Source organism: Oryza glaberrima, chromosome 3 (assembly GCF_000147395.1).
Source record: "Oryza glaberrima chromosome 3, OglaRS2, whole genome shotgun sequence".
In the NCBI taxonomy this organism is placed as follows: domain Eukaryota; kingdom Viridiplantae; phylum Streptophyta; class Magnoliopsida; order Poales; family Poaceae; genus Oryza; species Oryza glaberrima.
The window spans coordinates 18942451-19013405 of record NC_068328.1 but is presented as its reverse complement, the minus strand read 5'-3'; the positions used below and the strand labels follow the sequence as shown (position 1 = coordinate 19013405).

The window sequence follows — 70955 nt, the reverse complement described above, 5'->3', positions numbered from 1 at the left end:
CTTCCGGAAAATTTTTCTGAATTATGTTGCTCAGCGTTACACTGAAGCATTTAATCATATTGTCATCATAGATGTCAACAGAAAACATTGAAGAAAAAAAGAAACAAAATTTCAAAGAACTTAGATTACCTTATAGGATATGTTTTTGGACCAATAAAAAGAACTGTCCGACACATGGGACATTTATTGCCTACAGGAAATAGCACATAATGTGAAGTTCCGATATTAAAAAAAAAAAAGGTTAATCAAGTCTGAATATTCCCTAAGCTTACCATGATCCATTGATTGATGTAAACAAGAGCGACAGAATGAGTGCCCACATGGAGTGGTGACTGGTTCAAACAATAGCTTGAAACATAATGTGCACTCAAAATCATCTGGTCTATCTAATGTTGGACGTCTTGCTCGAGCTGCAATACTTGTATTTCTGTGCAGATCACTGAGCCAGCTTTGCAGGACATGGCTATACATGCGGCAAACAGATGTTATGCAATAGAGGTTAATTTTACATTAAACAGATACCTGCAAGATACATGTTGTACTAGTAGGCAATGCATCAGCAGTTGTACCTGAGGGGATCAACTTGAAGCCCAGAAAGAATAGCCTCCCGTGCCTCATGGTACTGCTCCAACTGTGTGTCAAGGAGTTAGTTGCTATTTCGACTACATGAACATGTATGCAATGGAAAAAGGTTTCCATGAGTACACAATATGCATGCCAGCTGCGATAGAATCTGAACAGATTCTATAAAATCTTATAAATCTGTCTGAAGAGATGCCGTGACATTTGTAAAATATTAAACCTAATCAGCTAATGGTGCCTCGTGCATAATAAAGGGAAAAAGAAAATAGAACAGTACTTAAACATTTAGTGTTTGAAAATTTTGTAAATCCTCTCTCCCCTGCATCGTCCATTGTCTAGCATTTCTCCAAGTCTTCTTTCTGTATCCATCTGTGATCTATCATCAATCTCTGACGAATAAATCATTATCCTATTGAGGTGCATAACAACTTAGTGTCGCAGCCAACCTCCAAGGGCTCTACTGCTTGTAGGATCGAATCACAACAACTAAGCCAACCAGAGGGGGGGTGAATGGTTGGTATACCCAAAAACCGAAAACTTTTAGCGGAAATAGCACTGCTGACCAATCTGACATCAACGCTATGATAAACAAGATGATGCAAGCAAACATCAATGCTCTTATTGATCTGGTGAGTTCATTGCTGCAGTGCACCCAGACTCACAATGCAGGTGGAAGCTCTATAGACCCACTCTTGTGCAAGGTTAGGTAGAGACCAAAGTCGTTGGGCACGTGCCAGTACTAGGTGGTCCTCAGGTACAGAGAGATGGGTGGTGTGCCTCACAGCTTTGGAGAAGCTAATGCTGCCACCAAGCTGGCAGCATAAGTGCCAAGTAATATGGCATTGGAAAAGAGACCAGTCCCTTACGTCCGTAGGATTTCATCTACGGCCCACTGCACAAACCAAAGCATCGGGATTGCTGGGTTTGTCCCACTAGCATGTTAGTTTTATCCGTCCCGACAATAATGGCTTTTGAGCAACTACAAGTGAGGACAGTTGATGACACCAACGGGAATGCAGTATCCACAAGGTTCCGTTGTCTTGGCTTAATGCTTTAGAGGCCAGGAGTCCAGGACACCTCAAAGGACAAGGTTTGGTTGGCTTCATACCACCTGAAGGACATTGGCATAAGTACAACTACTAGCCAGAGAGACATGAGAAGTCAAGTCACCAATACTAAGCAGCCCATTGAGGGAGCTGGCAAGGTACAATAGGCACAAACAGTAGATAAGTAATAGGAGAAATTTATTGGCACTGTTTTTTCTCATGGATGACCTCTCCAAACAAATGAAAATGCAGATTTGCTATAAATGTGTCACCAGTTTCTTTTGTTAAAAATTAGTCGATTCGTCGACGGTAGGATATAGGGGATATACGTCGAGATTCATGCGTCCAGGAATAACGTACAGGCGCAGTGGCGGGGAGTCGAACCCTGGTCTTCTAAGTCATAGAGAGAGCTCCTAACCTAAGTCACAAAAGTTCCCGGATCGACGGATCGAGGAACTGGACCGTGGAACACGGGACACCATTTTCCAAAAACATGGAACGAGAGGGGTATACCTCTTCCAAAATTATGGAACTATAAGTGGAACGCATTCCTAGGTTTTTTAAAACGATAATCCGGAACTCTACAGAACTATACATGTTATCACAGTGGTCTTGGCGCTCATGTACAAAGACAATGTCACGTGCTCGACTCCCTGGTTCTGCTCTATTTTCGGTTCTTCATTTTTTTTTTTTTTGCTATTCATGTGACAGCTCATCACCAGCCAAAAGAATTTGGGCCATGAGTGCAACCCAGCCGATCACCAGTACGTGAAAGTGAAACCTAGCAGGCTAGCACCCATCACTTCGTCCTCATCATTCGTCCCCATCCCCAGCCGCCGCATCCAGTCCATAGATAGCTCGATGCAACGACGGCGGCGCTGCGTGATGGCTTCTGTTAGAACTTCAATGGTTACTCTCATTGAGAAGAGGATGGCACTCGAGATGGGGCAATTTTCTGGTTTTCTTCATTCACAAAACACAAAGCCATACCTTCCCAAGGGAGGTTGGATACATATATAAAACCATAGCTGGCTGCAAGCCTATTGCTGCACCCTCCTAGTCTAAAAATTCGAAATTTGAATGGGATGCTGTCCTAGAGGGCATCCAAACTGAATAAAGCATAAAGGAGGCATAAAGGAGATGCTAATTGCTGCTGTCCTACTAACCGCAGCTGTCCTAGCAACTGAAAATATGCTAAAGGAGTAGATGCTGTCCTGAAAAGGTGAAACTACCCAAAAGCAAAAAGAAGAAATCAGGACCAAGGACCACAAAGACTTATCCATCAGCTTCCTCGCCAGTGCAGGAGGGAGAAAAGCGGCTGCAACGAGCGGCACCCCTCTATTTCTCCAACCTCCCCTGCTCGGCGGCGGCGGCATGCGCTGGTTTATGTACCTTGGCATGACAGTGGTGAGCAGCGAAGGAGAAACAGTGCCACTCGTCGATTGAAGTGATACCCCTCGCCACTCGTCGCTTGAAGCGGTGCCCCATCCTCCACCCGTGTAGATCCAGGTGAGTTCCCCTTCTCATCTTTTGCTCAATGTACCTCGTTCCTCCATTGCCAGACCACGTATTGGGTCGATGATCCCTCCGTTTTTGGAACGAAGTTCGCTTCGTTCCCGTTCCTCGTTCCGGGACGAAATTCCCAGGCGTTCCCTGTGGCTTAGTTCCTAACCAACTGAGCATGGTAGTGGTATTGATTTCATTGCCAAAACAGGAATTTTCATTTACGAAGTACTTACACTAATTACATACCACTTGCACTATAGTTACAATGTAATTACATAGCACTTACACTACGGTTATAATGTAATTAGATAACACTTACACTATAGTTACATTATATTTACTTTGTATTTTTTACTAATGTGTTGAATGTTATATAGTGTTATAATCATATGGTTTAAGAAATAAAGTATGTACTAGTTCCTAATTAATCATCAAAGTGTGTACATAGTTGGATGTCCACTGAGTCGTTAGGTATGGATTAGCGACTGAGAAAAAAACCGACTGCGTTTGGCTCTGTTTTGTGGCGAATGATTTTTAGGTAGTCCCATGAAAATATTGAACCCGCAGAAATACAGGTCACCATGTGCTGCACATTGCTACCTGAAGTGCTGCTTAAGGATGAGTTTTCTTATGAGGGGAGAAAATATCATGTACAGGTCATGCATAGCACCTAGAGGAGGCAATAACAAGCAGCCAACAGTAAGCATTAACTAGAGACGAGTCATTGGAATTCTCATTTAGCATTTTAGTTGCAACACTATCTTTAGTTGACCCACCTGTTGAAATCAACTACACAAAGAGTAAACCAGAAATAGCCTCACTCCCTCACATTTTCATCAGTCCATTCCTGCCAACACCCCCCCCCCCCCCTTGCTTTCATTTTCTTGGTATGCGTGTTACTGCCAACTTTTTTTTCAGTCCCTACACTCATTCAAGCGCTTAACAGTAGTAATTATTAAAGTGTGTGCTCAGTTGAGGCTAACTGGCGAAAGTGTTGCACAGAGTGAAGCTTTTGCAAATCACAATGCCTAATACTAGTCAGTTAAACATTGTACGGTCAATTGAATTATCCTATTCGAGAATAAACACTAAAATCTTTGGCCTACAAAATGATATTGGAGCTATCTATACTGGCTCTAACAAATGATACTGAAGCAAGGATCTATCTAAATTCTAGATTATACAACAATACTGAATTTAAGAAGGTTTTACCAGGATAAGCGCATATGCCTTGAGAAGATATGGTCTTGGAGAATTACTGCCGATAGCTAATACCTTCTCTGCATCTTTGAGCGCTAACTGCAGTGAATGCATAAGAACATTGTACCGAAAACATAAGAACCATTGCACTGTACTCACATATTTCACACCAAATGCTAATATTTGCATAGCAACTTATACCTCCGCATGCGTTGTGGGATCAAGACCATTCAATGGTTGGTACTCTGAGTCAGCTGCTGATCTCTCCCTCAACACTTGACTTATCCTGTAATAGAGGTAACCAGTTAGCCCCGACATAGGCATGAACGTAGATCAAACCTATCCATGTAGAATTGAGCAACTGCATTAACAAGCATGCAATTGGTACATCATATTGCATATGAATAGTATCGAATAGGGTGCTAAAAAGACAGTGACAGAGAACTCACATACAGAAAGCAGAACTTCGGTTGCTAAGGATAATGGGATCTCCTGGTCTCAAAGTTTGTGCTTTAGAGTAAAAGGAAACTGCCTGAAACAGGACCATACCAAGTATCACGAACAATGAAACTAGCAAATTGAAGGAATCAAGCTTGTACAACTGAAGACTAAGAGAAACATAAGTAATAATGCATAATTATAATAACAGCTGTTGTTGCTACATATGCAGGATAGATGTTATCACTGCATAAAAAGGTTGCAGGGACATGAACTAATATAAAAGATACTGATAAAGCCAGTAACGAATTCAACATTTGGAATATTTTGTTAGACTAATAAGGTTATGAGACATACTTGGACAAAATTATTCTGTATTTACTCAAAAAATAAGGATTTCATCTTTCAAAAAGTTCAATAGGAAAAAAACATCAGCTCTCTGTCGAACTATTAAACACAACATTTTACACACCAACGGTTGTCAGTGTGAAAACATATATATCAGTAAAATGAAAATAACACAAAGTAGCTGTTGGGCTGAGTAGTTCAACGTAATATAGAGTGGGTGTGTCAAGGCCCATGAGGTCCATATGCCTATATACTTGTATATGTACCAGGAAAGGAAAAGAGAGATTTGAGAAGCTTCCAGAAAATTCCCAACCTTTTCTCTACAGTAGCCATACTAGATATTTTCAATCTGAACATTCCATAAATTAAAAAGTTTCTGAAAGAACATTAATTACCGAGTGAATAAACATCATAAAAGAAATAATAAAAGAGCGAAAATGATTATTAAAAAAGTGGACAATAAAGTTCAAATTTAAAGAAAGAAGTTATTTGGATCAAAAAGAAGGATTCAGGAAAACTGAAAATCAAACCGAAGAAAGTAGCCCTGAAATGTTTATAATTGGCATTAGAAACTCAAAAGGAAATCCACAAAAACTAGTACTACCTCGGTCCCAAATATAACAACTTTTGGCTATGAATCTCCAAATTCATGAATAGAATCTTGGAACCCAAATGTTCAGGCATGTTGAGAGGAATAGCAAAATTTTCTTTAATGGACCAAGTAAAATGGTAGGATTAACTCTACAAAATTGCAAAATAGCATACAACATGAGACTGATAAGTGTGTCCTAGAGCCAGTTGTTTGGGACACATCTAACTAGCATGATTTATGTATCTCAAGCAGCATTTACCATTAGGAAAAGAAAGAGATGGCTTAATATTGGACCACATTTTTTTAACCAATTTACACTACGGCTGATAATAAACAAATTGAGAAAAGAGGGTCCTGGAAATCTTGTAAGATGGACATAAAAGTTGTGCTACTTGGTAACGTTATTGCAGGAGAATTTGATGTTCAAACCAAAACAAAAAATTTCTGAAGAGATGACTCGTTACTTGTTATTAGGGATCCCTTGTTAGGTTGTTACTAGACTATTTCACTATGACATACGAGTATCAAACTTGATCAGAGAACACCAAATATGGAGGTAAAATTCTAATAGCTGGAAGGTACATTTTGTAGAAACACAGTATTTCCTTCAGTATGCTAGTTCAGGAAAATTCTTAGCATGCCCAGCAACAGTAAGTGCCGGTTATGTCAGTCATACTGTCTACACGAACGAAATTCGGGAATGAAGAGGAGCACGGTCGCTCAGCTAACTGCTTACCTCGTCGAAGTGGCCGTCGCGGAAGGCGCGAGCACCGCGCTGCGCGAGGTCGAACACCTCGCGGTACTTGTCCGGGTCCATCCCCATCTCCTCCTCCCTCTTCACCTTGCGCAGCCAAACACGAGCAGGTTGAAAACCCATCAGCACACCGCGTACAGTACATATAGGTGAAAGGAGCGAAGTTGACATACCCACGGGAAGTCCTCGACGACGAGCGCGGCGGCGAAAGAGGAGGCGCCCGGCGAGGTCATTGGAGGGCAGCAGGGCGGAGGACGGGGGAGTAGGGTGGGAATGGGGGAGCAGGGGATTGTGGAGTTTGGAGGAAGGGGGAGGAGAGGGAGAGGTGGTGGTGGGGGAACCTGCGGCGTTCGTGCGGCGATGCCCAGAAATTTTTGCGCGGCTGAGGCCGCGAAGACGTGTCGCAGTACGGACTCGATCACGCCACCCGATCCCTCAACAACGACGGTCTATGGCTGAGCATAGGGTGTCCTTTTCCCGTTCGACCCGGGTTTTTCATTTTAGGATTCTAATAATTTAGGGCCGTTTGGTTGGGATTCTTAGGAGCAATTCTAGCAGGAATCGGTTGGAGCTGAGCCAAACGGGCAATTTCCCCTCAGCTTCCAAAGCGAATCAACTGGGATCGATTCCCTTTTTTACGAAGGAAGGGAGAATCGGCGGAAAGCGAGCTTCTGCTGAGAATCAAACCAACCAAATATGAAAGTTCCCATATTCTCCCTCAGCCCTGTAGATCCAGGCCAACAACGCCACCAGTTGCCATGTTGCCATTCTCCGTCGAGCTCCCTAAGCAGGACGACCAGCACTGACTGGGCAAGGTACCATGTCCTAAACTTCTCCATTTGATTAACTTTGTATGTTGTACTGTTGTGCAAAATAGTAGAACTGAATTGCTCACTGCGATGTAGATTTGTGTGTAAATAATATTGATGTGGATTTGCACTCTGATCTGTGTATGTCTAAATAGTTTTGATGTGCATCTATGCTTTGATTTGCATATGTGTTATTTCATAACTACTGCAGATGGCAGCAACAGTAGTAGAGGAAAATCAAGGTGCAAATAATGTTGAATGGACAGATGAAAACACTAGGATAGTTTGTGAGTTGCTCGCTGAACAAGTTAGGATAGGAAATCGCTCAAATACCCATTTGAACAAGGTGGGGTATGATAATGTGATTGCAAAATTTGAAGAAAAGACTAGCTTACGCTATCAAAAGCTGCAGTTCAAGAACAAATGGAGCAAGCTGAGGAATGAGTATAATCTATGGAAGAAACTGATAGCTAGAGAGACTGGATTAGGTTGCGACCAAGCTAGGGCTACTATTGTTGCATCTGATGATTGGTGGGCAAGAGCCAAGAAGGTATGCTACATATTAATGTTGATGTTTAAGTTGTTAACCATGATTTTGCAAATATTTGTGTCACTCTTCTGATTATTCCCTTGGTGTTCCTCAAGGATTTGCCAGGTTGTGCAAAGTTCAAGTTACGGGGGATTCAAAATGAACATTTGCTCCAACAAATATTTGAAGACCTTCGAAACACAGGAGATGACCACTGTAATCCTACTAGTGAAAATTTACCGCAAAGTTCAACCCAACCTTCCAGTACTATTAATGTAGATACAGAAGCTGTGAATGAAGGTGATGATGATGATAGTAATGATGAGGATTTCTCACCTCCTCCCAAGAGAGGTAATGCAGCAGCTGGTAAGGAAGCCAAGAAACCCAAGACCAGTGGTGGACATTGGTTCTATGAACAAATGAGTCGTTTTGTTGATAACCAAGAGAAATCAGTTGCGTCTGTTGAGTCTCTTGTCAAGAGGGAGGACACTTCAGGGTGTGCCATCAAAGATGTCATGGCTCTAGTGAAGGAATGTGGTGCTGTATTTGGTACCAAAGAGCACTTCATTGCTACTGAGATTTTCACAAAGAAATATGAGAGAGAGATGTTCATGACCTTGGATAATTCAGAAGAAAGATTTGCATGGCTCACCATCAAACATGAATTCAAGATGGCCAAGTATTCCAAGTAGTGGCCTAGCATGGTTGTGTTTGTTCAACAAATGTATTGCTCTGTATCTTTAGACAATTTTATCTCCAAGTAGTGTTTTTATTTTTTTTATTGTTGTAATAATTGTTGGATGTGTTGACTATCCCCTATTTTATTTACTGGACATGTAATGCAACCAAGTTCTCCTTTAATTAATGTATTGTTGCATGCAATTGTATTTCAAGTATTGCCTACTGACTTTTATTACCTACTGTATTGCTGCTGGACATGTATTGATGTTGTCAATTGTATGTGTACTTCTATACTTGCCTTGATGCTTGTCACTTAACACTTTCTTTCCATGTGCCAGATGTCTTCTAGTGAAACTGATCGAAATGAGACATTTTCTGAAAGTGATGGTACTGATCTACATGAAGATGATGAGGTTTCCATACAATCAGTTATTCGTCATCATCAAGCATTGGAAGCCAATCTTTTTTCAGCTGCCTGCTTACTTGGACAATATTATATGACGTATTATGATAAAAATAAACCAAAGACGTCACTACTAAGTGGATATGCATGGGTACAAGAGACTCTGAGGACTCCAGGAGAGAGTCACCACATGTTTCGAATGAATACAGACCTCTTCTACAAATTGCATGACTTGCTGGTGAGTACCTATAACCTGAAAGCAACCAACCACATGAACTCCATGGAATCAGCTGCTATCTTTCTTTTCATACTTGGAGGTGGTGAGTCCAATAGAAGGGTTCAAAATAGGTTCAAGCATTCCGGTGAACACAATTAGTAGAAAATTTGAAGAGGTCTTATTGAGTGTGGTTAGTATGTGCAAGGATTACATATGTCCCAAAGATCCTAACTTCCCAAGGGCTCATAGTAGGATTAAGAATGACAAAAGATTATGGCCACATTTCAAAAAGTGCATTGGAGCCATTGATGGGACTCATATCACAGCAAACTCACCTCGTGAAGATTATGTTAGATACATTGGTAGAAGCAAGAGTCCTACTCAGAATGTGATGGCAGCAGTCGACTTTGACATGCGATTTACATATTCTTCTATTGGACAACCAGGGTCTATGCATGATACTAGCGTCCTTTATCATGTGTTAGATGTTGATAAAGATATATTTCCACACCCTCCACAAGGTATATACTAGCTGAAATCATCTACACTTTGCTTTATCTTTTATTTGTACCATATAACATTGACTCGATGCATATATCGTAGGTAAATACTATCTTGTTGATGCTGGCTACCCAAATAGGCCAGGGTATATGGCACCATACAAGGGGCAAAGGTACCATATTCCTAAATGGAGAAGAGGTCCTCCACCAAGTGGTGAGCAAGAGTATTTCAACCAATGTCACTCAAGTGCACGCAATGTCGTTGAGCGCACCTTTGGTGTGAGGAAGATGAAATGGCGAATCCTTTTAAAGATGCCTACCTATGCAATGGACAAGCAAGAAATGATCATTGCAGCTACCATGTGTCTTCACAACTTTATAAGACAGAATTCGACAACTGACAAGTATTTTCGTAGGTGTGATCGAGATCCAAATTATGTCCCAACTATACCAACAAGATATGCAAGATATGTTGTTTCCCAAAATGCATCAGATACTTCTACTCCAAAGTCTAGTGATAGGTCTATGGACAGATTTCGTGATGACCTAGCAACTGCATTGTGGCAATCTAGATGAATGTTCTCATATAAGTGCTGTTAGGAATATATTTTGGAAGAACTCTCCATAGAAATATGTAACTGTGGTGGTTCCACTCTCCTTAGAAATATGTAACCATGGTATTTTGCAATAACTGAATCAATTTGAGTGGACTATTATTATAATGGATATTGTCTTTGATGCCATGCAATGTACGTGACGTGTTTTTTAACTTCTCATATGGAAGCTTGGTATTTTTTTACAAGTATTGTGCTAAAATATTTGTGCATATTCATGAGTACTTCTAACAAATATTAGGATTGCCATTCAGCTATATCTCGTTGGTACAGAGGTTATATAGACCAAGGACGTCTTTGGCTTCCCCCATTAGGATCTTAGTGTTTCTAGCCAAACACCTAAATTAACTACTTCTGATTCTCTTCAGTATCTGATTCAGGAAGAATCAGAATTAGAATCACATAATCTGAAACCCTACCAAACGGGCCCTTACTCCCTCCGTTTCAGGTTATAACATGTTAATCAAACTGCATTAAGTTTGATTAAAATTATAAAAAAAATAATAATTTTTTCGATCTAAGATAAATTTATTATAAAAATATATTTAATTATTAACTTAATAAAAATAATTTGGTAATATAAATATTACTATTTTTTTCAAGGAAATATTTGTTTATAAACTTATTCAAAATTAAAGCAGTTTGACTTTAACCAAAGTCAAAACATCTTGTAACCTGAAACGGAGTGATACGTAGTTATTTCATGGGACTGTCTGTACATTAACCGGCTGAAAATTTCAGCTGAAATTTTCATCAATCGATCGGACACGTGCCAACTATCCAACGCGGAGCGCACGGAGCTCACGTGGAGAGCAGAGCACTTCTCTACGCACGTTGCCGAGTAGGATCTGGTTTGGCCATCTGGCCTATTAAGACGTTTGTGCAGCCCATTGTATTACAAGCTCACTCTATCACTGGGCAAGGCTAGGGTACAGATGGCCATAAGGCACGAGGCCCAAAGGCCCGGCCCACGGCACGGCTTTTTGGCCTGGCCCAAGCACGGCACGGCCCGATTTGGGTCGGGTCCGTGCCGGCCCGGCACGATGGGCCGGCAGGCTAGGCCCGGCACACAAAGTATAGGGACTGAAAATAGACATATAAATATCACTGTCCAAAGAATAGGGACCTTAAATAGACTTATTTAGCTATTTATATACCACAGACCAAAGAAGAGGAACGAAAAAGGACTTTTTTTAGCTATATATGTCACAGCCCAACAGGAGGGAGGAAAATTAGACTTATTCTGAGAAAAAGCACAATAGCCCATCGTGCCTTCGGCCCGGCCCAGCACGGCCCGAGGCGTGTTGGGCCGTGCCTGGGCCGTGAGTGCGGCACGTGGGCTGGCACGACACGGCCCGGTGCGTCAGTCGGGCCGTGCCGGCCCGACAAGCCTCGGTCCAGGCACGGCCGGGCCTAAGCCGTGCCATGCCGGGCGGCCCACATGGCCATCTATAGGCTAGGGCTTATTTCCTTCGTCCAAAAAAAACAATCTAGGAGGGGTGACCCCTCCTAATACAATATTATCCAGATTCATTGTATTACGATGAGTCAAATCCCCTGACCCCTCCTAGGTTGGCTTTTTTGGGACGGAGGAAGCAGCTCGTAAGCATATCTCTGGACCAGTCTCGAAAACATACTTAGCATGAAATAGCCAGACCATCTGCCACTATATTACATTTGTGACTACAAACCGAGACTTCACATAGATAAATTCTGAATGCATGAAGTCTCTAATCTACGGCTCTAATCGTTTGCCTAACCCATCCATTCAGCACGGAAAACGGAGCAGTTCCATTAGTGCGTGATTAATTAATTTTTGCTATTTTTTTTTCAAAAATAGATCTATATAATTTTTTTAAGCAACTTTCATATATAAACTTTTTTAAAAAAAAACATATCGTTTAGCAGTTTAAAAAGCGTGCGCGTGGAAAACGAGGAGGGGGAGTTGGGAACCTTACATACAAACAGAGCCTTATAGTAAGCAATCAACGAGACTTTGATCAATCTCAGTTGAAGACAAAGCATCGGCCAACATCCTGCATAACAACCAAACAAACAAAGCTCAATGATTTAAATAGTTTATATAGGGTGTAAAAAGGATCATAAGAAATAATTCCATGGTTCTCACTCAACTCAAACCTTGCAGCCGTGCAAGAAAACCATTAGAAATACAAAAGAGTTCCAAGATATGTGAATTGTTTCACGTCTGAGCTAACGCAAATAGGGATGGCAATTTTCGATCGGCCGGTACCTGCCCCTCCGGCTCCAGGGGAAGGGTGAATTCTCACCCACGGATGAGCGAAGGCAGGGCCCCGTAAATTACCGGGGATAGGAACGGGGATTGGAAGTAACCCGCGGAGTGACCCAACAGGGCACCGGAGTACTCCCTCCGGGCTGATAATATTAGTCATTTTCGATAAGGGTAAAGTCAAACTTTAAAATCTTTTACTACAAATAATTTCTAAAGTATTCATCTTAAAAATATAAAAATCATATATGTAGATTAGTCTTAAAAAGTACTTCAATAAAATCATATATTTATTGATATTTCTATATATATTATAATAGAAAATAGTTGTCAAAGTTACTTTTTGAAGACCGGGCCATTATCCAAAACGACAAGTATTATCAACCCGGAGGGAGTATGATTTTTGGAAAAAGTACATCGAAGGTCCCTCAACTTGTCATTGAGTTACAAAATCGTCCCCCAACCGTAAAACTAGATAAAACGCATTTCTCAACTTACAAAACCAGTCCCTCGGCGGTTTTGACCCCGATTTTGTCCGACGTGGCAGCTGAGTCAGCGTGGGACCCACGTGGGCCCCAAATGTCAGGTGCCTCATCAGCAGATTCTCTTCCCCTCCTCTCCCTTCCTCCTCTCTCTCACTCTTCTCTTCTCTTCTGGCAAGCCGGCCGGCGGCTGGGGCGGAGGCCGCCGGGGCGAGGCGGGAGAGGAGGAGGCGGCAGCGGCGATGGCTACGATGCGGGAGAAGGCGAGGGCAGCAGCGGCGACAGCGGCTATGATGCTGGAGAAGGCGAGGGCGGCGGCGGCTTAGCTTAGCTTCCATCGATCATGCGGCAGCGGGCATATATCCGGGCTCAGCGCGCTCGGCGGTGCGCCATTCTTGAAGTCCGGCATCGCTGGCAGCGACGAGAGGCAAGGCGGCCAGCCAGTAGTTGGGAGCGCTTGATTCGGCGGTTGTTGTGTTCGTCTCTGCATGTCAGGTGTGGCTTAGCATTCTCGCAGTACTGTGGCACTGTGCTCTTGTCTTCTTTTAGCTACTGTTCTTGAGATAACACTATTAATTAGTTAGTCTGCGTGTGTGCAGCAAGCGATGCATGGATTATAATGACGTTGTTAAGTTGCTATATATGGCGCATTACGTGGTGCTAATTTCGAGCTTAATTTGTCGCCAGCCAATCAGTCATCCTATAATTCTCTGAAACTTTGATTGCAATCGGCCTTTGTACTTGACTTAATTCCTCTACACACTTGTGTTCATTAAGAATCCGAGCCTGTAGGCTCTCCGCCTATCCACACACCTAAATGAATGTGCCAATATCGGCATTAACTGATAAAAGTTCGCCGCGCGAGTCACGAAATGAGGTTTTGCTACGACCACACCCAATACACTCCAATATATCCAAAACTCAAGTTTTGGTGCTTTTTGAACATTTTGGTTTCTGTATATAACATGGCACCCACGTATGCCAATATCGGCATTAATTAACAAAAGTTCGCCGCGCGTGCCACGATGTGAGTTTTTGCCATGAACACTCTCAATACACTCCAATATGTCCAAAATCATGTTTTGGTGCTTTTGGAACATTTTGGATCCGGTAGATAACATGGCACCCACGTGTGCAATATCGGCACTAACTGACAAAACTTCGTCGCGCGAGTCACGAGGTGAGTTTTTGCAACGAACGCGTCCAAGACACTCCAATATGTCCAAAAATCATGTTTGGGTGGTTTTTGAACATTTTGGTTCCTGTATATAACATGGAAACCACGTGTGACAATATCGTCATTAACTGACAAAAGTTCACCGCGCGAGTCACGAAGTGAGTTTTTGCCACGAACGCGCCCAAAACACTCCAATATGTCCAAAAATCATGTTTTGGTGCTTTTCGAACATTTTGGTTCCAGTAAGAAACATGGCACCCACGTGTGCCAATATCGGCATTAACTGACAAAAGTTCGTCCCGCGAGTCACGAAGTGAGTTTTCACCACGAACACCCCAATATACTCCAATATGTCCAAAAATCATGTTTTGGTGCTTTTCGAACATTTTGGGACCGGTAAAAAACATTGCACCCACGTGTGCCACTATCGGCATTAACTGATAAAAGTTCGTCGCGCGAATCACGAAGTGAGTTTTTGCCACGAACGCACCCAATACAGTCCAATATGTCCAAAAATCATGTTTTTGTGCTTTTTGAACATTTTGGATCCGATATATAACAAGGCACCCACGTGTGCCAATATCAGCATTAACTGACAAAAGTTCGTTCCGCGAGTCACGAAGTGAGTTTTCACCACGAACACCCCAATACACTCCAATATGTCCAAAAATCATGTTTTGGTGCTTTTCGAACATTTTGGGTCCCGTTTATAACATGGCACCCTCGTGTGCCAATATCGGCATTAACTGACAAAAGTTTGCCGCGCGAGTCACGAAGTGAGTTTTTGCCACGACAGAATCCAATACACTCCAATATGTCCAAAAATCATGTTTTGGTGCTTTTTTAACTTTTTGGTTCCAGTAAAAAACATGGTACCCACGTGTGCCAATATTGACATTACTTGACAAAAGTTCGCCGCGCGAGTCACGAAGTGAGTTTTTGCAACGAACGCGCCCAATACTCTCCAATATGTCCAAAAATCATGTTTTGGTGCTTTTTGAACATTTTGGTTCCTTTATATAACATGGAAACCACGTGTGCCAATATAGGCATTAACTGACAAAAGTTCGCCGCGCGAGTCACGAAGTGAGTTTTTGTCACGACAGCACCCAATACAGTCCAATATGTTCAAAAATCATGTTTTGGTGCTTTTTGAACATTTTGGTTCCGGTAAAAAACATGGCACCCACGTGTGCCAATATCGGCATTAACTGACAAAAGTTCGCCGCGCGAGTCACGAAGTGAGTTTTTGCCACGACAGCACCCAATACAGTCCAATATGTCCAAAAATCATGTTTTGGCGCTTTTTGAACATTTTGGTTCCAATAAAAAACATGGCACCCACGTGTGCCAATATCGGTATTAATTGACATAAGTTCGCCGCGCGAGTCACGAAGTGAGTTTTTGCAACGAACGCGCCCAATACACTCCAATATGTCCAAAAGTCCTGTTTTGGTGCTTTTTGAACATTTTGGGTCCGGTATATAATATGGCGCCCACGTGTGCCAATATCGGCATTAACTAAGAAAAGTTCGCCGCGCGAGTCACGAAGTGAGTTTTTGCAACGAACGCGCCTAATACACGCCAATATGTCCAAAAATCAAGTTTTGGTGCTTTTTGAACATTTTGGATCCGGTATATAACATGGCACCCACGTGTGCCAATATCGGCATTAACTGACAAAAGTTCGTCGCGCAAGTCACAAAGTGAGTTTTTCCACGAACGCGCCCAATACACTCCATTATGTCCAAAAATCATGTTTTGGTGCTTTTTGAACATTTTAGTTCCGATAAAAAACATGGCACCCACGTGAACCAATATCGGCATTAATTGACAAAAGTTCACCGCGCGAGTCACGAAGTGAGTTTTTGCCACGAACGCACCCAATACAGTCCAATATGTCCAAAAATCATGTTTTGGTGCTTTTTGAACATTTTGGATCCGATATATAACATGGCACCCACGTGTGCCAATATCAGCATTAACTGATAAAAGTTCACCGTGCGAGTCACGAAGTGAGTTTTTGCCATGACAGCACCCAATACAGTCCAATATGTCTAAAAATCATGTTTTGGTGTTTTTTTTGAACATTTTGGTTCCGGTAAAAAACATGGCACCCACGTGTGCCAATATCGGCATTAATTGACATAAGTTCGCCGCGCGAGTCACGAAGTGAGTTTTTACAATGAATACGCCCAATACACTCCAATATGTCCAAAAGTCACCCACCCACGCCCTTCGCCATAGTACCAATAGGGTACGGCGTCAAGGACTACGGACGAAGAGGTTTCGCCCCCCCACACCTTTCTCCATAGTACCAATAAGGTACGACGTCAAGGGTTGCGGGCGAACAGGTTTCGCCCACCCACGCCCTTCGCCATAGTACCGATAAGGTACGACGTGAAGGGCTGCCGGCGAACAGGTTTCGCCACACCCACACCCTTCGCCACAGTACCAGCGAGGTACGGCGACAAGGGTTGGGGGCGAAAATGAGTTAAGGAGTTGCTCACAAGAGCAGCCGAAAGAGATTTATCATTTTTCAAGATGCTCCGAGGGGCCGACAAACTCAATTGGATACCTGAGTGTCAAGCCGCCTTCGATGGGCTAAGGCAGTACCTTCGGCACTAGTGTAAAAATCCGTTCGGAAAAACATTTTCTGCTGATTCGGTGTGCCGAAAGAGTTCATTACCGACAATAACAAGCGGTTTGACTCCGAGAAGTCCAAGGAAATGTGTGAGGGGCTAAAACTTGAAATCAAGTTCGCATTGGTTGCACACCTGCAGACGAATGGGGCAGCCGAAAGGGACGAATGGCAAAACCCTAGTAGCACTAAAGAAAAGACCGAAAGCCGGTAACAGTTAAAAAGGTCGAAGTACTAAAAAGACCAAAGCCGGCAACGGTCAAAACGATCAAAGTACCTAAAAATGCCTTTTCCAAAGGCAAAAAGGGGAAAGTACGAGCCGAACAGCCGTAACACACACTACACCTCATTTATTTGCCAAAAAGCACAAGTTACAGATAAATTCCATTGCCCGCCAAAAGGCATTCGGACTTTACATCCGATTCATCAGCAAAAGCAGTCCTCAATGGCGAAGGACTACCCCCTTAAGCATCTTTTTCATCGCTAGTTGTTAGATCAACACAAAAAATTTTAAAGCGGTGAAGAAGGAAAAACGGGGATTATGCTGTGTCGACGCTGGGTAATGGCAAAATGACGCTCAGTCATATAAAATTCATGGGTGTCTTCGCCTTTTTTGTGTATGATATTTCGTGGAAAAACCCCAAGGCAAACGTTTGATCGACGAAAACGCCAGGGGGGCGATACGAATCGGCCGAAGCACAACTCACCGAACGTTGAAACCGCGACAACTCGTTTTCGGAAAACATACCGATCGTCGCTACACTCGACTTATGCAAATACTTAAGCGTTTTTGGACGCATATGCCAAAAGTCGAGAGCGAATGATGAGGGCTGAAAAGTCAATGTGAATTCCTTTCGCTAACACGCAAGGGGGCCGACACACTTCGCCCTTCCGAACATACAAGTTACAAAATGCGATGATAGCGAAAAGAAACCTAAAAACACGCACAAGCTCCATCGGGCAAAAGCATATACGTGTTATACAAAGGAGCAAAAAATTTTATAAGTATATTACATCATCCGTTTCAGGACATTTTCGCCTCGCCCCTACTAAGTCCGGCGAACACGGTTCATCATCTATATTATACACGAATTTAAGGGGAAAAGGAGGTGAAATACACACCGACGTCAAGCGATAGTAGCTCGACGATTAGTTATTTCGAAGTCTAAAAAAAGTGTGGCAATGTCATCGCGGCACTGGATGTGGCACCTGTCGTAATCCTCTAAGGTTCGACCAGGATGTCTTCGCCTCCAATTCGCCATTTTGACAACCACATAGCTACATAAAAGGCGAATGCTTGATCGACAAAAACGCCAGGGGGGCGAAACGAATCGGCCGAAGCATCGCTCGCCGAACGTTGAAACCGCGACAGCTTGTTTCAGAATAAAGATACCGAATGCCGTTACATTCAACTTACGCAAAACACAAGCGTTTTTCCCAGCGCAAAATGCTACGAGTCAAAAACGGAAGTCGAAAGTTGAGAAGTCAACAAATCTTTTCACCAATCCCCAAAAGGGGGCCGAACGCATGACTTTCGGCAAAATCCCCGCTAAAACAATAAGGAAAAGGGGAAAGAAAAAAAATATAAGTCAAGAATCGCGCAAAGCAGACAAACTTGGCAAAATATAATCACCCAGTGTTATAATACAATTTCGTCATTCTCGAAAGGCGAATGCTAGTGTTCATATTTTTTTTGCAAGAGTCTAAAAAGAGGTTTCGGCAGGAACATCAGCCGAAAGGGGGCGCCTCATGCCATAACGTATAGTTTGCACGGTCTCGGCCGAAGCTCCTTACTCACCCTTGCCCGTGAGGGGCTTGTTGGAGGCATGCCATGAAGCCCTTCGACCGGACCTGCCGAAACCATAGTACCAGCAAGGATTCAAGCTAAAGACGTCAAGACCATTCAGGCGAAGCCCTATGGCGAAAGCCATAAGCGAAGATGGCGAAGGCTGGAAAGCCGCGTCGGTACTCCGAAAGTAAAGGCATCTTGAGCGAAGGCATCTTGGGCGAACTACAAAGACTTCGCCATGACGAGTTCGGCATCAAGGAGGCCCAACAGGCCGCCCCCGGTCTTTTAGGCCCGTTCACCGTAGACTAGGCCCAGCCTATCAGCCCATTAAAGGCCCATATGTGCAAATGACACTGCGTACCCATGTAAATGTCCCTTTCATAAAGGCAACCATGTAAAATCCCCTGTAACCCCAAACCCTAGAAGGTGCAAGCTTGTGCTAAAGCTATAAATAGACCTCTAGGGCCATGTAATGGGGGAATCCCCAAGAAAAATTCTCAATTCAATACACTTTACTTTCTTTCCAACCACTGTTGAGTAACCACGTCTTTCGATGTATGCAGTTGTCGTTTTGACAACAAGGGTAGTTCTCCCTTTGTTCCAATCTTGATGAAATAGGTCCAACCCTTTGATGTTCATGTTCCAATCCTGTGCTATATTGTTCTAGCAAATTTTAGACTCAAATGTGTAGTTGTGAAAATTTTTGGATGCTTGAACTTGTGGGAGGTGGTCTGCCCGGAGCCACAGGCGGTCTGACCGGCGTGTGCGCCCGGTCTGACCGGCCACCAGTGGGCGGTCTGACCGATCTGATGCCGTCGGTCTGACCGCCCTACTGGCTGCGGTCTAACCACCCCTCCACAGGATATAGGTACATTTTCACCTCTCCAAATTGTTTCTAAAATTATTGCTAATATCCTATCATCCTTTGCTCTTTGACAGTGATGCCTCCCCGCACTCGCCATGGTCTTCATGCGCCCACTCCGGATCCCGTGAGTGAGCCTGAGGAGTCGAGCGGAGAGGATTACGCTCAAAGTGATGAAGAGGTTGAGGAAAATGTTGAGGGGGCTAGTGAGGAGGAAAGTGGAGATGATGTCAGTGGTAGTGGGGAGGATGAGGATGAAGAAGGTGATGAGATGCAAATTGATCCCTCCATCCAGTTTGTGGTGAACATGAGGAATTCAGTATACCATCTTGAGGCATCATGATCAGTTCTTGAGGCCTCGGGACACCCCGGATCCCCGGTTTCACACCGCTTTGCAGAAGACTGTGTATGAGCAGGTTTATGCAGGGAAAGCTTTTGCAGAGCATAAGTGGATTTCTTGGAGAGACATCAATGAGACTCCAGAGTTTGAGAGCTTGCATGATCTCTTCAAGATAGTTGGCATTGACTGGATTGTGACCCTCAAGCAAGACTACAATGAAGATTTGATCCGACAGTTCTATGTTACAATGTGGGTGGCTGGAGACTATAGTGAGATGAAGTGGATGTTTGACACCCTCCAGTGTTCTATCTCTCGGAGGCAGCTCCGGCGGCTCCTCAACATTCACTTGGATTTTAGAGATGATTTGCATGAGGAGCACACTCACAATCTGCTCTCCATAGACTATCTCTCTCAGTTCTATGAAGATGGAGTGTGGTACACACATGAGAAGGTTGACGGCTTGAGGACTATCCCAGTGTGGTCAACAGGATTGTGAGAGCCACTATCCTCCCTCGCCTTGGCAACAATGATGACATTAGGGGGGTGGCTTGGCACGTCATCGATGCTATCATTCAGGGTCGTCAGTTCGACATTGTGTCTCTCATGATGCAAGAGATTGCTATCTCCAAGGGGACATTCACTCAGGGAATCTATTATACCCCTTACATCATGAGGTTGATTCAAGACAAGCTTGGGGCTGCTGGGCAAAATTTGAAGAAAAACAAGCAGTACAAGCCCCGCCTTTAGCTTGGAGCTCCCCGTGCTCATAGGACGGTACCCTCTTCTCACCCTGGAGCTAGCTCAAGTTCAGCACCTCCTCCTCCTCATGGGTATGATCCAAATGCTTTCCTCCATCCACAGTATGCTTACTTTGGAATGCAACCCAATGAATATTTCAACCCGGTACTTGGGGCTATTAATATCCTAAGTGAAAGCATTCAACGCTTGTCTACCGGGCATGAAGCATTGCATGAGAATGTTCGTGGCTTGCGCACCAATGTTGGAGACTTGAATGCTTCCGTGGGAAGATTGCACACTAGGGTGGGTGTATTGGATTCTTGAATCCAAATGTTGGAGAGCACCCAAGCTTTTGTATATCATCGCCGCCGTGATGCTCCTCATCCTTCATCTTCGGCTCGTCCTCTTTCTCCTCCACAAGAATGAAGACCTTTTTTGGTACTTGATGCCAAAAGGGGGAGAAAAATGTCCTTAGGTGTGCTTTATGTCTTGTGGGTTGGGACTAGTGGTAGTGAGGTTAGTCACCTCATATCTAATAGGTAAGGTGTTTTGGGCTATATTATGTATGGGTATGAGCTATTACCTTATCTTGTGTATTATTTTTCGTCTTGTTAAACTCTAGGTCATTTGGACCCTTCGTGGTCTTGTAATAGCCTATGTTTATTTGTAAGCCCTTTTAGGATGATTTGTGACTTATGTGATTTGGATGGTTAAGTGATGTGAACTTGTGCGATGATGGAAGGTGTATGTGATATTGATATATGTGACCATCTTATGCTCATGGATGAATATGTCTTGAAGTTCACATTAAAATATTGCTTATGTGTTTGTGCTTGTTGAAATGTGAAATTGAAATGTGCATTGGCTCTATATTTGTTGATTGTGATTGTTATGCACATGTTTAGGGGGAGCTTTTGATTTCCATTGCAATATATGTCCATCTGTTTCATGTTTGATTATATATGTTTGATTTCCATTGCAATATATGTACATATGTTTCATGTTTGATTATATATGTTTGAGTGTTTATCATCAATTACCAAAAAGGGGGAGATTGAAGCATCTAGGCCCCATTGTTAATTTTGGTAATTAATGACAAGCGCTAATTGTGGACTAACCGTTGCTATTGAGATATATTTTAAGTTAGGTCCATGTCACGTGTGCGCATGGATGATTATCGATGGATTAAAATTTGATGGCGCGAAGCAAAGAAAAGAAAACGGTAAAACTAGTGCTTTAGTTTTAAAATTGATCGAGGTGAAGAGCGATCAAATTTGCTAGTTTATTTTTAGTTTCGCCGTACTATCAAGGGGGGTAATGACCTCGCAATGAGATGATTTTAATTGCCACATTAGGTCATTATGCATTTAGACTTGTGCTCACATTTCACCACACACACACTTCTCACATCCCACACAGTTTCACTGTGTTCGGCCTGACCAGGGGCGGTCAGACCGGCCACATAATGGCGGTCTGACCGGAGTGCCCAGGCCAGTCTGACCGGCCACAAGACGGCAGTCTGACCGGCGCATAATGCCGGTCTGACCGGCGACAAATGAGCGGTCAGACCGGCTCTCTGGTGGCCGGGATGGTGTCGCTCGGGGTGGCCGATACAGAGCCGACGGAGCCGTATTCGGTCAGACCGAGCTGATGGCGGTCTGACCAAGCTGAGGCCGATCTGACCGGCCACTCAACGTCGGTCTGACCTGCCAGGCCGATGGGGCCCTCTGACAGGGCTACAACGGCTAGTTTTCTAGCCGTTGCAGAGTAGCACGGTCTGACCGGCCACATACCTCCGGTCAGACCGACATAGCACAGAGTTGGGGGATTTCGCCCCCAACGGCTAGTTTTGGTTGGTGGGAGTATAAATACTCCCCCTCCAGCAGCAAGGGGGCTCTCTTGGTACCCAATTCAATTGCATACACCCCTTGCACCTCTCTCACACACCTTTGAGCTTACTGTTCATTCATTATAGTGGTTGAGGTTGTTCTAGCCAAGAGTCAAGTGCATTGCTTCCATTTGTAGAGCTAGTGTGGCACTTGATTGATCATCTCCACGCCGGGTCATTGCTTGTTACTCTTGGAGGTTGCTGCCTCCTAGACGGCTTGTGGAGGAGTTGCCCGGTGACCTCTCCTAGAAGATTGTGAAGGAGGCCCGGCGCTGGTTTGTGAGTGATTTGGAGTTCACCACCTTCAGAGTGAAAGAAGAACTACCCCGAGTGATCGAGGCTTGGATAGTCCTCTCCGTGGGCCAGCTCCCGCCTTGCCCACCCCTTGACGAAGGGGGCGTGCGGTGGCGTGGTTGAGCAGTGGAGTTGGGCTCGCCTCAACGGGGAGTAGGAAACCGGCGAGTTTCCGAACCTCGGTGAAAAATCTCTTGTCTCCTTGTCTCATTTGATTGTCGCATTTACATTTGTGCAATTTACATTCCTAGAGACATTCTAGAGATCATATCACCCTAGGATTGCAAAACATTGACATAAGAGTGTGATTTACTTTCCTAGAGAATTAATTGAGCCACTATCACCCTAGGTTTGCAAAACATAACTTAGTTGCTTAGTTAGACTTAACCCTCACCGAGCCTAGCAACCTAGGTTAGTTTTGTTTAGGTGTCATTTATTTTTAAATCGCCTATTCACCCCCCCCCCCCCTCTAGTCGACATCTCGATCCTACAGATGGGGGGTGGGTTTTGCCCCCTTAGGGGAGGGGAGGTGGGTTAGAGGGAGGGGGCATAGAATAATGGTTATAAGTTTCATAGTAACATAGTGTGTTACTGCGATTACTTGATAACATTATGGCAAGAATATGTATAGTAAGAAAAAAAAGGTGCAGTAACATAGAGAGAGATGAATTGGCTCGGTTTACTCATGGGGCAAGGGTAGAGAGAACTTTCAAAGATTGGGCTTTTGAAATTTAACTCTCCACAAGTAGTAATACTACTCCCTCCTAGGATGGGTCTCATTCCATTCTAGGTTGCTATATTCTGAAACGGAGGGAGTATATCATAAGTGTTATTACTATCTGTTGTACGTTACTACAATCCCATCATGACGTTACTATGAAAGTGTGGTAAATATTATAAGTTTTACAGTAACAAAGCGTCTTCTGCAATTCTTGAATAATGTTACTGCACAAAGTTGTGGTAATGTGTATCTGCCATGCAGTAACACTTACACTTTTGTGCAGTAACAAATATATGGTTAGCATGTAGACTTTTAACTCATATATTTTTGTTTTGATTCCAAGTTTACTACCGTTTCACCACGATGTTACTATCAAAAGTACAGTGTTTCATAGCAATGTGACGTGTTACTTTACTTATACGATGATGTTACTACTGAAACATAGTAACTTGTTATGAGTTTTTTAATAACATATCTATTTTTCTTCTACTTTGGGAGTGAAAGAGATTAGAATCAGTCACCATATTTCTTTCTCACAAAGTGAGATACAAAAGAAACAAGCAATAATCCTTAAAACAAATAATATCATTGGATGGATTGGTTAGAATAGCATTGGATGGATTGGTTAGAAGAGCTTGCTATGAACTATGAGATTATGGGTTCACTAGTAATCGTGCACGTGCAATGCACGTCATGTTAAACTTATTTATTCAATTTTATTAATAGTTAAAAACAAAAAATTCATTCTAAACCACTAATGCTAACATGAAAAATAAGTGACAAATGAGGGACTTCTTCCGTGAAGAATAAGGAAAAAACCCTCCTTGTCCCTTTTGTTTCCGCTACCGTCTAAAAAAAGTTTCAGTACTCACTTCATTGAAAGAAACTTTTGCAAGTGCCACCACCATTTAAATCATAGCAACTAATTTCATCATAAATAAGCAACTATATCCCCTCACCATAACAATTTGCGACCACCGGATAAAAACAATAATTCAGTTAAGGGTTAAGCTAATCAACATGTTTCACTGTCAGTTCTGTCCAGGGATGAATTTGCTATATATGGTTTAATACTATACAATTACCCCCATTGTGCATTTGATGTATATGGTTTGACAAAACCCTACAAGTGTAAATACCATGTGAAAAATGGGCGCACATAACACAATCATGTCATAGGGAATATAGAATTTTTTAAGTGCACAATTATATCAGAGCACAACATCAGTTCAAATGAATTCATGTAAAAAACAACTATTGCAATCGAGCCCAATTTGAAGAGGAATTGGACGGATGTATTCACAGTAAGGAAAAAAAAACTATTGCCTAAGAGGTCAGCTTCGTTCGCAAGAAAATATTGAGACGTCAGTTTGACAACTGTGACACAAAGAAGTACGTAAAACTGTGACATCATGAGCTCAAAAACCTCCTTTGCAGCTTTGGTTCCTCCTAATTAATGAAGCCAAAACATGGATGTCACTACAAATTACTGCATCCTCAATCACCAAGCCATCAACCTATGGAAGCAAAACCTCACATATCACCTGAAAAAAAAGGAAAGTTCAAGAGTCAAATCATCAAGCTACTGCTGATCATGGGAGAACAACTGGTGGAGCATGTATATCCATCCAAACAATGTTGCAGAATTTTTCTTCTAAAGGAATATATCTGCATAGAGAAATTTAGCAAGAAAATTTGCTTGCTTAAACCAAAACGTGTCCTCAAGTAAAATTGATAGAAACCTAGCTTAAAGGAAACAGCCAGTGCATTTAACCATAATACAGAAGTAACCTCACCTGACTATTCATTGCTTGTCATTGCTTTTGGTATTTCAATACCAAGAAATCAAATTTGATGATTGAAGACCAGTCTCTCTCAATGTAGCAGTTACCTTGAAAACCAAAGGAGACAATAGATTATACAACATTCAGGCATGTCTTTCCTTTAGTGAAAAGCATTCGAGGCTTCAAGCTTGAATAATAGTGGGAATAAATTTTAGGGAGTATACAAATATTTCAACCAAACAAAATAATTTATATTAAAGGAGAAATCAAAATCTTTGCTGCTTCTCACCTTATCCACCAAGCAGTGGTTGTCAGGTATAAACTTTGTTGTCATGAATTTTTCCTTAGTAGTTCCAGAGGGAACATGAACTTGATTGATGCCAATGCTTGTGATGAGTTCATTCACCCATGCGACCAGTAATAACTCCACAAGGTATTCTCGATGCATTATGAAATTACGTTTCACTGGAGCTACTTCAGCTGTAAATTACATAAATATAGTTTGGATGCAAACACTCAAATTGTAATTTTGTGAGAGTAAACAGTTCAGACCAACTTCAGTGAAGTCTGTCTAATTTACAAGCAAACTGAGCAAGACATTAACTACTGAGTTCCACTAAGATATGCCACTGAAACACCCAAATCGCTCAACATTGCAGAAATTGCAGAAATTCCTAGTTAACTAAAGTGCCAAGACCTAAAAGAAATTTGAATCCAAAGGAAAGGAAAGATGCATGTGATTCAATAGATTGGGAGAACCTGAGACTGAGATGTATCATGGATGGATCCCCAAATAAAGCACAGTAAGGAGGAGGGGGAGGAGGACACAACTGCTCCTACCATTGGTGAGGGTCGCCGCTGGAGGTAGAGATTGAAGAGTGGCGTGCTCCCTCCGTCGCGCTCACAAGTCTGGCTGGCGACTATAGTGTATCAATGCACGACGACAATGACCAACGGCGGGGCGCGGCTCGATGAACAGAATTAAACAAATAAAATTTCTATTGAAAATATGTCGAGTGAATTTAACATTGGCCAAACAAATTTGTCCTCGTTGCACCTGTTGACGGCTGCTGACCTGATGTTCCAAGTGGAATTTGGATAAAATTCAAAGCAATTTGGTAAGCTATAATTAAGTTAAACAATCATATATAACTAAACATTAATATACAGCTAAACAATCGTAATGGCCGTATATGTAGAAAAAATGAGGTCTTGAGGTTCAGAAATTATCTCCAATCCTAGACAGCTACTATTATGTTCCTCTGTAAACTATTCAGCTTGAACTGTACATGTTGTCATATAGTGAAGCATTTGAGATCTCCAAACCTATGACAAATCAGGAGTATGGAATACAGGGAAAAAAAGAATTGAGCTGTAAGAAGCAACCATCAGCAATACAGGTTGAGATCTATTAGAAGTATATGACAAATCGCTATAAAACGGAATACAAAAATTACATTGAGCAGTAAAAAACAATTTGAGAAGCAAACCATCAAAATTTTGCGAGATCGAGATGATATCAAGATATATGAGCAGTACATACATGTGACATCTGTTCTCATCCAATTAGTTAGCTGCAAAACCGATTTGCAAATGAAGCAAAATATGGAGTGTATTGACCTGGCCTTGCAGTAGGTCCGGATGTAGAGCTTACTGCATTGACCATGGAAGTGGGCTGAGGGGAGGAGCCGATTGACCTGAATAACCCACACAATAGATGAATTGATTAATTGAGCAGTCAATTGATCGATATCCTCGCTAACAAGAAAATAGACGTAGGTGGGCATTGGGCACGCTGATGGGTAAACACATTCTACTTCTGTCCAACGACCACCGTAAACCTAAATGGTTTGCATTATGTGCGCAAATAAGATAAATCTAACAAAGACACTATAGGAGGCTGGTGCATGAACCGAACAGAAACCCCCTCCAAATCATGAGCGCAAACCCCACATTCCCCTCCATAGACCTGCAAATCAACTATCACAACTCTAATTTCGATCGGTTATCCTGAGCCCACCGAACGGCAATTGAGAATAACCGGAAACAATTTACCATGGTAAGACCTAGCTGATTGTGTAGCTCCAGCCTTCTGGACCTATTGAAGATAATGTGCATCAAATCAAACACATGTACTGCAAATTATTATGTGAAACTGCACATACTTGATTCAGTAAAATGTATAACTGCTGTGAATTATTAGTTAGATTAACCAGAGACATTCAAGTACATTTCCTGGAGATAATTCAACCACTGGAGATAGTTCACATGGTCACATGTTGTTGACATCAATAGGGGAATTAAAGTGGAATCAAAGACAGAATGTATTTGAGCCACATTCAAAGTCATTGAAAAATTCACAAAATATAACCTGTGGCAGTTTGGCACACTTTTTCAGACATTTTCAGTAAGACACAAAATGTAAGTCATTGAAAAATTCAAAAAATATAACCTGTGGCAGTTTGGCAGACATTTTCAGTATGTCACAAAATGTAAGTCATTGAAAAATTTGCAGACATTTTCAGTTTTTCAGTATGCAAGTAACCTGTGGCAGCGATGGAGTTTGACGGCGGCGCCGGATGGGGACGACGTCGGCTCCATCCGCGGCCGATGGGGAAGACCACGGCTGCTAGCTGTGGAGTGCGCGGCGGCGGTGGCGATGGCGGTGGAAGGGGGCGGTGGTGGCGGCGGCCGCGGCTGGCGAAGAAGCCGGCTCTGGTGAGGCTGCGGTGGCGCGGCGTTAGTACATGCGGGTAGGAGCGAGGAGGCGAGGAGGCGAGGAGGATGAGAGGAGGAGCGATGGGACGATGGCGACGAAGAAGTCGGCTCTGGCGTGTCCAGCGGCGGAAGGGGACGGCGGTGGCAGCGGGGGCAGAAGGGGTCGACGGCGGCGGAAGGGGTCGACGGAGGCGGAGGCGGCGGCGGAAGGGGTCGACGGAGGCGGAGGCGGCGGCGGCGGCTGGCAAAGAAGACGGCTCCGGTGAGGCTGCAGCGACGCGGTGCCATGCGAGGAGCGAGGAGGCGAGGAGGAGGAGAGGATAACCTAGACGCGAGTGGAGAGGCGTAGTCCTCGCACCGTCCCACGTGAATTGAGATCCAGTGCAGTCCATCGCACACGTGGAGAGGCTGTGTATTCGCGTGGTGACGTGGTGAAATCGTACGGTGGAGATTTACATGATTTGAGGATGCACGGTACGGATTGGCCAAGATGATTTGGCCTGTAGCATTGGAGGGGTGCGACTTCTTCTTTTTATATTAGTATATAAGTATAGATATAGATGTCTTAAATTTACCAATTTATTTTTTAGTTTTCTAAAAAAGAGAGAAAAGATAATAACACATGTACTTAGCGATTATGGGTTCATGTCTTGAATTTACCAATTTATTTTTTAGTTTTCTAGAAAAAAGAGAAAAGATAATAACACATGTACTTAGCTTCCTACAACTATGTAACTTTGTGTGTCCTGTGGAGTAATAACAGTTTAGGTGTTTTCACAGTAACCGAGTTTGTTACTATCATTTCTTCTCGAAGATTGGTCTTTTAAAATTTATCTTTCCATAAGTAGTAATACTAAACCATTATTGTTACCACTTTTCATTGGAAGTTACTACCATTCCATCATGACGTTACCGTATATGTGTAATAACAACTATAATTTATATTTTTTACAGTAACATTGCTTGTTACTGCAATTTTTTAATAGTGTTACTACAATAACATGTGGTAACAATCGAACACAGATACAAGACCTACCACCCACCTTGAACTAGTAAAGGTAGGTGCAAGTGATATCTTTTGAATTCTCATCTTTAAACAATGATATCTCTCACACCATATTATATTTTTGAACCGTTTACACCATAATGCTTTAAAAAATGAGCTCTACAAAACTAGATCCGTCATGAATATATTTTAACTATATTTCATCAGTGTTACTGCAAGTAACTTACAACGTTACTGCATGGTGGTCATCCTATTACTGCTCTGTTTGTACGAGACGAGGACATCAAATAGGTGCACGTGGGAGGAAGTTAGCATCGGGTTTAATTGACGTGGCAGTGATTTGAGGTCCTTTAACCATGCTTTGATTTGGGTGGAAGGTGGATTATAAGTCCATGAAAGAAGGGAGAGGTGGGTTGGGCCCTTCAGGGGAAGGGGGGAGGGGGGTCATGAGCCCAATGAAAGAAGGGGGAGGTGGGTTAGACCCTTCAGGAGAAGAGGGGAGGTGGGTTATGAGCCCAATGAAAAAAGGGGAGGTGGGTTGGGCCTTGTTGAAGGGGAGGGGTATAGAATAGCCTCACCCTTATTAATTAATGGATTATAAATAAAAAAGGGACAATTTCATTTTTGCCCCCCATTTTCATCTCTAATATTGATTTTGCCCCTACTTTTTAGGGTTTTTGTTTTTGCCCCCACTTTTTTTTGAACCGAAAGAGGCTTTTGCCCCTGTTTTGGATGGAGAAGTTAACGGTGTTAAATAGGACATTTATACCCCCTCTCCCATCGGTACAATCTCAAGAGGGGGCAAGGACGCGAAGTGGTGGCCGCCGGCAGGGAGCTTGGTGGAGGCGACGACGACGACGGTGACGATGTCTCCTTTTCGTTTCTCCCGTGCCCCATCGCTGCTGCCTACCCTCTCCCCGCCGCCTGGCCGCCACTCGCCGCCGCCGATGGGAGGAGGTGCCCCCTAGCTGCCGCCGCCGCCTGGTCGCCACCACTGCTCGCAGCCGCCTGGCCATCACTCGCCACCGCCGACGGGAGGAGCTGCGCCCTAGCCTTCCATCGCCGCCTGGTCACCGCCGCCGCTTGTCCCTCTCCCCGCTGCCTGGCCGCCGCTCGCAGCCGCTTGGCTGCCCCTCGCCGCCTGGTCATCGCTGCCGCCGCCTGTCCCTCTCGCAGCCGCCTGGCCGCCGACGGAAGGAGCTGTGCCCTAGCCGCCGCCTGGTCGCCGCCGTCGCCTGTCCCTCTCCCCGCCGCTCGCAGCCGCCTGGCCGCCGCTCGCAGCCGCCTGGCCGCCGCTTGCCGCCGCCGACGGAATTTGTTAGACTAGTGCCAGGGGTAAAAAAGTAAAACACAAATTCAAAAAAAATATTTCATTTATTTCTCTATTTTTTTTACTGCCATATACCCGGTCCCACTAACTTCCATTCAATGTAGGGGTAAACGCCTCTTCCAGTGAAAAAAGTGGGGGCAAAAACCGAAAACTCTAAAAAGTAGGGGGAAAATCAATATTGGAGATGAAAGTGGGGAAAAAGAAATTGTCCCATAAAAAAATGGGGCCCGTGCTGGTAGATTCGATCAGCTGCTTTGTACGAATAAATCGGAAGCCGTCACGACCATCAGTAGCGGAAGAGCCGCCGGGGCACCGGAGATTAGGAGGACATGTGGTGCGCCTCGTGCCTGGCGTCCGCCTGCGCGGGCTGCACCTGCAACCTGTGCGCGTCGGCGTTGTCCGCCATCTCCCGCCGCTCCGCTCGCCTCGCCTATTGCGGCCTCTTCGCCGCCTCCCTAGTACTCTCCTTCCTCATGCGCCAGTTCGCCACGCCTCTCCTCAAGCAAATCCCATGTACGTGCCCACCACCACTCCCCTCCCACATATCCAATCCCCTTCCTTATCTTGTTAGTAATCTGGTCCTGATTCCTCTTGATTTCAAGGGTTCCCCTTCTCTAATTGTGACTGCATGTTGTAATTGATGTTTTTTTAATGTAGTTGTAATAGGAGGCTTTGGCTATTTTACACTACTGATTTGATTTGGGGAATTCTCGGGTGCTTCACAGTCATTTTGCTTTCTGATGGCATGCAATTCTGAAAACAAATTGAGGATACATTTTTGGGACAGCCATGTGTATGGAATAGTGAATTTGTTCTTGTTACCAGCGTCGTGTAAACTTAAGATGGGAGAGGAGTTGCCAACATGTCATAACGTTTTATAAATTGAAACTGAGGTATCCACATGTTATTGTCATTTGTAACTAGAATGATACGGATCTATGTTAGCCCCCCTAGTAGAGTGAATTCTAGAAAATCCCAGGTATTATAGTCTAAGTTGCATAAAACTAGAAATGTTTTGGCATGTGACAAACAACCCTAGGTATTATGGTTTTAGTTTCACAAAACTTCACTTTTAACTAATTTGAGTTGCTACTATAACAAAATAAAGAATGCTTAACTAGGTGGCTAATTGATCAAAAGAATACATAAATTCCATATTTGATTTTAGAACTCATAAGTATGGTGGTCAAAGATCAATTGGTCAAAGGTGTGGTTTTATGAAACACTAGAACCATAATACCCAGGGTTATATGCCATGTGCTCCTTGTAATTTTGTGTAACTATGACATAATACAAGGGGTATGTGAATTTTGCTCTAGAAACTCTGAAGCATCTGTGCTTGAACATAAACAGTTGATAGGTCAAATGGACATATTCACAAGGATTATGTGAAACCCTTATGTTTGTTACTACCTCCGTCCCAAAATATAGAGTTTGGGTTATACCTCTACGTTTTGTAACCAAGACACGGGTAAATTCTCCAATTGGTGGTCAAGGACAGTGAATGGCTTGCAGAAAAGCAAGAAGGGGCTCAACTCGTTGATTATTTTGGTCACTTGGGAGATTTGGAATCATAGAAACATTTGTGTTTTCAATGGAGCAAACCCTAGTGTGGTGAATGTGCTCCATGCTGTGCCCAGTGAGGCCACGCTTTGGTGTTTGGCGGGAGCTTCGAACTTCGAAGCTCCAAGACCTGTTGTCTAAGGCTTGTAGTTCTTGCACCCTAGGCAGGTTGGCATGTGTTATCTTTGTTCTTAGAGTGGGCGTGTGTTGTGTTCCTATAAGACTTTCAATTGATGGGTGTTGGGGTTTGTTTAAATCCTACATCCCAGCCTTCCTTTCTATCTTTTAATGAAACGATGCGCAGATCTCCTCTGCGTGTTCGAAAAAAACAAGAGTTCGACACGGGTATTAAGAAAGTATGTGGAATTAATTGGGGAGATATTGTGATTAGTTGAGAAGAGGAATTATGAAGATAATTTAAATGGTGGAAGGTTGTGATTGGTTGATTGGTTGAGAAGAGGATGTATGAGAGAGATTGTTATATTTTGGGACAAGTTTTGAATGCTATAAGTTGTTATATTTTGTGATGGAGGGAGTAGCTTTTAGTGCATTTCTTACTTTGATATACTAAATAAGAGGTTCTCTTCCAATATTATGCTTTGACAAAACTCAGATGCAGATGCAAAGGTGAATTTCCAATCCTATCCCCGCTTATGGGATTAGTTTTCATACCTCCCTCTGTAGAGAGGTACCTCCCAAGTAGTGGGAGACTGGGATGTATAATACCTTCCTTCCAAGGAAAGGAGAACACATACATGAATAGCAGTTTTCTTAATCCAGTTCTTTACAAAAATGGATCACAACAACCAACTTCACATATAAAATGAATATAAAATTTCGACCATCAGACGTGATAAACTTGAACTTTACTCACAACCTTCTGGACAGAAGAATTATATATATTCATAATAAGTTAATATATATAAAATCACGATGCGATGGACCTCTGTAATATCAAAAGAAAATTAGTTTACTTTTCTTAGAATAAAACGAGCAGTCGTTGTTTACTCATTTTGTCTAATATGAAGGAAAAGGGGAAGGTTGTTTTGTTATGCACCGAGGGCTGCAATCTGTGGATTTTCTCAAATAACCACAAAGATTGAGAAGCTATGAGTTGGCATGATATCTTTTCTTTCAGTTAGCTTGTAAATGCTTTTGTAGTAACATTGAATTTATTATTGTGTGCACAGCAAAGGCATAATTGCGGAGTGCTAGAATGGACATACATGTTTCTAGTTCATTATTCAGTAGTCTTGTTTAAATTTAGGCATGTCCAGTGGATACTTAGGGATATTTGGATGGATATAAACAAGTCATGTAGCAGTGAACTGAGGAATAATGGCTCTAGAATCCTTCCTATATAGGATACGGATTTTAGTTTTAGAGGATTTGGGGTCCCCTACTACCCAAGAATTGTATTTGTCGATGTGTTTTCTTATCTTAATAGTAAACAACATTTTACTGTAATGTATTTACTGCACTCGATTTGTATTTCTGTGTAATATTAATAGTAATATTCTCATATTACTAGTAATTCAGGAGTATTTGTGCTTTATGGCCCTAAACTTGTGCCGGAATTTCACATGGGTCTCTGAAGTTGAGAATTGCATATTTAGGGCACTAAATTTGTAGGTATAAATCTTATGTTCTGGTAGCCAGAACTCATGGGCTATAGTAAGTGAAATCTCTTCTATTGTTTACCTATATTCGACATTATTGCCATCCGCTGAAATTCTTTCGAGACGGTAGGTAGCTCTAGTTACAACATGCCAAAACAATAAATCATTGGCATTGACCAAATATTTTCATCAATGTGAATAACATTGCTTATTTATGTAGCTGGGTGCTATATTGTGATATGGGGAATGTGTTTTGTGTTTAAAACTATTGAAGTTTCAAGAGTTCTTTTGGTCAATTTTACCATTGAGTCTTGGACTTGTAGCAATTAAAAGGAACCATTGATGCATTGATTTTCAGTATCATATAAGCGAGCTAAAATTTGAAGTGAATTGCACTGTATTGCAGGGATAAATACGTTTGATTATACACAACCGGATGAATGGTTTCAAATGAATGCTGTTCTTCGTGTCAGCCTTGGGAACTTCTTGTTTTTTGCAATATTTGCTCTGATGATGATTGGTGTCAAAGACCAAAATGACCGGCGTGATGCATGGCACCATGGTGGCTGGATTGCAAAAATTGTTGTCTGGGTTGTTCTCATCGTTCTTATGTTCTGTGTGCCGAACGTTGTTATTACTATTTATGGTAAGCTTTTTATTTGCTAATCATCTATACGTGTGATTTACTGTACACCCATTATTCTTTTCCCTTTCTCTGTTGGCGTGCTACTATTAATGTAAAGAAAGTTCTGGTTGGGTGAGCGATGGCAATGGTTTTGGCCTTTTGGTGCGGGTAAGTAAGTTGTTAGGTGGGCAGTGTGGGTGACTGGGAAAATATTGCAGAAGGAAATGCACCTGTTTTCCCTATAACCAGATTTTGGAAAAGGAAATCTTGTTAAATTGAGTTACTTAGTTTTAACTAAGCCAGTAACGAGCTGGTGGTGAGCTCTGGTCCCAATGCTAAAATTGCATGGAGAGAGTGCCTATTTACCCAAAATAGAAAGGTATATGCAGACTTGTTTTTGAATAATGTTAGATACATATGTAATTTTTTTAGTTGGCTATTACTTTCATGCATATGCAACAGTAGTTCTTGTACCCTGGATTAAAACCATCCAACAGACAGCAGTCCATGTCATGATGGAAGATAATCTAAACTCTAGAATTTAGAATTTTTAATTAAATCGTAAGCACCGTATATAATCTTTTTTGCCTCACTATACACCTGGTTTTGGCAATGCTTTCGTTTTGCAACCCTCGACTGTTATTGCAGTTTAAACCACCCGAAACAAATTAGGGGTAAGGTCTGGTCCAACTCAGTCCAGCCAGACACATGTTATGCGATATGGCCAATCTTCTCTAGAATGCATCTGCAAGCAAAATTAGGTATGGCTGATTACTCCTAGTGTGCTTGAGCAAGCGTACAGTGCAATGCTTAGTGAAATGTGGAACAAAGTGAAATACAAGGCACAATGCTTGGAGCATCAGCAAATTGCAATTTACTCCTAGAATTTTAATTGTTCGGTAGGTAACAAGGTCCAATAATTGTTGAAAGCTAATGCATTGAAACCCTGAAACAAGCCTAAATTTGCATGGTTGTTATTCTTCTAGTAACAAAAAGGATGCCAAGATAATTACACAGTGCAGTGTTGATTTGCTTTAGTTCTAATCTATTTCTATTTAAGAATTTGAATTATATTAGTTTGTTAGGCCTCTGTTTGGTACAACTCCAACTTCAACTATTTGGGGGTTGGATATCTCTATCTCAAAGAAAATCTTCGAGTTTAGCTGGGACTATAATAGGGTTGTTAGGGTAAGACATGAACCTCCTTTTTATATTCCCAGATATTAGTACCACGTTTTCATTGGTTCTTATGAACCAGTTATCAACTTATCATCATGCCTCTTGTGTTTCTCTAATTTGAAGATTGTCCATTGCAGAGGTACTGTCAAAATTTGGATCCGGCTTGTTTCTTCTGGTGCAGGTCGTGATGCTTTTAGACTTCACAAACAATTGGAATGACTCATGGATTGAGAAGGATGAGCAAAAGTGGTGTGCACGCTAGTCACCATCCAATGATTCTTGAACCAAAAAATTTCTTTCCTATCACTAATTCTGGTATGTTAATCTTCATGTAGGGAAATTGCTTTGTTGGTAGTAACTGTGGTTTGCTATCTCTCTACATTTGCCTTCTCTGGTTTGCTCTTCACGTGGTTCAATCCCTCTGGTCATGATTGTGGTCTCAATGTGTTCTTCATTACCATGACCATTATTCTTGCTTTTGCATTCGCCATAATTGCGTTACACCCCCAGGTGACACTTCTACCCACTTCAAGTACTCTCATGATGCGCTCTAATTGTATTTTTTGGTTTAACTAGCTATAAATGCCTGTGCTTGCAACATAAATTAAGTAAAATTACTTAGATCATGATATGTTTTAGAGCCTCAAAAGCAAAAGAAAATCATTCTTGCTGATCATAAGCTCGCATTTATAAAATAATTTGTACATGTATGTGGAGCTAAACATTAAACTACACCGTTGCTTCTAATAATAGAAAATGAATCTAAATTATTCATATTCTACTAATGTCATATTTTATTGTAGTTTTATTTTCCCACCATTTGGTTCAAATAAATACTCTACCCATTTTTTCTAACTTGCTACGGCACCCCTCCCCACTATTCCCAGGCCCCAAACGACGGCAATGGTGGTGGTGGTGGTGGTGGTGGCAGAACGATCACCACCACTACTCTCTTTTAAACGTAGTATAGACATTGAGCATGCACCATTCCTTATGGGTATACTAGGACAAAGTATGAAGAATATTCACATATGTGTTTTGGTAACCATCACCTATTAGTAATAGCTGCCAAGCAGATAAATTTATTTAAACAACACAATATAAAAATGTTTAGTAATGTTGCTCAGATGTACTTCCTATCCATATTTGTAACTCGATGACAGTCTGCTGTATTCAGTCTTGTCAGTTTGCATAGTGAACCTGAACTGCATTTAGTTCATTCCTGTTGATATTTTGTGATTCTAATAATCCTATCACCAACTACGGATCTGCTGGGTCCACTCATATTTTTCTACTGGGTCATAATATTGATTACGCTTATGTTTACATTTATAACAGACGTGGGATTGAATTGAATGCCTCTGATGAAACAAATATCAAATACATTAGTTATCTCCTGCTTTCGTTGGTTCCTGAAGAAATAATGTGAACTTGTAATGTTTCCTTGCCCAGGTCAATGGAAGTGTTATGCCTGCTTCTGTTATTTCAGTTTACTGTGCATACCTGTGTTACACTAGTCTCTCGAGTGAACCAGATGACTATGCATGCAACGGACTTCACAGACACTCTAAGCAGGTTTCAATGAGCGCTCTTATACTCGGGATGCTCACAACTGTTCTCTCTGTCGTGTACTCTGCTGTTCGTGCTGGATCTTCCACTACATTTCTTTCGCCACCATCATCTCCTAGATCTGGTACGTAACTGCCAATTACCAAATACCCAGTCTCCATCTGTGTGCATGCTGGCTATCTTGCTAATCAACAATGCAATAGGAATCAAGAATCCTTTACTTGGTGATGATAACGTGGAGGCGGGGAAAAGCGACAGTAAAGAAATTGATGCGCGCCCCGTGAGCTATTCATATACATTTTTTCACGTTATCTTTGCTCTTGCAAGTATGTATTCAGCCATGCTTCTGACTGGCTGGACGAGCGCTGCTTCAGACAGCTCGGAGCTGATGGATGTTGGATGGACAACTGTTTGGGTTCGCATCTGCACTGAGTGGGCTACGGCTGCATTGTACATCTGGACCCTTGTTGCTCCCCTGCTATTTCCAGACCGGGACTTCTCATAGGCATGTCAAGCATTGTTAAAAACGTGGTTAAACCATGAAATTATATATATATATATATATGTTTGTGTGTGTGTATGTACGTACGTACGTTATTCGTTGTGGGAAGCCAGTAGTTATGTATAAAGTCCTTATTGACATGTACGCCCTCCCCTTTTTTTTAAATATTTAATGCAATTTGATTTTTGGACAAACGTTAACTATTTGCTTCATTCGAAAATTTTGTGTCAATATCCATTCATTTTATTCAACACTTTTGTGTAAACACAAAAAATATAGGGTTAACAGTGCTTGAAGTAACTTTAATGACAAAAAAGATCATAACAAAATAAATGACTATAATAATAGTTATGTAAATTTTTTCAATAATATGAATGGTGTCAAACACTAAATATGTATAGGGAAATTTTGCTACAGTACGTTGCTATCGTGTGGTTTTAGCCCTAGGACACTGCAAAAAATTAACTTTTAGGGAAAACACTCCATAATTGTGGCATTTTGCCAGTGGATGTTGGATAGTATAGGGGAAGAGGAATACTGCAAATATTGGACACATTGTATTGAGCCTCGGGAGCTAGTATATATAGGAGTATATAGGGAGGAGATAAGGAAGGATTATAGATTTGGAAGGAATCCAAACAAATCAATCATATCCTAATACATCTCTAACTACCACATACTCTAATATCCCCCCGCAGTTCAAGTGTTCACGTTCGAACACTTGGACTGGAGAAAAAAACCGACAAGAGTACTCAACACGATGATAGCCCTTTGTGCCGTAGTCGATGTAGCTAAAACGAAGGAGCCGAGAGAGCCGTGGTCGATGAAGCCGTGCGTAGAGTAGCTGTGGTCGATGTAGCCGAGATAGGGAAGCCTATGATGTCGAGGTAGCTGAGCCGCAAGGCGCACATGAGGCGCCGTAGAGTGGTCATGGACGGACGGGAGGGCGTCGTGGACCAATGGTGTGCGAGGACGCGCTGGAGACAAACACGGTGACACAATCGCGGTAGTCGTTGAGGAAGATGACGCCGAAGAGCCGATGTAATCGAACCGTGATGGACAAGACATCACGCCGGGTTTGCCAGACCCGAGGACAACTCGGGACGAACACGCGCCATGGTGTTGCCAATACCGCGCGGGCGAGGCAGGGGACCACTATGAATCATACGCCATGTCGGAGGAGACTAGCAAAGAAGGCATCCGGGACGGTCGCGGCGCGAGAACTGCGTAGAGGGAGAATTGCCAGAGCAGCACGCAGTTGACGGAGAAGAGCGAAGTGTAGTCGAGGAAGATATGGCGACGTTGGCGATGAGACATGTTGGATGACGAAGAAGGCAAAATAGCCGGACCAACGGCCTAGACGGCGACGTCAGTAGCCATGTAGAGGTTGCTGGACCACCGGCCTAGAGCGGTGATGGTGGCAACTTGGAGATTCGACGGCAATGCTCGAAGTTGAGGAAGAAGACCCTGAGCGGCTGACAATGACCAGTGCGGACAACAAGGTTGTCGATGCGCGAACGGCAATGAAGACGACGAAAGTGGCGAAGCTATGGTCCGAGAGGGCAACACAGCTGCAGCTCCATGTCGATGCAGCGGTGAGAAGTTGATCGGTGATATAGCCATGCTGAGGAGGGCACCTCTCAGCATTGCAACAACCAGTGGAGGTGTTGACCACAGGCAACGGCACTATGGCCCAAGGGGGGCGACGCAGCAGCAACCCGAAGCTTGATGGCGTAGACGCATAGCCGAAGACGATCGGCGGCAAGGTGTCGCCGTAGCTGAGCGCTTGAGCGGGTGATCAAGCCGATGTTGCACACAGCAGAACGACGAAGTTGAAGCCGGAGTCAATGCCGATGTCGGAGACGCATAGATGTCGACGAGGCATTTTGCGACGCAAACCCGATCTCTAATCGGGAAAAAAAATACGAGCAAGCAGCAGCGCTCGGTGGCATATGGTCCCGGTCCCTAGACCAAGTCCAGCAACTCCCCTGCCTCAACAGTACCAACAGCAGCAACACATGCACAACATCTGTCTCCTCCTGGCCTCCACAGCCAGCCATGACCAAGCTGTTTACACCAAAATTTAGCACCTATGGACGAAATAGGAGAAAATTGCCAACGTTTGGAAAGTGCCGGGTTTCCTTCACAGTGCTGGTCAGACCGTAGGTATATGGGCGGTCTGACCGCGGCCTAAATTCCGGTGTGACCGCAGGTATGTGGCCGGTCAGACCGTGAGGGTCCGAGCCTGAGTCTGTTTTCGTCGGGTCTTGGGTTTCCTTGCTTGGGAAGGCATGTTTCGGGTTTCCTTTGGTTTATATCCCGAGTTGGATGTGGAGGAGGGTTTGTAGAGGGCAAGACCAACCCCTATTTAAGGGACAAGGTCAGTTCAATTGTAATCCCCCGAACACACAATCTACTTGAATCGCTTTTTCCTTTTTCTTTACTTTTCAGCCATGTTTTCTATTTTACCTTAATTTTAGTTCATCTCTGTCGATCGCCCGCCGCCGCTGCGAGAGTGCGACACCTCTTTGTAGGTTTATGCTGGAAAAACTTCCGTTTTGCCCACGAGACGGGTAGTTATCCTCGTATTGATCTAAATTGGCATAGAGGCTGATTTTGATCTCTAAATCGGCTCTGCTAGCCGGTTTAGCCGTTTTCTATAAAACCCATCTTGATTTGGCCTTTTGGCTAAATCGAGGTGGTTGGCGTTTAGGTGCTGCGATCGTGCTTATCGACTTGTCACAAAAAGTTACCAACACGATTTTTGGCGACTCCGTTGGAAATCGAAACTTCCGGCCATCCATAAGGCCGAAATTAATCTACATATTAATCATTAGAGAAAGCGCCGAATTAATCTATTCGGCGGCAAGATTTTGTGGTTATTCAGGAAATCAATCTACACAAATCCATAGCTGTTGCTATTCGATTTACATCTGCACCATAGCCGGCGTTGTCGTTGTCTGTGTTGAAGCCGATCGATTTGATCGGTTTGATAGCAGTAGACGCCGAGCAACAGCAGCAGGTCGTGTAGGTATTGCTGTAGAGCACGGCAAGAAAATCTTATTCAATTCGGTTTGCTGAGTATACGTGTTCTAGAGAAAAAAAAAATCAGGCTATCAAAGCCCGAAAAGGGTAGTTAGCGAATGTCCGCCATCACTAGATCACACGAATCAGTTAGAAGAGGGAACGCTACTTTCATGGACGCGACTACTACGCGCGCGGTAGCGCAATAGTCCTAACGCGCGACGCCAAACTTTCCAAAAATAGGAGCGCACTTTTTTCCCCACGCATACACACCTTGCCGAAATAAAGAAACGGCACGTTCCTTTCCCCACACGCGTGATGCTTCTATAAAAAAGGTGGTATGTGTTCCCCATTCTGAACTGAGGTGCAGGCGATGAATAGTGCCTCTATTAAACAAATGATTGAAAATAGAAATCAAAACACAAAGAGGAAGAGATTAGGAACAAGTAGAGAAGGCCTAGGGTTTCATACCCAAATTCAAATTTGAGGTCCATCAAAAAAAGCATACCCAAATCACAAACTTCACATGTAAGCTTATATCCCCCACAAATTCATAGATCTGTGATGAATTCTTGAAAAAAAAAAACCACAAACAACCCCTCAAATTGGACTTCATACACTAAGCTGCATCTTCCTTTTTCTCTTTCTTTGAGTCCCTAAAATGAATTTTAGTTCGGATGTTTACAATTGAGTAAGCTATCTCCTTTTCTAACACTGCATCAAAAAAAGTCAAAAGGGTAACATGACATAAGTTACAGGTCAGAAAATTACTTCTAGAAACATATAAAATTACTTCATCAAAACATGAAAATTACTTCCCATAAAATATTTAAGTTACTTACCAATCACTTTTGAAATACTACAATGGTTAACAAGAAACTTAGTTACATTAGCTATGGATCCATACCCTAAGACTTCACCTCAATAACCTCTCAGAATTTTCATTCTGATATTTATACATTCGTTTGGTCTTTAAGTTACTAAAATTACTTCAAGTGCATTATATATATATATATATATATATATAAATCTTGTCTAAAAATGCACTTTATTCCTTAAGTTGATTGAATATAACATTTTGCAACTTTATCTCTAATGTTGTTTATACTCCACTAAGCTTCATCTCCATCTTTTATGATACCGCATTAAAAAGTTAAAACGGGAAAATGCATAAGTACCGGCTGAGTTACATATCAGAATGAATTTCCACAAAAAGTTACTTCTAAGTCCATGCAAAGTTACTTTCTTAAAACATAAAAGTTACTCCCCAGTAAATTTTGAAAATAACAATTGTTAAACTTAGTTGCAATGCTATGAAAACATGCAACTATATACCCAGACCCTCAAAGATCTAAGAGCCGAGAGAGGGCTACCGTATTTATCATACTCTTCTGCTCAAGACTCATGTGGGCATACAACTTTGTAATTTCCGTAGGGGAAGCTCTAGCATTTTCTTGCAGCCAATGTATGAAAATAAAACGACACACATTGGCATCCTTTATGAAACCGGAATAGAACTAACTAAAGTATTATTAGTTGTACTATACTATATAAGTTAATTCTACAACGTGCAAAGTTACTTCCACATCATGTAAAGTTACTTCTACAACATATAAAGTTACTTCTGCAACATGTAAATTACTTCCCATAAAATATTTAAGTTACTTTGAGTTAAGGCATAAGTATCGGCTGAGTTACATATCAGAATGAATTTCCACAAAAAGTTACTTCTAAGTCCATGCAAAGTTACTTCCTAAAAACATAAAAGTTACTTCCCAGTAAATTTTGAAAATAACAATTATTAAACTTAGTTGCAATGCTATGAAAACATGCAGCTATAAACTCAGACCCTCAAAGATCTAAGAGCCGAGAGAAGGCTACCGTATTTATCATACTCTTCTGCTCAAGACTCATGTGGGCATACAACTTTGTAATTTCCATAGGGGAAGCTCTAGCATTTTCTTGCACCAATGTATGAAAATAAAAAGAAACACATTGGCATCCTTTATGAAACCGGAATAAAACTAACTAAAGTATTATTAGTTGCACTATACTATATAAGTTACTTTTACAACGTGCAAAGTTACTTCCACATCATGTAAAGTTACTTCTACAACATATAAGTTACTTCTGCAACATGTAAAGTTGCTTTCATAACATGTTAAGTTACTTCTAGAACATATTAAGTTACTTATGTAACATGGATAGTTACTTCTACAGTAAAACAAAAAAACAGAAAAAAGTTGGTTGTTTAATACTTACCTTTTGCACTTTTTTGAGCAAGGATGCTCTACATCTTCTACATAATCTTCTCTCAAATCTCTCTTCTTCCATGTTGTACTACTCTCTTCCGGTTTTCAGTTTTTCTCGTTAGTTGCAGCGCGGTATTGATTGTTTCATTACTTGTTAACCCTTATCAATGTTGCCAAACATAAGTTTAGGTACCTTTGGCTTTAGTCTAACCATCCTAGTTTTGTATTCACTTAGTTTTCCCTGATTCCTCTCTAGATGTAGTAACTGCAAGAAAAAGGAAAAGTGAAAAGCAATCAGTACTTGAAGCAGGTTTATAGAAAATTACTTCTATAATATGTAAAATTACTTCTCAGTGGCATGCAAGTTACTTTTGAAAATTGATAAAATTACTTCTCAAATACAAAAACTTTGCATCATGTATATGATTATCTGCATCCGAAACTTGAAAAGAAGATGATTGAACTATAGTGATTGTACACCAAGATTAATAATCATATTACAGGGACCAAATATGGATTTAATTACTATTCTACACAACCTAGAACTCATCATCTTCAGACCAGACTTCACCAGAATAGGTAGGAGGTTTAGACCTACATAACTGCATATTTGAAGTCTGCTAACTCAGGCAGAAACTGAGGCCTATAAGCCTGCTACCTTGGAACCCGACCAAGTCCCTACTTATTTGCTGATTGAGCTTGAATATGGCCCATTAGACCAACATGCTGCTAATCTAGGAGCAGCCTAATTTTCAGGGTTAATATCGATTCACATAAGCTCTGACTACGAGTACTCTGAACATTTTTTGCTAATAGAGAATGGTTAGCGAAGGCTAGAGGTAATGGTCACATACAGCAAAGCAACTAACATAATCGTCATCACCAAAGTTTGCTCACAAGAGTTCAGTGACTTAATTAACCTCGGGTAAAATCAACAAGCGGTAACAAATAACTGAGACCAAAAGTCGCTGTGTTTCACAACAAATATTTCATTCGCGAGCCCAGGAACAAAACAAGATAATCCATCTAGAGAAAAGAGAGATAGAGAAGTGATGAAAAACAATGAAATACTTGCAAGCACTTATGAAGCAACACTTGCAATCAGCTATCAGAATAATTGTCTGAAACGAAGAAAAAATGCAGTTATTTTTTGGGAGGTGCTGATGATAAACGAACTAGATCCAAGACGAAATGGAAGACACTGCATCTTTACCTCTCTCAAAGCTTGGCCCTGCACTGACGGGGCTCCGGACGGGCACGGGACCAACACCGAGCTGCCGATCGGGGGCCTTGAGCTCTCTCGGCTAGGAGAAGTATGTACGAGGACGAGGACGTGGGTGGAGATTAGGAGGACGATGAGGAGCGGGAGGAGGTCGAGGAGCCAGGGGTGGAGCGCGACGGTGTCGGCGACCTGCGCCATGGCCATGTGCTAGGAGAGCACGGCCGGGTGCCGCAACGGCCGGTGGAACCCCACCACCGGCTCCAGCACCACCAGTTTGTTCGAGCGCCGACGCCGTCGTCGATGGCATCGCGGAATCCACCAAATCGTCATTGCATTTACCGGATTTTGGAGCGCTCGAGGGGACGGGATGAGGAATGCTCGACGATAGCAGTCGCCACGCCACAGCAGAAGCCCACAATCGTCGTCGCCCTCGCCGGATTTGTGGGAGAAAGACTCGCCGTCGCCTGATTTGTGAGAGAAATTCGCAGTGGGATTTGGGGGAAGAAACTGTGTTGGAGTGTCGGTCTCTCTTGGGTGTACCGGAGTCTGCCACGTGGCTTCCACTCGGGAATCTTCTCAGCTCCGCCCGCGCCTGGATCGGATGGCTACGCCAACGCGCTGGGCTCTCCCGCGTGTCGGGCGATAGGACGAAATCGAGAGCGATCTTGAATTAGATTTTACGTATTTTTATATGTTTTCAGTTTTCTTTTTCCTTCTTTTACGCGATTGTTTCGTAATCTGTTACAAGTATTCTTTCTGTGTTTTTTCACTTCCTTTTTATCCGATTTCATTTTTTTCCGTTATAGTTTTTATAGCATTTCAGTTTCCGTGGAAACTTTCAACTTTTTATATAGAGAATTTATATATGTAAATTATATATACATAAACTTTGTATATGTAAATTATATATATATATAAATTCTGTATATGTAAAACTTTATATAGTAATTGCATCCGCAGTTAGAAAGTTAAATGTATAAATTTTACTAGAAATAATAAAATGTTGACGGATTTTTTTTAAATGAACAATTTACTATGAAACTTTCTATATAGACTTTCTATTGTTGTCGAAACGACAACTGCATACGTCGAAAGACGTGGTTACTCAACAGTGGTTGGAAAAACGAAGTGTATTAAGTTTTGAATTTCACTTGGGGGATCCCCCTGTTACATGGCCCTAGGGGACTATTTATAGCCCCATTACAGATTCTTACTACTAGGGTTTAGGTTGTACAGGGGAATTTACATGATTACCCTTACGAAAGGGACATTTACAGGGGTACATAATGTTATAGGGGCTCATGGGCCCCTAATGGGCCGTCTGGCGATCGCCGGCCCTATAGCCCTTAGGTTTGATGGGCCGGAAATGCTTCCTCGGCCCTCGCGGGGGCGAACTTGCCATGGCGAAGTCGTTTTCCTTCGGCAGGTAGTCTTCGCCTTGCACCCTTCGCCCGAGACGCCTCTGGCCTGGCAAGGCACTCGTACGACTCTTCGCCTTCCGCCGTTCTTGCTCCGTAGCTTTCGCCACGGGTTTCGGCAGATTAGGTCGAAGGGACTCATGCCATCCACCAACAAGCCCCTCACGGGCAAGGGTGAGATTGGAGCTTCGGCCGAGACCGTGCAAACCATGTGGTATGGTATGTGGCGCCCCCTTTCGACCGATGCTCCTGCCGAAACCTACATTATCCCTGCGAATAAAGTTTGATACTTGTGTGGCTGGTATTATTTTGCCGCGCTTCGCCTCGTGCGATTGGTGGTTATATATATTCTCTTTTCCCGGGCCGAACAGAACAGTATTGGGCCTTCCCTTCGTGGGCTTTTTACTGTGCCGCTTGGACGGTGGGAATTTACCGTTTCGCCAACCCTTGCGACACGTGGCGCTTTATTACTGGTGGGTAGGCGAACGGTCACCTGGGTGAGCTATATATTCCCACCCCTCTTTCCTTTTCACCGGCACGCTTGCCATTTTTACCGCGCGCACTCTCTTCCTTCCACAGCATTTCTTGACCCCTCAGGTGTTTCGCCCATTCTCTTCCTTCGCCACCGCATATACGCCATTCGCCATGAACCCTCGCAAGCCAAACCCAGCTTCGGCGAAAGGACCGGATCCCGGCCGGGTCGATGACGACAGCACCGCCTTTTTGGGGGTCTCTCTTGTGGACGACGTCGAGCTGGCGAAGCTGGTCAGCTCTGGGGCGTTGGTTGAGGGGCAGGCTTTCGCCCCGGGGAAAGCCGTGGTGCCGAGGCCTATCGACAACCGGACGGTGGTGTTCGCCGTCTTTTTTGAGGCGGGACTACGGTTTCCGTGCAACGTGTTGTTGAGCCCGTCGGCGCTAGTTCAGATCTCCATCTTTGATTGGGCGTGCCGGACTTCCGGGTTTGAGCCCATCGCCGAGCTCTTCGGCGCCATATTTTTCGCCACCGTGAACTCGAAGATGGTGATTACCCCGGCCGGAACGAAGAAGACAGTGTTCGGGAGCGTGAACTTTAACATTCGCCCCGAGCGGTCTGATCTCTGGCCGATGAACGCTGCCATGTCGAAGTGGGACCGCCATTGGATGGCGAGGTGGTTCTATCACACCATCCCCTTCGCGGCTGGTTCTGACTTGGCAAAAGCCCTCCAGTGCGGGCGTAGGGCGATTACGCCGAACCGGAAGCCCAAGATCGCCGTGGACGGCGCTATGGAGGCGCAGTTCGTCCTATTGTGCAAGGTTTGCTCCCGCCTTAGCTGCCGTGACTTGGTGGAGGAGTTCTGTATGCTTCGTATCTTTCCCCTCTCTCAGTCATGGCGGGTCACGGTCGAGCAATGCGAAGAGGCTGATGGTTTGCCGAACTTGGTTCTTCCTGAGGGGACGAACAGTAAGACCGTTCTTTTGCTGTACACTCCTGTGCTTTGTTATTTTGCCTTGTCTGACCTTTAACGCAGCTACACCCTTTACTTTTGCAGTGTCGACCCTCGATCAGGCTGAAGCCGAAGCCCGCAGGATGATCGGCGACGTTTCGGTCGTCGAGTATAGCCAGCTGCTAACACAACAAGCGGCTAGGTGGGCGAACCGGGTTTACAACGGCGAACTGCCTCCCCGGGCGAATCCCCAAAAAGCCGACGACGATGCAGGGCCTTCGCGAAAGCGGATGCGTGGACAAGTGAAGCTTGGCCCCAGGAAGCGAAGGGTTCCTGCTTCGTCGGACTCTGACGCCGACGACGAGGACGATGCCGAAGAATGTGACGGCGAGGAGGAAGGAGAGGAAGAAGAGGAGGTGGAGGCCATGGCCGATAAGGCCGCGAACGAGGCGACCGAAGACCGCGTTGACACCCCCGACTACACTCCTACCCCAAGTCCAGGTCACAACGAGACCGGGGTGGAGTCGAACAGCTCCCCCTTTCGACGAAAGGATTTGGAAGGGGCGAAGGCCCTAGTTGCGTTCTCGTCGGGCAAGGCGGCGAAAGGAGGTATGGTCAAGAAGATCTCAAAAAAGAAGGGACTCGTCGACATCGCTCGCGTTTTCAGCGACGACGAGTCTTCTGACGAGACTCCGACCTCACTTGCTGGCCGCAGTTTGGACCTTTCGACTGCTCCCCTTGCTCCGCTCGGCGTTGCTAGGGCCGGCGGTAGCGCTGCCGCTGGGGCTTCCGCCTCCGCCGAACGGATCGTGTCGGCTGCGGCGAGGGTTTTCGGGAGCCCTGTGCGCAAGCCAGCCATTTCGCCGCTGGTCAAGGCGAAGGGGAAGTGTGCGGCCGCTGAAGCATCTGCCTCGGAGTATTCCCTTGGGGCGCCCCACTTCGCCCCTGGTGACTTCGAGACCCGGGCGGACCTTATTCCCTTTGTGGAGGGAGTAAGCAATCTTGTCTTGCCCACCGGCACCCCGAGCCTGTTCACCGAACTTAACGAGTTCGACGAGGGGTGTTCCACCATTAAAAGTCTGGCGGTTCGGGTATGCCTTTTCTTCCTTCTTCGTTTTCCTCTTCCCTCTTTTTTTTACGTCTCGCAATTAACCTTTTGTCCTTTTCGTCCGCTCCTATCTTTCATCTAGATTCTTGCGGCTCACTGTTCGACGGAGCGAACCGTGCGGGCCCGTTTTGACGGTTTTAAGAGCCGTCTTCGGGCCAAGGACGACGAAATAAGCCACAAGAACCTGGAGGTGGAGTCCCTGGCCCACGCACTCAAGGAGGCGAAGACTGAAGTCAAACGCCTTCAGACCGAATTGGACAAGGGGAAAGAGGCCTGGGCCGAGGTTGATCGCCTCAAGGCCAAACTGGAGAAGGAGAAGGCCCATTCGGCGGTGCTCATCGACTACTACAACCTTACTGAGCCGAAGATGGAGGCTCTTCGCCAGAAGGCTAGCAGGGCCGAGGCGAGCGCCGCGGAGGAGTCGCAGCGGTTTTCGCGGGAGAAGGCGAAGATCACCGAATCCGCAAGAACGGCTTGCCAAACGCTCCACCTCGCCCTTACCGACATGGGCGCGAAGGTGCGGGGGGTCCCTGCCGAGGATGCCTCAGCCTTCGACTTCTCCGAGTGGACCCAGCAGGCTAGCGGATCGGTTTCGGACTGTGCCACCGCGTACGGCGATTGCTGTGCGCGTGTATCGGCGGCCTTCACCTTAGGCCTTCTGCAGCAGTTCGGCTGCGAGCACGTCGCCGAGTTCCCTACCTATGCGAGGGGGGACTGGGAGATTATTGCGCAGAACATTTCGCCAGCTCTTCGCGCGTGGCGAAAACAGTTCTGACAGAAGGATGGCCAGTCCGCTGCCAAAGCGCGCCTCCTGGAGCAACTAGTGAAGGCGGAGGCGGCAGATCGGGGCGAAGAGGAGGAAGCCACGGGCGAAGAGGTTGGAGGCGATGCCCAGGATCACCCAGAGGTGTGAGGCTCTCCGCCCTTTCCTTAGATTTTTGTAGTTTTCCTCCCTCTTTTGCGTTTGCCTGGAGAGGCGAATGATGTATATTCGGCAGGCTGCTGCTGAACCTTAAAAAAGGCTTTTTTTGTACATTTGGAATATATGACACAATCTTAATTGCTTTTTGATGATCGAGGTCTTTGGCATATTTTTATTTCGCTCATTTCGCATTATGCCATACCTCCCCCTGCTTCCGCCTATTCTTACCATGTAAGCTGTGTTTTGCTTTTTCTGCGCTGTCTATCAGGGGGTTCGCCGAAAGTCATGCATTCGGCCCCCTTCCGGGAGCTGGCAAAGTCAAAACGAGAAATTTGTGGCAGTGAAGGGTCTGCCGAAGGTGCGATGTCCATTTCGGCCTGTTTATCGCGAAATGGAGATAAACGGTCGCAGCTACAAGGTTTTCAAGGTTGCCAACTGGCTGCAGGCGCACCCCGGGCGAACCTTAGAAGATTACGATCTTGTTCATTCAAGACCCTCAGAAGATGTTTGGAGGATATGGCTCGCTTTTGGCGAAACCATCAGAAGACTAATCGTCAGGAAACGATCTTTCAGCGTCGTTACAGTTTAGTCTGTGTTTCGCCCCCCACTCCTCTTAAGGTTGTGTATGATATTAGTAGTGATGACGAACCTAGTTCGCCTTATCATTCCTTAGGGAGGGATAGTGATTACGGGGGCGAAGATGTAATTTACTTGTAAAGCGAATTGTATCGTGTTGTGAACCTTGTATTCTAGTGCTGAAGGGCTTACATAGTGCCGAAGGGCTTACATGAAAGTATGTACATTTTTACAAGTTGGCGATTTGGGTGCCACCCATTCTAGACATAGAAGCGCTTGAGAGAGGCGCGTTCCAGGAATGGTCGAACTCCTCGCCTTCGAGTGTCGCTAGGCGAAAAGATCCCGTCTTGGACTTGTGTTTGATGAGGTACGGTCCTTCCCATTTTGATTCAAGCTTGCCAACCGCTACTGGGTTCGCCTTCTTCCTTAGGACGAGATGACCAGGCATCAGCTCTGTGGGTCGAACTTTTTTGTTGTAAGTTGCCGAAGTGCTTGTGGCGTACTTATGCATGTGCTCGAGCGCTTCGACTCTTACCCCTTCTAAGAGTTCGAGCGATACTTCACGCCCCTCTTCGCCCCCAGAGAACATCACCCTTGGTGAGTTAGCCCCTAACTCTGCTGGGGTCATTGCCTCATCGCCATAAAGAAGCATAAACGGGAAACTTGGTTGGTCTTGTGGGGGTCGTCCGAAGGGCCCAGAGAACCAATAGCAATTCTTCTGGCCATTTGCCTTTCGCTGCCTCCTCGAGTCTTTTCTTTAGTGCTTCTAGGATCTTGCCATTTGTACGTTCGGCCGCCCCATTTGATTGCGGGTGCGCGACCGACGCGAGCCTGATTTCTAGGTTAAGCCCTTCGCACATTTCTCTGAACTTATCAGAGTCAAACTGTTTGCCGTTGTCAGTAATGAACTCTTTTGGCACTCCGAAACGGCAAACAATGTTTTTCCACACAAACTTCTGTACCGCTGCCGAAGTGATTGCCCCAAGGGGTTCGGCTTCAATCCATCGAGAGAAATATTCCACAGCTACAATTGCGAATTTATACCCGTTTCGCGCCACCGGGAACGGCCCAATGATGTCCAGTCCCCATCTAGCGAAGGGCCATATTGGCGCAATGGGCTGCAGATCATACTGGGGCGCGGCTTGGCTTCGGCCATGACGCTAGCAACTTTCGCACTTCTTGATTTGCTCAACACAGACTTTCAACACAGTGGGCCAATAAACTCCTTGTCTAAATACTTTGGAGGCCACTGTTCTTGCAGCCTGGTGCGCGCCACATAGCCCCTGGTGTATCTCCTTTGCCATTTCTTCGCCTTCGGCAAAAGAGATGCAACGAAGTAAGGGTTGAAGTACCCCGGAGCGGTAAAGCTTACCCTTGACCATCTTATACTTCATGGCTCTGAGTTGCAAACGCTTCGCTTCTGCTTCGTCTACCGAAAGCCAGCCAGTTTCAAGGTGTTTCACAAATAGGGTTCGCCAGTCATATGGGTCTTCGCCCAGTTTCTCCTAGTCGATTGCCATGACTTCCGAGCTGTCCATGGGTACACTTGGAGTATGTAGGACTTCGAATGCGGGCCACCACAAGCAGCGGATTTCGCCAAGGCGTCTGCTTCCTCGTTCTGGTCTCTAGGCAAGTGTTCGACCGTTATGCCGGTGAAGCATCTTTCCATGGACCGAACAGCCTCTAGATACCTCTTCATTCCCTCTTCTTTTGCCTCAAAGGATTTGTCAACATGGCCTACTACCAACTTGGAGTTAGTCCGAATTAGCAGGCGCCGGACTCCCAATGCTTTCGCCTTTCTCAGGCCCAGGAGAACGGCTTCGTATTCTGCTGCATTGTTGGTTGTGTCGAACTGCAGTCTTGCTGCGTACCGAATCGGCACACCATTCGGCGAAAATAGGACTGCCGCAATGCCTGCTCCCTTGTGCGACCACGAGCCGTCAGAGCACATCACCTAGAATTCTTCGGCGGGTTCGGGGTCGGGGGCAAGTACCGGTGTCCATTCTGCTACGAAGTCGGCTAGCACTTGAGACTTGATAGCAGAGCGCGCAACAAAATATAAGTCGAACGGGGATAGCTCTGCCGCCCACTTGCTGAGCCGACCAGTGACTTCCTTGTCTCGGAGTATTTCGGCCAAGGGGTACTGTGATGGCACTATGACTTTGTGGGCCTGGAAGTAGTGCTTAAGCTTGCGCGAAGCCATCACTAGGGCATAAGCGAGCTTTTCCATTTCAATGTACCTTGTCTTCGCTCCTTGCAGTGCTTCGGAGACAAAGTAGACCGGTTTTTGTCCGAACTCTGTTTCTTGGATGAGGGCAGCACTGACTGCCACCGGCAAAGCTGCTAAGTATAATAGCAGTTCGCTTCCTAGGGGTGGGCTTATCAGAGCTAGCGGGCTTTGCAAGTATTGCTTTAGCTCGTCGAATGCTGCTTGGCACTCTGGTGTCCAATTAAACTTTCTCGCGCCCCGGAGGGTCTTGAAGAAGGGCAAACCTCTTTCGGCCGCCTTTGAGAGGAATCGACTAAGTGCCGCAATTCGGCCTGCAAGCTTTCGTACTTCATGTACGCTTGACGGAGGCTTCATTTGCTGGATGGCATCGATTTTCTCAGGATTTGCCTCAATGCCTCTTTCGGAAACAAGGAACCCCAACAGCTTGCCTGTGCGGACGCCGAAAACGCACTTCTCCGGATTCAGCTTTATGCCTGCCGCGCGCAAGCTGTCGAACGTCTCCTGCAGGTCAATCGCATGGTTGAAAGCCTTGCGGCTTTTTACGACGATGTCATCGACGTAAGCTTCTACATTCCGCCCCAACTGCTTGCCAAGGACCTTGTACACCAGCCTGGCGAAGGTTGCTCCTGCGTTCCTTAAGCCGAAAGGCATCCTGAGGTGACAAAATGTGCCAAATGGAGTGATGAAGGATGTTTTGGGGATGTCGAGCGGGTTCATGTGGATCTTGTGGTAACCATAATATGCATCCAGGAAACTCATGAGCTCGCATCCAGCTGTTGAATCCACGAGCTGGTCGATTCGCGGCAAGGGGAAGTCGTCTTTCGGACACGCTTTGTTCAGGTCTGTGAAATCGACACACATGCGCCATTTGTCGTTTGACTTCCGCACCAGCACTGGATCACCAACCACTCCGGATGGTCAATCTCTTGGATAACCCCCGCCTTGAGCAATTTTTGTACTTCGGCTTTCGCCGCTTCTTGGCGATCGGCAGACATCTTGCGCAACTTTTGTTTTCTTGGCTTAATGTCCGGCTTGACTGCTAGGTGATGCATGATGAGATCCGCCGGGACACCCCCCACCTCGTCAGGGCTCCAGGCGAAGATATCGATGTTCTTTTTGAGCACCTCTAGGATACTCTCAACTTCTTCTTCGCCCATGTCGCCCCCCAGTGATACGAGCTTTGTGGGGTCGGCATCATCAATCTGCATTTTTGTTATCTTGCCGTGAGGGGTGGGTTTTGGCGTGTGCTTCGGCCGTTCATGCAGTTCGGTCTCAACACTGTACACTGCTCTGTTGATTATGGCTAGATCGCCTTTCGAAGCGGCCGAAGGCTGAAGCCCCTTGACTACTATCACCCCTGTCGGGCCGGGCATCTTGAGCTTGAGATAATTGTGGTGGGAAATGGCTTCGAACTTGTTCAGGGTTGCACGGCCGAAGATGGCGTTGTAGTTGTACGGGATGTCGACGACGTCGAACAGTATTTGCTCTTCGCGTCTGTTCTCCCCCGAGCCAAAGGCTATCAGCAAAAGTGCTTGGCCGAGAACTTGAACTGCTTCTCCGCCGAAACCGCGGAGCGATGCTGGTGCTGGGGTAAGGGCTTGGGTAGGCAACCCCATCTTGGCATATGCCTCAACGAAGATAACATCGGCCGAACTCCCTCCGTCGACCAGGATTCGTCGAACTTCGAAACCAGCTATCTCAGCTGAGATTACCTGGGGATCTTGATGCGGGAACATAACTCCTTCTACATCTTCTGGCACAAAAGATATTAGCTGGTTCAGATACTGTGGCGCCCCTTCGCCCGCTGAAGTGATGCTGTGGACCATACGGATCTGCATCTTCTTCTGCCGTTTGGACAACTGGCTTGGCGGGTCAGCCCTTGTAATCACTTGGATTACCCTTCGTTGTACATCTTGGCGTTGTTCGGCTGGGGGTGTTTGCTCTTGAACTGCTTCGCGGGGTGCTTCGACAGTTGTTCCCTGCTGCGGCCTTGGGTCTTGCGTGTTGCCACGTTGCCTAATGTTTCGGCATTGCTCCGTGGTGTGTGAAGAGCGTCCGTGAAAGGCGTAGTAGAGGTCTTTTCGGACTTTCTTGCTTGCTTGCTGGGCATCGAACTCCTTGCAGAGGGCTTGCACTTCTTCGATGGCCATCACAGCCTTGCCCGCCCGGTTTGTTCTGAACTTTCTCCAAGTCTTGGGGGCTTGACCATGTCTTGGCGGCTGTCCTTGGATCGCCGGCTGAGACTGGCGGATAGAGAGGGGAGGTGGTTCGGCAACTTGCACTTGTGCTTGAGCTTGAGCAGCGGCGACGGAGGTTTTGTCGTACTCAGCTTGTATAGCTTGCTGTCGCTTGGAATCCTCCTCACCTCTTGCGAACCCGTCAATGATGCGAAGTAGGTGCTCAAGCGTCTGTGGTTCCTTGTTGGCGATTTTTCTTGTGAGTTCGCCCTCGAGCAAACCGGCCAAAGCGGCATTTATAACCGACGCCTCGGTTATGTCTTGAACTTGGCACCGGGCTTGCAAGAAGCGACGCATGTACTCCCTTATCGACTCCCCCGGCCTTTGGCGAATGCCGAGTAGGTGTTGCTGCGTCTTTGGCTCCTCGTAGGTGCCTCGAAAGTTAAGGACAAAAACATCGCGCAATTGCTCCCATGAGTAAATTCTATTGGCTGGTAAATTGAAATACCAAGAACGGGCAATGCCGTCTAGAGCGAGATGTATTACCTTCGCCTTGGTATTTTCATCACCATGAGCCGCTTCGATCACTGACTCGTAGATGGAGAGGAACTCCTTCGGGTCAGTTTCACCCGAATAGCGCGGGACAGGTGGGAACTTGAACTGGGGTGGGATTGGACGAGTCTTGATTCCCCCACTCAGCGGTAGCCCCTTTTCACCTCCCGCCCTGTTTACCGCACCTTGCTGCGGGTACGGTGTGGCGAAGGGCGAAATCGCAGCTTGTGCGTGAGGTTGGGCCATGGCGTTCGGCTGCCCGGCTCCAACTAGTGGTACTTGCTGAGCCGCCATGGACGGGTCAAAAATTGGCTGTGACCACGTCATGGCAGCTTGAATTGGTGCTTGGTTTGTTCCGAAGCCTGGAGTCGGAGCTTCCTGCCGAACGGTTGGCGCCTGAGCAGCGTTGACGAAGTCGAACTGCGGTCCTTGATTCCACGGCGAAACTCCCAGGCCCGGCTGAATTGGTGGCAACCAATTAAGCGTACCTTGACTTGTATTCCCCTCCGGGCAGGCCGATGGGGTTGTACTTGAAATGCAGTGGGGTTGGTTGAGTTGCTGAAGGAAAGCTTGGAGTTGCGCCTGCAGAGCCGAAGCCCCTTCCGCCACTGATTGTGGTGCTTGGCCAGGTGGTTGATGCTGCCCGGTGAAGTACACCGGCGCCTGTGCGGCTTATGGCGGAAAGGGCTGGGTCGTCACTTGTGGATGGACTTGAGGTGGGACATAGCCCGCCGAATACTGAAGGATTGGAGCCGACGTGGCCTTGGCCCGCCTTGCTGCCTCGTATGCTTGTTGTTGTTCTTGCATTTGGCGAAGCATGTCTTGGAGCCGTGTCATGTTCTGCCGCATGGCTTCCATGTCGGCTTCGGCTTGTGCTTCGGGGTCAAGGCTGATTTGGGCCTATACAACGGCGAGCGCAGTTGGGGCCACTGCCGGCTGCAATGGAGCGGCTTGGGGCACCACCGGTTGGCTTGTCGAAAGGACCTCCGCCCTGGTCTGGAGTGCCCTTGCCGCCGCAGCCGCCTTCGCCACGTCGGCCGCGTTCGGCACTTGCACAGAGGTTGCAGGGGCCGATGGCGGTTGTGATGGCGCTTGCGCTCCTCCATCTTCGGCCACGGGCGCCGAAGGCTCTGCTCCTTCCTCGGCGGCCATGTCCGGTCCGGCGTTGCTCTCCTTCCGCCTGGCAACCTTCTCCTTCACGACCCTCTTCGGTGGCATTCGCTCTCAGTGGTTTCGCTCGGAGGTCCCCACGGTCGGCGCCAGCTGTTGTCGAAACGACAACTGCATACGTCGAAAGACGTGGTTACTCAACAGTGGTTGGAAAAACGAAGTGTATTAAGTTTTGAATTTCACTTGGGGGATCCCCCTGTTACATGGCCCTAGGGGACTATTTATAGCCCCATTACAGGTTCTTACTACTAGGGTTTAGGTTGTAAGGGGAATTTACATGATTACCCTTACGAAAGGGACATTTACAGGGGTACATAATGTTATAGGGGCTCATGGGCCCCTAATGGGCCGTCTGGCGATCGCCGGCCCTATAGTCCTTAGGCTTGATGGGCCGGAAAGGCTTCCTCGGCCCTCGCGGGGGCGAACTTGCCATGGCGAAGTCGTCTTCCTTTGGCAGGTAGTCTTCGCCTTGCACCCTTCGCCCGAGACGCCTCTGGCCTAGCAAGGCACTCGTACGACTCTTCGCCTTCCGCCGTTCTTGCTCCATAGCCTTCGCCACGGGTTTCGGCAGATTAGGTCGAAGGGCCTCATGCCATCCGCCAACATCTATATTGTCGGTAAAGTTTTCTGCGAAGAAACGACTCGCGGCCTGACGCTCCGGAAGAAAGCTTCTAGATTTTCTTTGAAGTTTTCCGGCAAGTTGAAACCAGTCATGCACTACCTTGTTTTCACAAAAAAGTGAAAACAACCAAGGTTAGCCTGCAAAGGAAATGATTATATGGAGGTAAATATAAAGTATTAGTTCAGGTAATCTCTATTATGAATATTCCCCGGCAACAGCGCTAGAAATGCTTGTTGGTATTTCTTAACGACATTACTAGAAATATAATTCCCAGCAATGGCGTAGAAATACTTCTGGTATATTATGGTTACAGAGTTCATCTGCAAGCGCACGGATATACCATTGTAGCATTTCACCCGAGAGTATTCCAAGGGTATCGTATTTATTTTATCCCGTGATAAGATCATGTAGAGAGAACTTGACTAATAATTTATATATTACTTGTGATAATCATATTCTAAGCAAGGGTTAAAATAATCCAAGGGTAGAGTGACACACAAGCATTAGCTACTCATTCTCTTAATATATTATCTAAGCCAAGTGGGAAGAAAAGAGAAAGAAAACCTATTCCTATACTTCTAATATACATAGTATTACATAGTATACATACATTCTAGTTAACCGATATACTAGCTAATACCCTCTATCCGATGCCCTCCTGGTACTTCGAGAAGCCACCCCTGACTGCCGAGTTCCTTACGACAGCCCGTCATGACCATACAACCGGGGCTAAATACGGAGGAATACCCTCCGCAGGGAATTAACTTAGGATTATATACCGGCGCGGAGGAATACCCGTACTGAACTGTCACCATCAGCAGCCCACCTCTCATCCGCAGTTTATAACCCCAAATAATGATATCCCGTAATCTAGACACCACACCTAAACTATCAGATACTACTCTAATATCATCGTCATGACATAGAGTAATTGCATAAGCAAACATTGTACCGGCACCAAAGCATCTCCCAGATATGCTAACCGTATATTCAGTATAGCATGAACATAATGTAAAGTAGGTACTCATATACTCAGAAAGTATTTTAATACCATAAATGTATATAGAAGAGTATTCTAATAAAAGTACAAAGCTTACAAAAGAGAAAAGGAAAGCTACTAGAGCCATATCCAAACACTTCCAAAGGCTTCCGGACTCCTGATTTCTACTCTATTCCTATTCCATCAGCTAGATACTACTAAACTAAACTTGAGAGAAATGAGAGAGCTCATGCTTAAGGTGTGTATTGAAGTGAAGAGAGTGAACTCCTTAAATAGGCAGGTAGTAACGGTTATGGTGGTTGGAAAGGTCGGTAATACCCTCCAACCGCCATAGGGCGTGAATCTCCACCGTTCCCTCAAAACCTTGCATCCATCGGCGCGAGCATTGGTTCGGCCGAACCCTGGGCTGGCCCAACCAGCCCACAAGTTGGCTGGTGTCCTCCTCTGGTGTTCCTCTCCGTAGACTTGTGAATTTTGGCTCAGTGTGTCGTGTTAATTCTGAGTTCTTGGCCCATTCATACATAAGTCTGGTTCTCGACATCGTCCGATTGATTTATCGTCTGAGTTGATGTCAATTCTCCTCCACTTTACTGTCATTCTCTACAAAAGGTTAGTATACCTAATAGTAGTGGAATATTATATTCTAGTAGATATATGCATTGCAAGCATCACTAGTTTTCCTCTGTTTTGGTAATATTGACGGTCGAAACTGATCGATAACGACCGTCAATAGGTGGGTGCACGACCTGGAGGTGGGATGGGGCTTGGTGGAGAGCCTAAGTCAGTGATAGGTGGGATCATGTCGAGCTGGGCCCATGGGATAGATAAAGGAAGGTTAGAAACATGGGTTAATTTGATTCATGCCACTGCAAATTTATAACTATGCCACTAAAATTTTACAAAATTAAAACCGTACCACTGCCGTCACTTTTTCTATCCATCCTCTTCATTTTTCGTCTTCTTCCGTCCTTCTTCCACCTTCTTCACGCGCCACGAGTCCTGGACGCCACCGCTGCGGTTGGCGAGGCAGCAGAGTAGCAGACCGCGGCGTGGATGGGGCCACGCGAGGACAGGTCAATGAGGAGCGTGCCCGCCTCGGTGACGTCGGAGAAGACGACGCAGGTGGGGCCGAGGTCCGCGACCAACTCGTCGGGGCCATTGCGGCCGCCCAAGCCGCTCCGGGAGCGCGTGATAGCGAGTCAGCGACTACAGGGTGGCCCCGGTGGAGCAACTCGCGGACGACAAAACACCCAATGTAGCCCGTGGCACCCATGACGAGCATGGTGGTCTCCGACGACGCTCGTGTCCGGAAGGGTTGCGCCGCCGCTACCGAAGCAGCAGGCAGTGGCTCTATTGATGACACAAGGAGAAGATCACCACGACGGGCACCCTTAGGGGCAGCAGCACTGAAGAATGAGGATGCGAGGTGGGCGGAGAGCAAACAGGGACGTGGTGGAGGATGAGGATGCTGCTCCTGCCGGCTGCCTCTTTTTCTGCTGCCGCCTGCTGCTTGCTGCTGTTGCTGCCGCCGCCGCCGCGGCTGCCGCTTTTTGCTGCTGCTTGCCGCTTGCCGCCACCGCTGCTGCCGCCGCTGCCGCTGCCGGAGCTCCTGCACTTACCGCACCAGCGCGCGCGCCGCCGCGCTCCCGACGCAGCCGCTGCGACGCGCGCCAGTAGGCACAGACCCGGAGCTGCATGGCCGCATCGAGCGCGAGGGAGACGACCAGCGACAGGAACGACGGTACCCACCACCTCCTGCAACAGGTAGAACGCGGCGTGGCACGCCGCGTCCATGAGCGCCTCGAGCGTGCACGCGCGGCGGCCGAGGCAGGACTCCTCCCGCTGCCACAACTTCAACAGCAGCAGGTGCCCGCGCTCTCGGTGATCTCGCCAAGCGGATGGCTCCCAGAAGTCTCCGCCTCCGCCACCGCCTTTTCAAGAAACGCAGTGACCTCCGAGGTGGCCGGCGCGGGCGCCAGGCTGCTCATCTGGTGTGGGCTTTGGGAAAAAGATGGGAGAAGGACGGAAGAAGATGGAAAGGAAGAGGATGGATGGAAAACGTGACGGCATTGTCACGGTGACGGCATTGTCACGGTTCTAATTTTGTAAAATTCCAGTGGCACGGTTAGGAATAGACGAATTGTAATGACATTTTTCTGAATAGGCAAATTTGCAGTGGCATATATCAAATTAACCCTAGAAACAGAGGTACACATTGAAAATAGTGGATTTTCAAGAATTTTCTCTCTCTCCTTATTGGGTAACTAGTTTGACCTAGCTACAAGAGTGTCAAAAATGTGTGTTCTGGTGCGGAGATAGAGTGAGTTACCTAGTTTCCATTTTTCAAAGTTTCACTCAAAAAATCGAAATATTTTAATTCTGGCAAAAAGGTGAAAAGGGGTATGCTGAGAACTACAATGAATTTTAATAAGGTCAGAACTGACTGTAAAAATTCTAGAAAAAATTTGTTAACTCATGATAAACAATCTAGTATTTGAATAAATTATGAAAGTTATACCCTAATGTTCAACTTAATGCACACATAGATGATGCTTTGTTTTGCCAATTAGGGGTATAATTTGCTCCAAAATTTAATTGAATGTAGAAGCTAATGCAAAAATAATAAATATGCAACATATAACAGAAATAAGTAATCCTAAATACCTCGTCCTAAAAGATAGGGCTATGACACTCCGTTTCTCTTTTTTGTTGGCTGTTCGCTGCCAGCGAACGTTCGTGCATTAGACCGATCCATCAAAGCCGATCTACTACTGCGCACGTATATCAATAAAAATTTCTTACCAATGCTGTTTGTCTAGCTTGCATCGGCTAATTAATTTTTGAGAAATATTTTGCTTACTGCACAGGAGATCGGCTGACCAAGGCTACTGATCTCTTGATTTTTGGGATTTTGCTAAGTACACGAGTCAAATATGTCAAGGTTTTGGCTATGAGTTATATGGCTAGAATTAATCGAGGAATATCCTCGTCAACTTAGGTCGTAGTTTCACCAAAGGTAATCTCCGATTCGCCTAACCCATCCCTTGCTATTCAAAAAGTTAATGATCGTTGTGTAGATGTATCTGCTACTCCTAGTTTTGCTTCTATATAATATGTTTATAATGCTATAGAGGGGTCAACAAGTGTTTATACAGCCAATTACACATGAATCGGCTATATGCAGAACCTAACTGACGGTATGACCGGTCATGACACCGGTCTAACCGCACCCTATGCCAGTCAGACCGTGCCCACCATGGCCGGTCAGACCGTGTACTATGCCGGTCAGACCGTGCCCACCATAGCTGGTCAGACCGTGCCCTATCTTGGCTAGATCGGGCCTCCTGTGGCCGATGTGACCGCCCACTAACCACCGGTCAGATCGGGCCATGGGCCGGTCAGATCGGGTGCTTAGCCGGTCAGACTAGGCTATCTATAGCCGGTCAATAGCTGGTCAGACCGGTTCCCTGGAAATTTCTCCAGGTTTTCATACCACGACTAGCAGTGCTGATTTTAATTATTATTCATCACCTGTTAATACTGTAGGTCATGCTATTACACATATCCCTAATGCTTATAATGATCCTAATAGAGGATATCCTCATGACACTGGATATGGCCAATATAATAATATTGTGCCACAACAACCATTTTTCAGGCCACCAAATCCACCAAGGCCTGAAACTATGGAGGATCGGACTAGGACTATTATTAGGGAAAATTTCGGTATCAAGGTAAGGAATCGTGCTAGGGTTTACCAAAAGCCGTATCCTGATTATTATGATAATGTCCCATATCCTTGTGGCTATATAGTTCCCGAATTTACTAAGTTTCATGATGAGGATAGTAGGACTATATGGGAGCATATAGGTCAATTCTTGGCGCAATGTGGTGAGGCTAGCAATTCGGATGCATTTAAATTGCACTTGTTTTCTTTTTCTTTGTCCGGTACTACTTTTACATGGTTTACTTCTTTGTCGGCAAATTCTATTCATACTTGAGCTCAATTAGAACAAAAATTTCCACGATTATTTTTATACTAGTGAAACTGAGTTTAGGTTGTCTGATTTAACATCGATTAGGCAAAAGTACAATGAATCTGTCACTGATTATATTGAGAGGTTTAGAGATGCTAAAAGTCGATGTTTTAGTTTGAATACAACTGAAAAGGATTTGGCCGACATTGCATATAATGTATTGCTTGATTCTATTAAAGAGAAATTGAATGGCTAGATATTTCTTGATGTTGATCATGTGTTGCATGAAGCTCTGGCTCAGGAAAGCCGAGTGGATGGCAATAGCTTAAATGCTAGTTTAGATGATAACGCAATAACATGTATAGCCAAACCAAATGACGGTTCGGATTGTGCTAATAATTCATGCAACAATGCAATAACTAATATAGCTGAACTAAGTGTTGGTCCGGATTGTGTTGCTAGCTTAGACAATAGCACCATTGAAAATATAGCCGAACTATATGACGGTTCGGATTGTGTCACAAGCAAAAGTAAATTAGTATTGTTACCTAAGACCGAATTATAGATCGGCCATGTGGGTGTTGGAATAGATAGTGACAATGTCTTGCAGGGTAGTAGTGGAATAGAATCCAAAGTAGCTATGCATACATATCAAAGGCCATATCCTGAACACGTAGATTATGTCCCATACCCGCAAGGATTTGAGGTGCTCAACTTCACGAAATTCACAGGTGAAGATACTAGAACAACAATTGAGCATATCGGCCAATTTATTGAACAAATGTGGTAAGGCCAGTAGTGATGATTTACTTAAGTTAAAATTGTTTCCTCTTTCTTTGTCAAACTTTGCATCTACATGGTTTAGTTTACTTCCTCCTAGTTCAATTTCTACATGGTCACAAATGGAGCATGAGTTTCATGATTATTTTAAAGATGCAAGCTTGATGGAGCAAAGACCAATTGATAATTCATCGATCACTTGTGAAACTATTTCGGTTACACCTATGCCTAAGACTGGAATGGCTAGTAATCCTCTTCCTATTAGTCCTATTGACTTTGACAACAAGAAAGTGTTGATTCGGCCTAGTCAAGCCGAATCCACGAAAGGGAAAAATGTTATTATTAGAGATTCTCGGCCCAAGACAATTAGGATTAATAATGCTAAGGCCGAAGATTATAAAGTTACAAAAGATGAGTCATCTAGTTCCAACAAGACTAAAAAGCCGAAGCTCACTGTTGAGATGCTTATGGCTAAATACAAGAAGGGATTGGCCGATCAATTTGATAATCGGCCTAGTGATTCGAAAAGACCAAGATTGTCTCCTAGGAAGAGATTTGGTCAAACGGCAAAGCAATCGGAGCCATCAACAATACCAACTCCATACAAACCTCCGGTTGTAACGCCATGGTATCCATATCCAATGTCGCTATACGGTTATCCTTTTATGTATTATATGCCGTGGATGCCTCAATCACCTATGTCGTTTCATCAAGAATGGAAGGAATCACCTAGGACAGTTCCAAGTCATTCATTTAACTCAAGACAAGACCGTTTCTCACACAAGAATTGGTCCGGTGGATCAAAGGTTAAAAAAGTAAAGAAGGTGTGGGTGAGAAAAGAAGCCAAAGCTCTGGAGGTCGTTACTACCAAGGAGGAGTCTCAAGATGTTCAAGTACCTACTGGAGATGCAACGAAATTATACAAGTGGAGAAGACTAAAGCCGATGCCATTACTGTTAACATCGGCGGTCTGATTGAGACAGCTGGCCGGTCTGACCACCAGACTACGGTCGGTCTGACCGACTCTCCTGGCCGTTTTACCGACGGCTTGTAGCCGGTCCGATCGGGCCTAGAGGCCGATCTGATCAGGGGGGGGGGGGGGTGCATCAGGAACGAGTCGGCGATCTGAGAACAGCATAGGAGCTTCCACTTCAATTGAAAATACCTAGAATTATCATTTTGCTCTTGGAACACAACCACAGCCGAAGTCGATACCTTCTGGCTTATCTCGCTCTCAAAAGAGGAGGCTACAACGTCTTCGAGCCATAGGTCTAAAAGAAAAGGAGGCCAAAGATGTGGAGAACAAAACATGTAATAATTTAGAGCCTCGAACATCACCTAGGCAAGTGCAGAGACCCAAAGAGGTAAAAGTTAAGAGATCGGTGATTTCCCAAAGTAGTGATAAATCCAATTTGATGAGAGAAGAATCATCGGTCATTAGAGATAAGTCTCCTTCACATGATGCTATGGGTGTTAGTGCAGTATTCATCTTGCCTTCGAAATCGCGCAATCAAGAAAGCCGATTTTGCTTGGGGGGCAAGACGTCAATATGCTTATGAAGAAATAAAGAGAGAAGAACGGCGATGGATACAACATCACATCTTTGAGCTGCCGTTTGTTGGACGCTAAGGCAAGGTATGGATTTATTGTGTTCATCATTATATTATATGCCTATGCCATGTTAAAATATTGCTTGCTATCTAGCACATGTGTTTGCTCATCAAATTGATATTATACATATATGTTGCAAATGCTAGTTCCGAGTGGTAGAATTGGCAAATTGGCATATAATTTATTTGAAGTATGATTTGGCTCATGAGTATTTGATATTTACTAAAAGCCAAATCATGCGTGTTTCTATGGATCACCATATAAGATATAGACTTCATAATTACTGCACCATGAAAGTTTTGCTTTTTAGTAATTCGGCTTATGTCAACGGCCAATGTGATGATTTGTTCTAATATTGCCTAGAGTTGTTATGTTTTGGAACATTGGCCTTGTTTTAATATTTTGCATACATGCTCAAGCCGATTATTTATATTTGTAGTTTATTGTAATTCATGTGTACGAGACATATGACTTTGGTGATTCATTATTAATCACACTTCAAGTGGCTAAGTATTTTTATGCCTTAATGATTATTGTTTCAATAGCCACTTGAAACTAGTATTCATCTAGACATATTAGTTGGGTGTTATAATTTTTCATATGTCTAGAAAAGGAATTTTGGTTCAATAATTTGATACACCAAGCATCTGGCTATAATGTGAAAAAAATTTATATACTAAAAGCCGATGCTTGATTTCAAAAGTATGGAAGAAATTGGCAAAGTCATAGACCAGAGGCGGTCTGACCAGCTCTGCATGGCCGGTCTGATCGGGCAGATGGGGCGGTCTAACCGGCATTGCGTAACTGGTCTGGCCGGTCCCAGACAGGAAGCTGGGGGCACATTACAATTGATTCAAAGGCCGAATTAATCGTAAATTCGGACATTTGTGCCCACTAGTAATCGTGCACGTGCAATGCACGTCATGTTAAACTTATTGATTCAATTTTATTAATAGTTAAAAACAACAAATTCATTCTAAACCACTAATGCTAACATGAAAAATAAGTGACAAATGAGGGACTTCTTCGGTGAAGAATAAGGAAAAAACCCTCCTTGGTCCCTTTTGTTTCCGCTACCGTCTAAAAAAAAGTTTCAGTACTCACTTCATTGAAAGAAACTTTTGCAAGTGCCACCACCAGTTAAATCATAGCAACTAATTTTATCATAAATAAGCAACTATATCCCCTCACCATAACAATTTGCAACCAGCGGATAAAAACAATAATTCAGGTAAGGGTTAAGCTAATCAACATGTTTCACTACTGCTGATCCTCAAGCTACTGCTGATCATGGGAGAACAACTGGCGGAGCATGTATATCCATCCAAACAATGTTGCAGAATTTTCCTTCTAAAGGAATATATCTGCATAGAGAAATTTAGCAAGAAAATTTGCTTGCTTAAACCAAAACGTGTCCTCAAGTAAAATTGATAGAAACCTAGCTTAAAGGAAACAGCCAGTGCATTTAACCGTAATACAGAAGTAACCTCATCTGACTATTCATTACTTTTGGTATTTCAATACCAAGAAATCAAATTTGATGATTGAAGACCAGTCTCTCTCAATGTAGCAGTTACCTTGAAAACCAAAGGAGACAATAGATTATACAACATTCACGGCATGTCTTTCCTTTAGTGAACAACATTCAAGGCTTCAAGCTTGAATAATAGTGGGAATAAATTTTAGGGAGTATACAAATATTTAAACCAAACAAAATAATTTATATTAAAGGAGAAATCAAAATCTTTGCTGCTTCTCACCTTATCCACCGAGCAGTGGTTGTCAGGTATAAACTTTGATGTCATGAATTTTTCCTTAGTAGTTCCAGAGGGAACATGAACTTGGTTGATGCCAATGCTTGTGATGAGTTCATTCACCCATGCGACCAGTAATAACTCCACAAGGTATTCTCGATGCATTATGAAATTACGTTTCGCTGGAGCTACTTTAGCTGTAAATTAGATAAATATAGTTTGGATACAAACACTCATAAAATTGTAATTTTGTGAGAGTAAACAGTTCAGAGCAACTTCAGTGAAGTCTGTCTAATTTACAAGCAAACTGAGCAAGACATTAACTACTGAGTTCCACTAAGATATGCCACTGAAACACCCAAATCGCTCAACATTGCAGAAATTCCTAGTTAACTAAAGTGCCAAGACCTAAAAGAAATTTGAATCCAAAGTAAAGGAAAGATGCATGTGATTCAATAGATCGGGAGAACCTGAGACTGAGATGTATCATGGATGGATCCCCAAATAAAGCACAGTAAGGAGGAGGGGAGGAGGACACAACTGCTCCTACCATTGGTGAGGGTCGCCGCTGGAGGTAGAGATTGAAGAGTGGCGTGCTCCCTCCGTCACGCTCACAAGTCTGGCTGGTGACTATAGTGGATCAGTGCACGACGACAATGACCGACGGCGGGGCGCGGCTCAATGAACAGAATTAAACAAATAAAATTTCTGTTGAAAATATGTCAAGTGAATTTAACATTGGCCAAACAAATTTTTCCTCGTTGCACCTGTTGACAGCTGCTGACCTGATGTTCCAAGTGGAATTTGGATAAAATTCAAAGCAATTTGGTAAGCATATAATTAAGTTAAACAATCATATATAACTAAACATTAATATACAGCTAAACAATCGTAATGGCCGTATATGTAGAAAAAATGAGGTCTTGAGGTTCAGAAATTATCTCCAATCCTAGACAGCTACTATTATGTTCCTCTGTAAACTATTCAGCTTGAACTGTACATGTTGTCATATAGTGAAGCATTTGAGATCTCCAAACCTATGACAAATCAGGAGTATGGAATACAGGGAGAAAAAGCATTGAGCTGGAAGAAGCAACCATCAGCAATACAGGTTGAGATCTATTAGAAGTATATGACAAATCGCTATAAAACGGAATACAAAAATTACATTGAGCAGTAAAAAACAATTTGAGAAGCAAACCATCAAAATTTTGCGAGATCGAGATGATATCAAGATATATGAGCAGTACATACATGTGACATCTGTTCTCATCCAATTAGTTAGCTGCAAAACCGATTTGCAAATGAAGCAAAATATGGAGTGTATTGACCTGGCCTTGCAGTAGGTCCGGATGTAGAGCTTACTGCATTGACCATGGAAGTGGGCTGAGGGGAGGAGCCGATTGACCTGAATAACCCACACAATAGATGAATTGATTAATTGAGCAGTCAATTGATCGATATCCTCGCTAACAAGAAAATAGATGTAGGTGGGCATTGGGCACGCCGATGGGTAAACACATGCTACTTCTGTCCAACGACCACCGTAAACCTAAATGGTTTGCATTATGTGCGCAAATAGGATAAATCAAACAAAGACACTATAGGAGGCCGGTGCATGAACCGAACAGAAACCCCCTCAAAATCATGAGCGTAAACCCCACATTCCCCTCCATAGACCCGCAAATCAACTATCACAACTCTAATTTCGATCGGTTATCCTGAGCCCACCGAACGGCAATTGAGAATAACCGAAAACAATTTACCAGGGTAAGACCTAGCTGATTGGGTAGCTCCAGCCCTCTGGACCTATTGAAGATAACCTGCATCAAATCAAACACATGTACTGCAAATTATTATGTGAAACTGCACATACTTGATTCAGTAAAATGTATAACTGCTGTGAATTATTAGTTAGATTAACCAGAGACATTCAAGTACATTTCCTCGAGATAATTCAACCACTGGAGATAGTTCACATGGTCACATGTTGTTGACATCAATAGGGGAATTAAAGTGGAATCAAAGACATAATGTATTTGAGCCACATTCGAAGTCATTGAAAAATTCACAAAATATAATCTGTGGCTGTTTTGCGCACTTTTTCAGACATTTTCAGTAAGACACAAAATGTATGTCATTGAAAAATTCACAAAATATAACCTGTGGCAGTTTGGCAGACATTTTCAGTATGTCACAAAATGTAAGTCATTGAAAAATTTGCAGACATTTTCAGTTTTTCAGTATGCAAGTAACCTGTGGCAGCGATGGTGTTTGACGGCGGCGCCTGATGGGGACGACGTCGGCTCCGTCCGCGGCCGATGGTGAAGACCACGGCTGCTAGCGGTGGAGTGCGCGGCGGCGGTGGCGTTGGCGGTGGAAGGGGGCGGTGGTGGCGGCGGCGGCGGCTGGCGAAGAAGCCGGCTCTGGTGAGGCTGCGGTGGCGCGGCGCTACTACATGCGGGTAGGAGCGAGGAGGCGAGGAGGATGAGAGGAGGAGCGATGGGATGACAGCGACGAAGAAGTCGGCTCTGGCGTGTCCAGCGGCGGAAGGGGATGGCGGCGGAAGGGGTCAACGGAGGCGGCAGCGGCGGCTGGCGAAGAAGACGGCTCCGGTGAGGCTGCGACGGCACGGCGCTATGCGAGGAGCGAGGAGGCGAGGAGGAGGAGGAGGAGGAGAGGATGACATAGACGCTAGTGGAGAGGCATAGTCCTCGCACCGTCCCACGCGAGTTGAGATCCAGTGCAGTCCGTCGCACGAGTGGAGAGGCTGTGTATTCACGTGGTGACGTGGTGAAATCGTATGGTGAAGATTTACATGATTTGAGGATGGATGGTACGGATTGATCCAGATGATTTGGCCGGTAGCATTGGAGGGGTGCAACTCCTCCTTTTTATATTAGTATACATATAGATATAGATGAGTCAGAAGTAGACTGGAAAATCCCTTTGATGGAATATTTGAAAGATTCTAGTCTTAGGGTTGATCGGGAAATTCGGTGGTAAGCATTCAAATACACTTTGCTTGATAGAGAGTTATATCGCCGAAATATAGATGGAGTGATTTTTCTAAGGTTGCCATGGGAGAAGTACGTGAAGGGATTTGCGGAACTCATCAATTGGCCCATAAGATGAATTGGTTGCTTAGGAGAGCGGGGTTCTATTGTCCGAAAATAATCGATGATTGTTTCAAATACTATAGGGGATGCGCAGCTTATGAACGGTTTGGCAATGTTCAATTGGCACCCGTCGCCATATTGAATTCTATCATCAAAACCATGGCTGTTTCGAGACTGGGCTTTGAATTTCATTTGTCAAATTTATCCTTCGTCATCAAAAGGCCATTGGTTCGTGCAAGATGCAACAGATTACTTCACTAAGTGGGCCGAAGCCGTGCCGTTCAAGAATATTTGATGAACCCTGAGTTCCACTCGACACTCAAGGCTGTTGTTGGCCTGATCTTTCGGTGAGTTAAGATAACTACGATTTGGGAGAAATGTTGATGACCCGACTACAACCGTACGAGACATTGTGTTGCGCCTTAGCGATCAATACACTTCTCCGTGAGATGTTGATGTTGCCGGTGCACATCAACCCTATTCCTGCAAGCAAATCGAAGAAACAAGCAAGAACAAGATAAAAAACAATCTGATATTGCAAATAGGAATTTAATACAAATGATAAGTTGGGGTTCCGAAGAACAAGCAGACGGACGGTCTAGCCGACACGCGCGCTACAAGCAGGTAGCAATGGCTAAACTTTAATCTATCAAAACCCGAGAAACCCTGAAGGGGTAACTAGCTATATATAGGGGTGGGAGGACGACCTAGGGGTGCCTAGGGTCATGCTCCACCAGCTTGGGGCTGGGGCGCACCCCACATGGGCCCTACCTGGGCCGGGGTCCCAAATGAAGTTACAAGCCCACAGGCCCATGACAGGTGATGCAGCACCTTGTTTCTTCATCTGTAGATGACTTGGATGGAATTTGGCGATGATGCGGATCCGTTGGAAAGAGGACTCCGAGAGCTTTCCATCAAATACTCATGGGCCGAAAACGGAGGTTGTATGCAGATTCGGCGGCCATTTGAATTCAGCAGTGTAGCAGGTGGCCGAATCTGATTCTAGCACTTGGAGGACTTGATCTTGATATCATCTTGTTCTTCCATGATGTGAGCAATGGTTGTATCCGTAGTAGCCATGGTCACACCATCCTCCCCTTCTTCACAGAAAACCGTCCTCGGTTTTTCCATATGGTGCTCATCGCGTAGTCCATTTACAACAACCTGTTTCTTCCAATCAAAACAAGAGAAACTCGAGACAACTTGGTTAGCAATAACATTTCTCTCTAGCTTGCATGTTTTATCCACATGTACAGGAAGTTCTAAATCCGAGCAGATGTAAACTCTATGCACAAAATATATTCCAAGATCATTATATTCGCCAAAGATGTGAAATATAACTTTGGTTGGACATGGCAAATTAGACTTAGCAAATAATTTCTCCTTCAAATTATCGAGCTCACAAAAATCATAAAACTGAACATAGCCCAAAGTATTTAAAGAAGAACTCAATTCACGCTCCTTTGCTTCATTAGCAATGTGAACAACATGCTTAAAATCAGCATAGTAATAATTAACAGTAGTAATAGCATGTTCATTCACTAGTTGTGGCATGGATATAAGTGAAGCATTATCACACAACTCTTCTTTATCACAAGGAACAGCAAACAAATCAACTTGTGACAAAGGAATCTCAGCAGTTGGTTCCACTAATGGTTGCTCTACTATAGCATGAAATGTGGACAAATTCAATTCATTAACAACACACTCACCTTTATTAATTTCAGCACCATTAAGTTTACCTTTGTTGTCCTCTTCAGATGATGGAGGTGTCTCGAACTTGAGTGTGAACAATGGAATTGGTGGCTCTTTCATGTCTCTCTCCTCCTTTTCGTGATTACGCACTTCCTGCAAATGGTTAGTAATTGGAGGCAAAGACATAGTGTTTTTCTTTTTCATATCCTCCTCTATTTTACTTTCAGCATTGCAAGCAAGTTGTAACAAATCAGAAAGAGATCTATACTTTTCACAAGCAAGCATGTCCTGAATTTCTTTGTTAAGCCCACGTAAAAACCTCAATTCTTTAGCTTCTTCGCATTCATCTAAACCACAACGTAATAAACAAGCTTGCATATCATGATAGTATGAAGTAACAGTTCTGGTATCTTGTTTTAAACATTGCTGTTTGTTGAACAAAATGTCAGCATAATACATGGGAACATAAACATATCTGAAATATCGTTTCAGGTCTTTCCAAGATTGTGGTATTTTGTTATGCCTACAAAGATGTTTCCAATCATTAGAAGCATGTTTAATTAAAACACTAGAGGCACACATAACCTTTTGTTTCTCAGACAAGACATGCTTTTGAAATTCACTATCAACCGCTAGCTCCCAATTAATGTAAGCATGAGGATCATAGTTTCCCTCGAAATAAGGCAGTGCAGATTTGATCTTACCTAGAACATCATCACTTACCTCATAATGGTCATGTTGATCACTCCTCATGTCTTGACGAAGATGTTGATGTTGAGCACAGCTATCCCCAATTATCTTGCATATCCCTGCCATTGTTAGTAGAAAACAAGAAACATACACAAAAGTATGCGCGTTCCTATTAACTACTAGGTAGTGGCAGCTCAAAAATCACACACACTCAAGCTTTTAACCAAGCTCTTACAAGATCTTACCAATGCAAGTGGAATGGTGACATACACCGACTCAACCAAGCACCCCAATGGAGGTTGGATGTATCGATGCCTTGGCAAACACTTGCGGTACGG

General features: G+C 44.4%; 4 protein-coding genes across 23 annotated transcripts in view; 2 read left to right on the top strand and 2 right to left on the bottom strand.

Moving 5' to 3' along the window:
• LOC127767453 (uncharacterized) overlaps positions 1–6860 on the bottom strand; it is a 10420-nt gene extending 3560 nt beyond the window's left edge. Inside the window, exons 1-9 of one of the 3 annotated variants that reach the window (XM_052292801.1) lie at positions 6640–6860; positions 6449–6553; positions 4784–4866; positions 4536–4620; positions 4347–4433; positions 570–622; positions 273–463; positions 130–190; positions 1–41 (exon numbers count right to left, since the gene is read on the bottom strand). The exon at positions 1–41 is cut by the window's left edge and continues 137 nt beyond it. In XM_052292801.1, coding sequence (XP_052148761.1) covers positions 1–41; positions 130–190; positions 273–463; positions 570–622; positions 4347–4433; positions 4536–4620; positions 4784–4866; positions 6449–6553; positions 6640–6699 — 766 coding nt within the window. In that variant the 5' untranslated portion in view covers positions 6700–6860. Of the gene's footprint in view, positions 42–129; positions 191–272; positions 464–569; positions 632–4346; positions 4434–4535; positions 4621–4783; positions 4867–6448; positions 6554–6639 lie in introns of all 3 variants that reach the window. The other 2 variants (XM_052292799.1, XM_052292798.1) reach the window with 2 other exon arrangements.
• A 626-nt stretch (positions 6861–7486) lies between these two features.
• Positions 7487–8496, top strand: LOC127766302 (L10-interacting MYB domain-containing protein-like). Its single transcript, XM_052291383.1, has 2 exons — positions 7487–7825; positions 7921–8496. Exons 1-2 carry the CDS (start codon positions 7487–7489, stop codon positions 8494–8496), a joined length of 915 nt encoding a protein of 304 aa, XP_052147343.1.
• Positions 8497–24174: 15678 nt separating this feature from the next.
• On the bottom strand, positions 24175–67824 carry LOC127767426 (formin-like protein 13). Of its 17 annotated transcripts, none has more exons than XR_008016400.1 (7): positions 67370–67824; positions 66880–66936; positions 66368–66521; positions 65664–65898; positions 25473–25663; positions 25196–25290; positions 24369–24943 (listed from the first exon to the last, which is right to left on the bottom strand). XR_008016400.1 is itself a non-coding variant. In XM_052292765.1 (3 exons), the coding sequence occupies exons 1-3, from the start codon at positions 28187–28189 to the stop codon at positions 26572–26574; spliced, it is 813 nt and encodes a 270-aa protein (XP_052148725.1). In that variant the 5' UTR covers positions 28190–28285; the 3' UTR covers positions 25670–26571. The 17 variants fall into 17 exon arrangements, 1 of the variants encoding a protein (XP_052148725.1); XR_008016401.1 differs by having other exon boundaries at positions 24372–24943; positions 66445–66521; XR_008016394.1 differs by lacking the exons at positions 65664–65898; positions 66368–66521; positions 66880–66936; positions 67370–67824 and adding exons at positions 26024–26258; positions 26804–27152; positions 27239–27281; positions 27729–28266 and having other exon boundaries at positions 24394–24943.
• Positions 30518–37438, top strand: LOC127767424 (uncharacterized). 2 transcript variants are annotated; one of them, XM_052292764.1, is made up of 6 exons: positions 30518–30750; positions 33826–34065; positions 35361–35472; positions 35559–35733; positions 36676–36916; positions 37131–37438. In XM_052292764.1, exons 1-6 carry the CDS (start codon positions 30567–30569, stop codon positions 37295–37297), a joined length of 1119 nt encoding a protein of 372 aa, XP_052148724.1. In that variant the 5' UTR covers positions 30518–30566; the 3' UTR covers positions 37298–37438. The 2 variants fall into 2 exon arrangements, with proteins under 2 accessions (XP_052148724.1, XP_052148723.1); XM_052292763.1 differs by having other exon boundaries at positions 30519–30750; positions 36996–37438.
• Positions 67825–70955: the final 3131 nt, after the last annotated feature.

Coding starts and splice junctions, on each gene's coding strand:
- LOC127767426 (XM_052292765.1), bottom strand. CDS start 28,189: ATGGCACCGCGTCGCTGCAGCCTCACCGGAGCCGTCTTCTTTGCCAGC. Junction 27,282..27,728: donor AAACTCCATCGCTGCCACAG/GTTACTTGCATA, acceptor TATCTTCAATAG/GTCCAGAAGGCTGGAGCTAC. Junction 26,881..27,238: donor ATCAGCTAGGTCTTACCATG/GTAAATTGTTTC, acceptor TGGGTTATTCAG/GTCAATCGGCTCCTCCCCTC.
- LOC127767424 (XM_052292763.1), top strand. CDS start 30,567: ATGTGGTGCGCCTCGTGCCTGGCGTCCGCCTGCGCGGGCTGCACCTGC. Junction 35,473..35,558: donor GAGAAGGATGAGCAAAAGTG/GTGTGCACGCTA, acceptor ATCTTCATGTAG/GGAAATTGCTTTGTTGGTAG. Junction 35,734..36,675: donor TAATTGCGTTACACCCCCAG/GTGACACTTCTA, acceptor TTCCTTGCCCAG/GTCAATGGAAGTGTTATGCC.
- LOC127766302 (XM_052291383.1), top strand. CDS start 7,487: ATGGCAGCAACAGTAGTAGAGGAAAATCAAGGTGCAAATAATGTTGAA. Junction 7,826..7,920: donor GGTGGGCAAGAGCCAAGAAG/GTATGCTACATA, acceptor GTGTTCCTCAAG/GATTTGCCAGGTTGTGCAAA.